General features: G+C 44.8%; 3 protein-coding genes across 5 annotated transcripts in view; 2 read left to right on the top strand and 1 right to left on the bottom strand.

Annotated features, from left to right (window-relative positions):
- The first annotated feature begins 3,979 nt into the window (after nt 1–3,979).
- LOC115169024 (PH and SEC7 domain-containing protein 2) lies at nt 3,980–47,519 on the top strand. 3 transcript variants are annotated; one of them, XM_029724644.1, is made up of 15 exons: nt 4,016–4,385; nt 20,165–20,846; nt 20,960–21,730; nt 33,613–33,810; nt 36,199–36,279; nt 36,723–36,835; nt 41,453–41,511; nt 43,147–43,236; nt 43,421–43,464; nt 43,553–43,746; nt 43,942–44,012; nt 44,187–44,344; nt 46,191–46,335; nt 46,486–46,629; nt 47,022–47,519. In XM_029724644.1, exons 1-15 carry the CDS (start codon nt 4,301–4,303, stop codon nt 47,238–47,240), a joined length of 3,054 nt encoding a protein of 1,017 aa, XP_029580504.1. In that variant the 5' UTR covers nt 4,016–4,300; the 3' UTR covers nt 47,241–47,519. The 3 variants fall into 3 exon arrangements, 2 of the variants coding, with proteins under 2 accessions (XP_029580504.1, XP_029580500.1); XM_029724640.1 differs by having other exon boundaries at nt 4,017–4,385; nt 36,723–36,889; XR_003870813.1 differs by lacking the exon at nt 47,022–47,519 and having other exon boundaries at nt 3,980–4,385; nt 36,723–36,889; nt 41,453–41,513; ... (1 more) ...; nt 46,096–46,335; nt 46,486–46,613.
- Nucleotides 47,520–52,950: 5,431 nt separating this feature from the next.
- On the bottom strand, nt 52,951–58,843 carry LOC115169016 (transcriptional activator protein Pur-alpha). Its single transcript, XM_029724627.1, has one exon. It carries the CDS (start codon nt 58,768–58,770, stop codon nt 57,928–57,930), a length of 843 nt encoding a protein of 280 aa, XP_029580487.1. The 5' UTR covers nt 58,771–58,843; the 3' UTR covers nt 52,951–57,927.
- Nucleotides 58,844–60,401: 1,558 nt separating this feature from the next.
- The window catches only part of nrg2b (neuregulin 2b), a gene marked incomplete in the record, with an annotated part of 65,411 nt that continues 61,179 nt past the window's right edge, over nt 60,402–64,633 (top strand). The window contains 1 exon segment of the mRNA XM_029716273.1: nt 60,402–61,527. Coding sequence (XP_029572133.1) covers nt 61,119–61,527 — 409 coding nt within the window.

Below are 64,633 nucleotides of genomic sequence, written 5' to 3'. Positions count from 1 at the left end.
CTAGCCACCCTCTTCGGATTTCTGTACAATCATTTTAGCTGAAAAGCACAAAGTCTTGAATCTTGCGTCGTTTTATACATCAACTCGTACACCCTGTACCATGGAATCGGTACATCAAAAATCTCTTCCCAAATATTTTGCAATCTGTATGGCACAGCTGTCAACATCCTGGTCCTCAAATGAAACTGGTATACTTTCCTATTTATGCTATTTTTTATTTATTCCAGTTTTGATCCTTTATATTGGGCAGACAGACCAGTTCCCTACCTCCTCCCACTGCCACCTGCCTCCTCCATTTGGGGGGTAATGCTGTAATCAATTGGTTGTAATCTTGGATTGAGCAGACCTTCCCATACAATTCTGTTAACTCCATGAAAGACATAACTGTACCATTCCATTTTACAATATCATTTAAAAACAAAATACCCTTATCCATAGATACAGGTCTTTTATCAACCAGCACATTTGAGTTCAGCCATAATATTTGTTGTAATATTTGTTCTACATTTTCAGGGGGATGAAATTGAAATTGTAACCAGCTCTGCAATGCTTGTTTGAAAAATAGAGATACTCAATTAATCGAAAATGATGCAAGGCAATCTGCACAAAGACAAAAAATGTAAACAACGGATGAGCTTTTCTTAGTAATCTACTTGAGAACCATTTAGGGTTCAAGTAAAACTTTTGTGTAAGCGAAATTTATAGTGAGAAGTTTAGTACTTGTATATGTAATAATCTCAACCCACCCAGTTCATATTCATTATATAGATGGGCATGCTTTGTCTTGTCTGGTTCAGCATCCCAGATAAAGCAAAATATTTTTTCTTCATATGATTTGAAAAGCTCATCAACAGGAGTAAGCAACACCATAAGTAAGTGAGTAAACTGAGATACGACAGGAGTTATTCAGTGTAATTTTTCCATAAGTAGAAAGGTATTTACCTGTCCATGGTTGCAGGATCTAGTCTATTTTTACCAGTTTTCTATTCAAATTCATTGTGGAGAGCTCTTCTATGTATTTTTTTTTATATGAATACCAAGTATTCTTCACCCTATTCAATTCTGTCTCTACCCATCAGTCTTCCTCTCTGATGTATCTCTTATTCAATCCCTCTCTATCATACATTTCATTTTTTCATTGAGCAGATGAGACTTACAGTTATGTGTGCATACATTTTTCATACTGGTCCCCCAAGGGGATCGAACACCCAACCCTGGCATTGCAAGCGCCATGCTCTACCAACGGAACCAAACGGGACACCATCGTGTTTTATTGATTACTCTGTTCCTCCTTGGCCGAGGTGTCTGGTGGCTATGAAATTAAACTGTAGAGGTTGGCAGCATCACCGAGGGGGTGTACGTCCAGGATCAATACACAGGTTGGAACCGTTTACAAAGGGAAACAGACTAAAGCAGAATCTAATGTGTGGTTGCAGAATGCTGCAAAGTACAGCTGCTCTTGAACATGGCCTTGAGAAGTGCCCATAGAACTAAAGTGAGACACTTTAAAGGGTGTTGCAAGGACAATGCTGATTGTTCAGGTGAACGTCACACAACTTTGAACGTCACACAACTTTGCCTTTCTGAACGAAGCCTCGTTCTGCTTTTTGGCTTGGCGTCACTGATGCAGGTGTTTGGAGGGGAGGGAGGGAGATAGAGAGAGAGAGCGAGGGATGGCATAGAGGGAGGGATGGGATGTCCTCTACTCCTATGGCAAGGACATTATTGGTACCGGCTACTTCTATATTAGTCAATACTCAACCTCTTGTCAGCCAGGGAAGTAATCCAAGCCTTCTAAGTCATCCTTTCTAGTGTAATATAGATTGACGAGGCTTTCATCTTCCAGTAATTGTGTTAAATAATAATATAATGTCACTTAGATTATGCTTTTCTCCCAAGTGACTTACAGTACAGTGAGTGCATAAATGTTACATATATAATCCATACAGGAATTGACTCAACGACCTTGGTGTTGCTGGTGCCACAATCTTACTAACTGAACCACACATTACCTGTGTTGTTCTTCTCCTACAATCTTATTCTCTTGCAGGAAAACGAAAACAACATCCTTTTCATGCAGACTAGTATCTTCCCACAACCTTAGCTAATTTGGTTCTGGGTGCCGAGATGATGTAAGAACCAGCTACCTAAAGCATAGATAAAAGCACCTAAACTTTCCTCAGTGAAACTGTGACCAAAGTGTTCCTTCCCATGAACTTTGAACCATCCTGTCTGTCATAGGTATTACGCAACACATCCATCTGAGAACAAACATTTAATGACATCCCATGACACCACAGGAGGGGTCAAAAGTTGTTTTAACTCAATTCTCCTCAGTCCTGTCAATTTATGCTGCGGCCTCGGTCTGAGTCAATGGGAGATACCGGTAATACTTTTGAGATAAAATATACTTCCTGTAACATGGTACTTGATAGTGAAATATCTTGTTGTTATACTAAAAGAGAAACCCTACCACTGATTTCTATAAGGGACATATTTTTTTCCCTTTGGTTACACAACAGCTGCCTGCAACAGATCTATTTTACAGAAACCATATAAAATATCCATGTAGCCTATACTGATTTACATAATCTGCCAGTGCATGTGTCATCTCTGTTGATATGCTGACACTGGGACAAATGTCTTTATTTTACCAGGTAAGTTGACTGTGAACACATTCTTTACAGCAACAACCTGGGGAATAGTTACAGGAGAGAGGAGGGGGATGAATGAGCCAATTGGAAGCTCGGGATGATTAGGTGGCCATGATGGTATGAGGGACAGATTGGGAATTTAGCCAGGACACCAGGGTTAGCACCCCTACGATAAGTGCAATGGAATCTTTAATGACCACAGAGAGTCAGGACACCCGTTTCATGTCCCATCTGGAAAACAGCAACCTACACAGGGCAATGTCCCCAATCACTACCATGGGGCATTGGGATATTGTTTTGTAGACCAGAGGAAAGAGTGCCTCCTACTGGCCCTCCAACACCACTTCAAGCAGCATCTGGTCTCCAATCCATCCAGGGACCAGTCTTGCTAAGCCTCAGAGGCAAGCCAGCAGTGTGATGCAGGGTGGTATGCTGCTGGCACTGGTATAACGCACTGGGATAACGCACTGGTATAACTCACTGGGATAACGCACTGGTATAACTCACTGGTATAACTCACTGGTATAACTCACTGGGATAACGCACTGGTATAACTCACTGGGATAACGCACTGGTATAACTCACTGGTATAACTCACTGGTATAACGCACTGGTATAACTCACTGGTATAACTCACTGGGATAACTCACTGGGATAACTCACTGGTATAACTCACTGGTATAACTCACTGGTATAACTCACTGGGATAACGCACTGGTATAACTCACTGGTATAACTCACTGGGATAACGCACTGGTATAACTCACTGGGATAACGCACTGGTATAACTCACTGGGATAACGCACTGGTATAACTCACTGGGATAACTCACTGGTATAACTCACTGGGATAACGCACTGGGATAACTCACTGGTATAACTCACTGGTATAACTCACTGGTATAACTCACTGGGATAACGCACTGGTATAACTCACTGGGATAACTCACTGGTATAACTCACTGGTATAACTCACTGGTATAACTCACTGGTATAACTCACTGGTATAACTCACTGGGATAACTCACTGGTATAACTCACTGGTATAACTCACTGGTATAACTCACTGGGATAACTCACTGGTATAACGCACTGGTATAAAGGCCCCTTTCCTCAGGTAAGCTATAGCCAAATTACTGAAAAATTGTATTTGTATGTAAGCCAAACCTTCTCCTCATCCTGAGTTAGTGGTAAATCGAATCATTACTGATACCAACAGGACCGAGAGACAGACAGTCCCACTCTGCCCGCGCGCCTCAGAACACTTATTGGAGAGAGATGCTCCTCGCGTGCAGCAGTAGTGGAGGAGAGGGACGTGACAGCTCATCCGCTTAGATCGCTCACACACACACACACACACACACACACACACACACACACACACACACACACACACACACACACACAAACACACACAAACACACAGAGACGCCCCCATCCACGCGCAATCGGTCTACTCGTTTCCCGCCGGCTGGACCTCCCGCATGCCTGAGCCAGTGCTTGGAGGCGAGACTAGCCTACTGTACCGCCAGCACCCGTGCGGCGAGGAGTTGCTTGCAGCGCAGACTAGACAGGGTACCAGTCGGGAAGGACGCCGCACGACGTGGACAAAACAGACCATCGGTCGATATATGTTCCCCCGCGTGGATGGATGGGCAGAGAGAGAAAACAACCCGAACCTGCGGTGTAGAACTGGCTTTTCAGGCTACCTTTGATTCAACGCATTTTGTTGGTGAGTGCAATATTGGATGACTGATATTGTTGTGGATTTAATATCATTATAGCTAGGCTATAGATAGATAGATTTTGTATGCACAAATCATTTAATTCAATAAATAACCAAAGCCTATATAGCCTAGCTATCCGATTAATACATCTGGAATCCGATTGAATGGGATCATTGAAAGGCTTTCTCTCCAAAATCCCTGTCATTGTACCAGGACACAAATGCATAAAGGAGAGTGGAAGGGGATATATGTTTCCTCCTGCCCTTGTAACGGTGGGGGTCTCGGACGCTCTCTGTTTGTCCATAATATCCTATGCAGTGTGTGGGCCATGGGGTTTTGTGGTGGTGGTGGGGGGGGGTCTCCCCTTAACTGGGCAGGGGGAGAAATAAAGCTTTTCCGCTTTTAGGAGGACAAGTGAGTTGATCATCAAAAGCGACCAAGGTCTATTTTGGAGAGGAAAAGAAAAGTACCGGCCTCATTTAACGCGAGCAGTCTCTCAACCATCCTGTTGTCATGGTTACTGCTGAAGGAGGTTGGGAGAATATCACTCCATCTAGGCTGTGCTCTTGTTCTGTGTGTGTGAATGATATAGGCTACACACACTCGCACTATGTGAGTAGTCTGTGCTGTGTTTCTGTATTTTTATGCTATTCGAGGGCACACATTTCGTGAGTGTGGCTTGGAGAAGGTTTGCCCTGTGCTTTCGGTCCCGCAAGAGATGGATGGTTTGGAACAGGTGCCTGATAACAGTCCTCTCACCCCTGAACCATGAGCCATTGTTATCTTAATTATAGTATTTACTCGTCTAGTCTAAATCCATTTAATAACGCTTATTGGGACGTCAATTCTCCTGTCCTGAAAACGTGGGCTCATTTGAATAAACGTTTGTTTTAGAGACATATTGTTAACCGTCTCTCTCAAGGCAAGTGCTTCTCTTCTCGCAAATGAATTCAGCCTGAGAATCGAGGCGTCAGACATCCAGACACCCCTGCACCAGCCAGCCCACAGACATAAGACGCCGCCGAACATGCGTTCTTTCTTTCTTTCTCTCTCCCTCATCCTCCTTTTTCCGTATATAGGAAAAAAGTGAATAAGCAGCAAATATTTTTTTTTTGCATTGGTGTTATAAATAAGATTGATGCCAGGGAATGAATTTGATGAAGTCATTGCAAAGCGCTATAATGACACAGTGCAACAAGACGTCTGACATTGATGCACTAGAAGTGACTTATCGGGGTGATTTGTGAGATGCTGATTTGCACGGTTCACTGGGCTATAGTGGATAGTAAGCCGGTTAGTATTCGTCTGCGTTAAGAACCAGTGACATGTCGGTGCTGGGGAAGAATGACTGTCACCCAGCCAGCATAGCCAGTCTACTGCATTGTGTGTGTGTGTGTGTGTGTGTGTGTGTGTGTGTGTGTGTGTGTGTGTGTGTGTGTGTGTGTGTGTGTTGGCTGCAGTGCAGTGGCATGCATATAAAGGGTTAGTAGGTCATTTGGTAGATCCAGAATGACTGCAGTATGTGATGTGATTTGCTTGCTGTGAGAGGGGGGAGAAAGAGGGTGGAGAAAGAGGGGGACAAGAAAGACAAACACACACACTCATCTTAGTAGTATTTATGTCGAAGACAAATATTAAAGAAGGGGAAAAGAAAAGCAACAACAGACGCTGAGACAGACTGACTGACATAGAGACACACTGACAGTAGTAGTTCTCAGTAGTAGTTCTCAGTAGTAGTTCTCAGTAGCAGTTCTCAGTAGTAGTTCTCAGTAGTAGTTCTCAGTAGCAGTTCTCAGTAGCAGTTCTCAGTAGTAGTTCTCAGTGGTAGTTCTCAGTAGTAGTTCTCAGTAGTAGTTCTCAGTGGTAGTTCTCAGTGGTAGTTCTCAGTAGTAGTTCTCAGTAGTAGTTCTCAGTGGTAGTTCTCAGTAGTAGTTCTCAGTAGTAGTTCTCAGTGGTAGTTCTCAGTAGGAGTTCTCAGTAGGAGTTCTCAGTAGTAGTTCTCAGTGGTAGTTCTCAGTGGTAGTTCTCAGTAGTAGTTCTCAGTGGTAGTTCTCAGTAGTAGTTCTCAGTAGTAGATCTCAGTGGTAGTTCTCAGTAGTAGTTCTCAGTGGTAGTTCTCAGTAGTAGTTCTCAGTGGTAGTTCTCAGTAGTAGTTCTCAGTAGTAGATCTCAGTAATAGTTCTCAGTAGTAGTTCTCAGTAGTAATTCTCAGTGGTAGTTCTCAGTAGTAGTTCTCAGTAGTAGTTCTCAGTAGCAGTTCTCAGGAACAGTTCTCAGTAGGGTGTTCTCAGTAATAGTTCTCAGGAGCAGTTCTCAGTAGTAGTTCTCAGTAGTAGATCTCAGTAATAGTTCTCAGTAGTAGTTCTCAGTAGTAGTTCTCAGTGGTAGTTCTCAGTAGTAGTTCTCAGTAGTAGTTCTCAGTAGCAGTTCTCAGGAACAGTTCTCAGTAGGGTGTTCTCAGTAATAGTTCTCAGTAGCAGTTCTCAGTAGTAGTTCTCAGTAGGGTGTTCTCAGTAATAGTTCTCAGGAGCAGTTCTCAGTAGTAGTTCTCAGTAGTATTTCTCAGTGGTAGTTCTCAGTAGTAGTTCTCAGTAGTAGTTCTCAGGAGCAGTTCTCAGTAGTAGTTCTCAGTAGTATTTCTCAGTGGTAGTTCTCAGTAGTAGTTCTCAGTAGTAGTTCTCAGTAGTAGTTCTCAGTAGTAGTTCTCAGGAGCAGTTCTCAGTAGTAGTTCTCAGTGGTAGTTCTCAGTAGCAGTTCTCAGTAGTAGTTCTCAGTAATAGTTCTCAGTAGTAGTTCTCAGTAGTAGTTCTCAGTAGCAGTTCTCAGTAGTAGTTCTCAGTAGTAGTTCTCAGTAGTAGTTCTCAGTAGGAGTTCTCAGGAGCAGTTCTCAGGAGCAGTTCTCAGTAGCAGTTCTCAGTAGTAGTTCTCAGTAGTAGTTCTCAGTAGGAGTTCTCAGAAGTAGTTCTCAGTAGGAGTTCTCAGTAGCAGTTCTCAGGAGCAGTTCTCAGTAGTAGTTCTCAGTAGTAGTTCTCAGGAGCAGTTCTCAGTAGTAGTTCTCAGTAACAGTTCTCAGTAGGAGTTCTCAGGAGCAGTTCTCAGGAGCAGTTCTCAGTAATAGTTCTCAGTAGTAGTTCTCAGTAGGGGTTCTCAGTAGGAGTTCTCAGTAGTAGTTCTCAGTAGGAGTTCTCAGTAGTAGTTCTCAGTAGGAGTTCTCAGTAGGAGTTCTCAGTAACAGTTCTCAGTAGGAGTTCTCAGGAGCAGTTCTCAGTAATAGTTCTCAATAGTAGTTCTCAGTAGGAGTTCTCAGTAGGAGTTCTCAGTAGGAGTTCTCAGTAGTAGTTCTCAGTAGTAGTTCTCAGTAACAGTTCTCAGTAGGAGTTCTCAGGAGCAGTTCTCAGGAGCAGTTCTCAGTAATAGTTCTCCGTAGTAGTTCTCAGTAGGAGTTCTCAGTAGGAGTTCTCAGTAGGAGTTCTCAGTAGTAGTTCTCAGTAGGGGTTCTCAGTAGGAGTTCTCAGTAATAGTTCTCAGTAGTAGTTCTCAGTAGGAGTTCTCAGGAGCAGTTCTCAGGAGCAGTTCTCAGTAATAGTTCTCAGTAGGAGTTCTCAGTAGGAGTTCTCAGTAGGAGTTCTCAGTAGAAGTTCTCAGTAGTAGTTCTCAGTAGGAGTTCTCAGTAGGAGTTCTCAGTAATAGTTCTCAGTAGTAGTTCTCAGTAGGAGTTCTCAGTAGGAGTTCTCAGTAGGAGTTCTCAGTAATAGTTCTCAGTAGTAGTTCTCAGTAGTAGTTCTCAGTAATAGTTCTCAGGAGCAGTTCTCAGTTGTAGTTCTCAGTAATAGTTCTCAGTAGTAGTTCTCAGTAGTAGTTCTCAGTAATAGTTCTCAGGAGCAGTTCTCAGTAGTAGTTCTCAGTAGGAGTTCTCAGTAATAGTTCTCAGGAGCAGTTCTCAGTTGTAGTTCTCAGTAGCAGTTCTCAGTAGGAGTTCTCAGTAGTAGTTCTCAGGAATAGTTCTCAGGAGCAGTTCTCAGTAGTAGTTCTCAGTAGTAGTTCTCAGTAATAGTTCTCAGGAGCAGTTCTCAGTGGTAGTTCTCAGTAGTAGTTCTCAGTAGTAGTTCTCAGTGGTAGGTCTCAGTAGTAGTTCTCAGTAGTAGTTCTCAGTAGTAGTTCTCAGTAGTAGTTCTCAGTAATAGTTCTCAGTAGTAGTTCTCAGTAGGAGTTCTCAGTAGGAGTTCTCAGTAGTAGTTCTCAGTAGTAGTTCTCAGTAGTAGTTCTCAGTAAAAGTTCTCAGTAGGAGTTCTCAGGAGCAGTTCTCAGGAGCAGTTCTCAGTAATAGTTCTCAGTAGTACTTCTCAGTAGGAGTTCTCAGTAGGAGTTCTCAGTAGGAGTTCTCAGTAGTAGTTCTCAGTAGTAGTTCTCAGTAGTAGTTCTCAGTAGCAGTTCTCAGTTAGAGTTCTCAGTAGTAGTTCTCAGTAGCAGTTCTCAGTAGGAGTTCTCAGTAGCAGTTCTCAGTAGCAGTTCTCAGGAGCAGTTCTCAGTAGTAGTTCTCAGTAGTAGTTCTCAGTAGGAGTTCTCAGTAGTAGTTCTCAGTAGGAGTTCTCAGTAGCAGTTCTCAGTAGCAGTTCTCAGTAGGAGTTCTCAGTAGTAGTTCTCAGTAGGAGTTCTCAGTAACAGTTCTCAGTAGCAGTTCTCAGGAGCAGTTCTCAGTAGTAGTTCTCAGTGGTAGTTCTCAGGAGCAGTTCTCAGTAGGAGTTCTCAGTGGTAGTTCTCAGTAGCAGTTCTCAGTAGCAGTTCTCAGTAGAAGTTCTCAGTAGCAGTTCTCAGTGGTAGTTCTCAGTAGTAGTTCTCAGTAGTAGTTCTCAGTGGTAGGTCTCAGTAGTAGTTCTCAGTAGTAGTTCTCAGTAGTAGTTCTCAGTAGTAGTTCTCAGTAATAGTTCTCAGTAGTAGTTCTCAGTAGGAGTTCTCAGTAGGAGTTCTCAGTAGTAGTTCTCAGTAGTAGTTCTCAGTAGTAGTTCTCAGTAAAAGTTCTCAGTAGGAGTTCTCAGGAGCAGTTCTCAGGAGCAGTTCTCAGTAATAGTTCTCAGTAGTACTTCTCAGTAGGAGTTCTCAGTAGGAGTTCTCAGTAGGAGTTCTCAGTAGTAGTTCTCAGTAGTAGTTCTCAGTAGTAGTTCTCAGTAGCAGTTCTCAGTTAGAGTTCTCAGTAGTAGTTCTCAGTAGCAGTTCTCAGTAGGAGTTCTCAGTAGCAGTTCTCAGTAGCAGTTCTCAGGAGCAGTTCTCAGTAGTAGTTCTCAGTAGTAGTTCTCAGTAGGAGTTCTCAGTAGTAGTTCTCAGTAGGAGTTCTCAGTAGCAGTTCTCAGTAGCAGTTCTCAGTAGGAGTTCTCAGTAGTAGTTCTCAGTAGGAGTTCTCAGTAACAGTTCTCAGTAGCAGTTCTCAGGAGCAGTTCTCAGTAGTAGTTCTCAGTGGTAGTTCTCAGGAGCAGTTCTCAGTAGGAGTTCTCAGTGGTAGTTCTCAGTAGCAGTTCTCAGTAGCAGTTCTCAGTAGAAGTTCTCAGTAGGAGTTCTCAGAGGTACTTCTCAGGAGCAGTTCTCAGGAGCAGTTCTCAGTAATAGTTCTCAGTAGTACTTCTCAGTAGGAGTTCTCAGTAGGAGTTCTCAGTAGGAGTTCTCAGTAGTAGTTCTCAGTAGTAGTTCTCAGTAGTAGTTCTCAGTAGCAGTTCTCAGTTAGAGTTCTCAGTAGTAGTTCTCAGTAGCAGTTCTCAGTAGGAGTTCTCAGTAGCAGTTCTCAGTAGCAGTTCTCAGGAGCAGTTCTCAGTAGTAGTTCTCAGTAGTAGTTCTCAGTAGGAGTTCTCAGTAGTAGTTCTCAGTAGGAGTTCTCAGTAGCAGTTCTCAGTAGCAGTTCTCAGTAGGAGTTCTCAGTAGTAGTTCTCAGTAGGAGTTCTCAGTAACAGTTCTCAGTAGCAGTTCTCAGGAGCAGTTCTCAGTAGTAGTTCTCAGTGGTAGTTCTCAGGAGCAGTTCTCAGTAGGAGTTCTCAGTGGTAGTTCTCAGTAGCAGTTCTCAGTAGCAGTTCTCAGTAGAAGTTCTCAGTAGGAGTTCTCAGAGGTACTTCTCAGGAGCAGTTCTCAGGAGCAGTTCTCAGTGGTAGTTCTCAGTAGTAGTTCTCAGTAGTAGTTCTCAGTAGCAGTTCTCAGTAGCAATTCTTAGTAGTATTTCTCAGTAGCAGTTCTCAGTAGTAGTTCTCAGTGGTAGTTCTCAGTAGTAGTTCTCAGTAGGAGTTCTCAGTAGCAGTTCTCAGTAGTAGTTCTCAGTGGTAGTTCTCAGTAGTAGTTCTCAGTGGTAGTTCTCAGTAGCAGTTCTCAGTAGTAGTTCTCAGTAGCAGTTCTCAGTAGTAGTTCTCAGTGGTAGTTCTCAGTAGTAGTTCTCAGTAGTAGTTCTCAGTGGTAGGTCTCAGTAGTAGTTCTCAGTAGTAGTTCTCAGTAGTAGTTCTCAGTAGTAGTTCTCAGTAATAGTTCTCAGTAATAGTTCTCAGTAGGAGTTCTCAGTAGGAGTTCTCAGTAGTAGTTCTCAGTAGTAGTTCTCAGTAGTAGTTCTCAGTAGTAGTTCTCAGTAACAGTTCTCAGTAGGAGTTCTCAGGAGCAGTTCTCAGGAGCAGTTCTCAGTAATAGTTCTCAGTAGTACTTCTCAGTAGGAGTTCTCAGTAGGAGTTCTCAGTAGGAGTTCTCAGTAGGAGTTCTCAGTAGTAGTTCTCAGTAGGAGTTCTCAGTAGGAGTTCTCAGTAATAGTTCTCAGTAGTAGTTCTCAGTAGGAGTTCTCAGGAGCAGTTCTCAGGAGCAGTTCTCAGTAATAGTTCTCAGTAGGAGTTCTCAGTAGGAGTTCTCAGTAGGAGTTCTCAGTAGTAGTTCTCAGTAGGAGTTCTCAGTAGGAGTTCTCAGTAGTAGTTCTCAGTAGGAGTTCTCAGTAGGAGTTTTCAGTAGGAGTTCTCAGTAGGAGTTCTCAGTAGGAGTTCTCAGTAATAGTTCTCAGTAGTAGTTCTCAGTAGTAGTTCTCAGTAATAGTTCTCAGGAGCAGTTCTCAGTTGTAGTTCTCAGTAATAGTTCTCAGTAGTAGTTCTCAGTAGTAGTTCTCAGTAATAGTTCTCAGGAGCATTTCTCAGTGGTAGTTCTCAGTAGTAGTTCTCAGTAGTAGTTCTCAGTAGTAGTTCTCAGTAGCAGTTCTCAGTAAGAGTTCTCAGTAGTAGTTCTCAGTAGCAGTTCTCAGTAGGAGTTCTCAGTAGGAGTTCTCAGTAGCAGTTCTCAGGAGCAGTTCTCAGTAGTAGTTCTCAGTAGTAGTTCTCAGTAGGAGTTCTCAGTAGTAGTTCTCAGTAGGAGTTCTCAGTAGCAGTTCTCAGTAGCAGTTCTCAGTAGGAGTTCTCAGTAGTAGTTCTCAGTAGGAGTTCTCAGTAACAGTTCTCAGTAGCAGTTCTCAGGAGCAGTTCTCAGTAGTAGTTCTCAGTGGTAGTTCTCAGGAGTAGTTCTCAGTAGGAGTTCTCAGGAGCAGTTCTCAGGAGCAGTTCTCAGTAATAGTTCTCAGTAGGAGTTCTCAGTAGGAGTTCTCAGTAGGAGTTCTCAGTAGGAGTTCTCAGTAGGAGTTCTCAGTAGTAGTTCTCAGTAGGAGTTCTCAGTAGTAGTTCTCAGTAGTAGTTCTCAGTAGGAGTTCTCAGTAGGAGTTCTCAGTAGGAGTTCTCAGTAGGAGTTCTCAGTAGGAGTTCTCAGTAATAGTTCTCAGTAGTAGTTCTCAGTAGTAGTTCTCAGTAATAGTTCTCAGGAGCAGTTCTCAGTTGTAGTTCTCAGTAATAGTTCTCAGTAGTAGTTCTCAGTAGTAGTTCTCAGTAATAGTTCTCAGGAGCAGTTCTCAGTAGTAGTTCTCAGTAGGAGTTCTCAGTAATAGTTCTCAGGAGCAGTTCTCAGTTGTAGTTCTCAGTAGCAGTTCTCAGTAGGAGTTCTCAGTAGTAGTTCTCAGTAATAGTTCTCAGGAGCAGTTCTCAGTAGTAGTTCTCAGTAGTAGTTCTCAGTAATAGTTCTCAGGAGCATTTCTCAGTGATAGTTCTCAGTAGTAGTTCTCAGTAGTAGTTCTCAGTAGTAGTTCTCAGTAGCAGTTCTCAGTAAGAGTTCTCAGTAGTAGTTCTCAGTAGCAGTTCTCAGTAGGAGTTCTCAGTAGGAGTTCTCAGTAGCAGTTCTCAGGAGCAGTTCTCAGTAGTAGTTCTCAGTAGTAGTTCTCAGTAGGAGTTCTCAGTAGTAGTTCTCAGTAGGAGTTCTCAGTAGCAGTTCTCAGTAGCAGTTCTCAGTAGGAGTTCTCAGTAGTAGTTCTCAGTAGGAGTTCTCAGTAACAGTTCTCAGTAGCAGTTCTCAGGAGCAGTTCTCAGTAGTAGTTCTCAGTGGTAGTTCTCAGGAGCAGTTCTCAGTAGGAGTTCTCAGTGGTAGTTCTCAGTAGCAATTCTCAGTAGCAGTTCTCAGTAGGAGTTCTCTGTAGGAGTTCTCAGAGGTACTTCTCAGGAGCAGTACTCAGGAGCAGTTCTCAGTGGTAGTTCTCAGTAGTAGTTCTCAGTAGTAGTTCTCAGTAGCAGTTCTCAGTAGCAATTCTTAGTAGTATTTCTCAGTAGCAGTTCTCAGTAGTAGTTCTCAGTGGTAGTTCTCAGTAGTAGTTCTCAGTAGTAGTTCTCAGTAGTAGTTCTCAGTAGTAGTTCTCAGTAGTAGTTCTTAGTAGTAGTTCTCAGTAGTAGTTCTCAGTAGGAGTTCTCAGTTGAAGTTCTCAGTAGCAGTTCAATAGCAAGGCTATGCTCACTGAGTCTGTACATAGTCAAAGATTTCCTTCATTTTGAGCCAGTTGCGGTGGTCAGGTATTCTGCCACTGTGTACTCTCTGTTTAGGGCCAAATAGCAATCGAGTTTGCTCTGTGTTTTTGTAAATTCTTTCCAATGTGTCAAGTAATTATCATTTTGTTTTCATGATTTGGTTTGGTCTAATTGTGTTTCTGTCCTGGCGCTCTGTTGGGTCTGTTTGTGTTTGTGAACAGAGCCCCAGGACCAGCTTGCTTAGGGGGCTCTTCTGCAAGTTCAGTTCTCTGTAGGTGATGGCTTTGTTATGGAAGGTTGGAAAATCACTTGCTTTTAGGTGGTTGTAGAAATTAACGTCTCTTTTCTGGATTTTGATCATTAGCGGGTATCGGCCAATCAAGCTACAGCTCTACACACACACACATACACACACACACACACACACACACACACACACACACACACACACACACACACACACACACACACACACACACACACACACACACACACACACTGCATAACAATGTGATGTGGGGTATGGGCATTGGGTACAGGTGCACATCTGCCAGCTCCTCAGCAGTGGGACTCTTAGTGCTGCTCTACATAGCTGTCTTCCTGTTTGGACTCTTAGTGCTGCTCTACATAGCTGTCTTCCTGTTTGGACTCTTAGTGCTGCTCTACATAGCTGTCTTCCTGTTTGGATTCTTAGTGCTGCTCTACATAGCTGTCTTCCTGTTTGGCGAGTCACACTCAACAACACTGTCAACAACATGACTGAGAGCGTAGGTGTGTGTGTGTGTGTGTGTGTGTGTGTGTGTGTGTGTGTGTGTGTGTGTGTGTGTGTGTGTGTGTGTGTGTGTGTGTGTGTGTGTGTGTGTGTGTGTGTGTGTGAGAAATAGATTACATAAGTGTTTCATTGTATGTTGATGTCTATCCATCCATGTGTTTGAATATTTTAGTTGTCTGCGTTTGAGTGTGGTGATGTGTGTGATAACATAATACTATCTATATAAATGTGTGTGACTAGGCATGTCACTTGTGTGTATGTCCTTCATGTGGCAATCATGATGTCCTTTAATTTTAGTCTGCTCTTTACTTCAGCCTGGTCCATAGGGTTGGGAGGTTCAGCCTGGTTCATAGGGTTGGGAGGTTCAGCCTGGTCCATAGGGTTGGGCGGTTAAGCCTGGTCCATAGGGTTGGGAGGTTCAGCCTGGTCCATAGGGTTGGGAGGTTCAGCCTGGTCCATAGGGTTGGGAGGTTCAGCCTGGTTCATAGGGTTGGGAGGTTCAGCCTGGTCCATAGGGTAGGGAGGTTCAGCCTGGTCCATAGGGTTGGGAGGTTCAGCCTGGTTCATAGGGTTGGGAGGTTCAGCCTGGTCCATAGGGTTGGGAGGTTTAGCCTGGTTCATAGGTTTGGGAGGTTCAGCCTGGTCCATAGGGTTGGGAGGTTCAGCCTGGTCCATAGGGTTGGGAGGTTCAGCCTGGTCCATAGGGTTGGGAGGTTCAGCCTGGTTCATAGGGTTGGGAGGTTCAGCCTGGTCCATAGGGTTGGGAGGTTCAGCCTGGTTCATAGGGTTGGGAGGTTCAGCCTGGTCCATAGCGTTGGGAGGTTCAGCCTGGTTCATAGGGTTGGGAGGTTCAGCCTGGTCCATAGGGTTGGGAGGTTTAGCCTGGTTCATAGATTTGGGAGGTTCAGCCTGGTCCATAGGGTTGGGAGGTTCAGCCTGGTCCATAGGGTTGGGAGGTTCAGCCTGGTCCATAGGGTTGGGCGGTTAAGCCTGGTCCATAGGGTTGGGAGGTTCAGCCTGGTCCATAGGGTTGGGAGGTTCAGCCTGGTCCATAGGGTTGGGAGGTTCAGCCTGGTTCATAGGGTTGGGAGGTTCAGCCTGGTCCATAGGGTAGGGAGGTTCAGCCTGGTCCATAGGGTTGGGAGGTTCAGCCTGGTCCATAGGGTTGGGAGGTTTAGCCTGGTTCATAGGTTTGGGAGGTTCAGCCTGGTCCATAGGGTTGGGAGGTTCAGCCTGGTCCATAGGGTTGGGAGGTTCAGCCTGGTCCATAGGGTTGGGAGGTTCAGCCTGGTCCATAGGGTTGGGAGGTTCAGCCTGGTCCATAGGGTTGGGAGGTTTAGCCTGGTTCATAGATTTGGGAGGTTCAGTCTGGTCCATAGGGTTGGGAGGTTCAGCCTGGTCCATAGGGTTGGGCGGTTAAGCCTGGTCCATAGGGTTGGGAGGTTCAGCCTGGTCCATAGGGTTGGGAGGTTCAGCCTGGTTCATAGGGTTGGGAGGTTCAGCCTGGTCCATAGGGTAGGGAGGTTCAGCCTGGTCCATAGGGTTGGGAGGTTCAGCCTGGTCCATAGGGTTGGGCGGTTAAGCCTGGTCCATAGGGTTGGGAGGTTCAGCCTGGTCCATAGGGTTGGGAGGTTCAGCCTGGTCCATAGGGTTGGGAGGTTCAGCCTGGTTCATAGATTTGGGAGGTTCAGCCTGGTCCATAGGGTTGGGAGGTTCAGCCTGGTCCATAGGGTTGGGAGGTTCAGCCTGGTCCATAGGGTTGGGAGGTTCAGCCTGGTTCATAGATTTGGGAGGTTCAGCTTGGTCCATAGGGTTGGGAGGTTAAGCCTGGTTCATAGATTTGGGAGGTTCAGCCTGGTCCATAGCGTTGGGAGGTTCAGCCTGGTCCATAGGGTTGGGAGGTTCAGCCTGGTCCATAGGGTTGGGGGGTTCAGCCTGGTTCATAGGGTTGGGAGGTTCAGCCTGGTCCATAGGGTTGGGAGGTTCAGCCTGGTCCATAGGGTTGGGAGGTTCAGCCTGGTCCATACGGTTGGGAGGTTTAGCCTGGTCCATAGGGTTGGGAGGTTCAGCCTGGTCCATAGGGTTGGGAGGTTCAGCCTGGTCCATAGGGTTGGGAGGTTGGAGACATAAATGTAAGAAAATCATCAAATCACAACTGGCTCCAACACGTACCGCAAATCTGCTTACACCTACTAATGTAAAGCTGTAGGTTATCCACCGGTCTATTAATTAAGGCTAGGGGTCCCGCTAGCGGAACAACTTCCGGTGAAACTGGAGGGTGCCCAATTCAAATAAATAATCATAAAAATTATGGATATTAAACATTTAGGTACATAGAAGTGTCTTATATTCCTTCTTTCCGTGGCCTCCAACTGCTCTTAAATACAAGTAAAACTAAATGCGTGCTCTTCAACCGATCGCTGCCTGCACCTGCCTGCCCGTCCAGCATCACTACTCTGGACGGTTCTGACTTAGAATATGTGGACAACTACAAATACCTAGGTGTCTGGTTAGACTGTAAACTCTTCTTCCAGACTCACATCAAACATCTCCAATCCAAAGTTACATCTAGAATTGGCTTCCTATTTCGCAACAAAGCCTCCTTCACTCATGCTGCCAAACATACCCCCGTAAAACTGACCATCCTACCGATCCTCGACTTCGGCGATGTCATTTACAAAATAGCCTCCAATACCCTACTCAAGAAATTGGATGCAGTCTATCACAGTGCCATCCGTTTTGTCACCAAAGCCCCATATACTACCCACCACTGCGACCTGTACGCTCTCGTTGGCTGGCCGCTTCATACTCGTCGCCAAACCCACTGGCTCCAGGTTATCTACAAGACCCTGCTAGGTAAAGTTCCCCCTTATCTCAGCTCACTGGTCACCATAGCAGCACCCACCTGTAGCACACGCTCCAGCCGGTATATCTCTCTGGTCACCCCTAAAGCCAATTCTTCCTTCGGCCACCTCTCCTTCCAGTTCTCTGCTGCCAATGACTGGAACAAACTACAAAAATCTCTAAAACTGGAAACATTTATCTCCCTCACTAACTTTAAGCACCAGCTGTCAGAGCAGCTCACAGATTACTGCACCTGTACATAGCCCATCTATAATTTAGCCCAAACAACTACCTCTTCCCCTACTGTATTTATTTATTTATTTATTTTGCTCCTTTGCACCCCATTATTTCTATTTCTACTTTGCACTTTCTTCCACTGCAAATCTACCATTCCAGTGTTTTACTTGCTATATTGTATGTACTTCACCACCATGGCCTTTTTTGCCTTTACCTCCCTTATCTCACCTCATTTGCTCACTTTGTATATAGGCTTATTTTTCTACTATATTATTGACTGTATGTTTGTTTTACTCCATGTGTAACTCTGTGTTGTTGTATGTGTCAAACTGCTTGCTTTATCTTGGCCAGGTCGCAATTGTAAATGAGAACTTGTTCTCAACTTGCCTACCTGGTTAAATAATGGTGAAATAAAAAATAAAATAAATAAATATCGGTTAAAGGCTTAAATTCTTGTTAATCGAACTGCACTGTCCGATATACAGTAGGCTTTACAGCGAAAGCATGCGCCCTACATCAAAATATTTTTCCACCGGCACAGGTTTCATAAATTCACAAATAGCGATTAAATATTCACTTACTTTTTGAAAATCTTCCTCTAATTTGTCATCCAAAGGGTCCCAGATACAACATGTAGTGTCATTTTGTTAGATAAAATCCTTTATATCCCAAAAAGTCAGTTTAGTTGGCACCATCGATTTGAGTAATCCACTCGTTCAACATGCAGAGAAAGGAATCCAAAAAACTACCGCTAAACTTTCTTCAAACAAGTCAAAATACGTTTCTATTGAATCCTCAGACACCCTAAAATGTAATTAAACTATAATATTTCATACTGAAAGAAGTATGTTCAATAGGAAAGCGATATTAACAGATGCGCGCATACACTGATTTCCAAGTCTGAGTCCCTGTACTAAAACTCATTATTCTTCCTTGTTTTGGAAGAAACAAGCTTGAAACCTTGAACAAAGACTACTGACACCCAGTGGAAGCCATCGGAATTGCATACTGGGAGCTATATTAAATGTTTTCCTATACATTCCATTGGAAGAGTATGGGCTCAAAAAAAAAGAATCCAGTTGGTTTTTCTTTGGATTTTCTCCTACCATATCTATTGTGTTATAGTCTCCTACATTATTTTTTACATTTTTACAAACTTCAGAGTGTTTTCTTTCCAATGGTACTAATTATATGCATATCCTGGCTTCAGGGCCTGAGCAACAGGCAGTTTACTTTGGGCATGTCAGTCAGTCGGAAATAGAGAAAATAGACCCTAGCCTGAAGTAGTTTTAATGCTGATGAATCAGCAGACAATGTGACGTCTGCGCACAGAGACTCCGTCTTTATTAAAAACAATAAATGGGAAGATGGAATGGCAGCTCCTCCAAAATCTACTATAATTTCAGGAAGAGTACTTTGTTCCTAAAGCCTTGTTCTCTGTACAGTAACCAATTGCGTTACCACCAAACAATAACAGGTACACTGACTGCCAAAATAAAAGTAAAAAATCACATTATTACAGTCCAATAATACATTTCCTACATTATCGTATGCTGGTGATACTACCAGCCCAATGAAACACAACCCAGACCAATGAAGAGTGAGACTCGCTGCCCAATCTCCAGCTGATATTCCAATAGGAACCAGTGCCTGATGTCCAGAAGGTTGCAGGTTTAAAGCCCCGGTGGATCTTCAGCATCTGGACCCCAGAGCAGGGCACTTAACCTGGGTGGTTTGTGATAGCCATTCAGCTGTGAAAAGAGGAAAAATAAAGCTGTGAATGAGTGATGTGAGATGAGATGTGATATGTGATGTGATATGTGCTATGTGATGTGATATGTGATGTGATATGTGCTATGTGATGTGATATGTGCTATGTGATGTGATATGTGCTATGTGATGTGATATGTGCTATGTGATGTGATATGTGATGTGATATGTGCTATGTGATGTGATATGTGCTATGTGATGTGATATGTGATGTGATATGATGTGTGAGATTTGATGTGATATGATGTAAGATGAGATGTGATGTGAGATGAGATTTGATATGTAATGTGATGTGATATGTAATGTGATGTGAGATGTAATGTGATGTGAGCTGTGATGTGATATGTAATGTGATGTGAGATGTAATGTGATGTAATGTGATGTAATGTGAGATGTAATGTGATGTGAGATGTAATGTGATGTAATGTGATGTGATGTAATGTGATGTGAGATGTAATGTGATGTAATGTGATGTAATGTGATGTGAGATGTAATGTGATGTGAGATGTAATGTGATGTAATGTGATGTGATGTAATGTGATGTGAGATGTAATGTGATGTGAGATGTAATGTGATGTGAGATGTAATGTGATGTGAGATGTAATGTGATGTGAGATGTAATGTGATGTAATGTGATGTGATGTAATGTGATGTAATGTGATGTGAGATGTAATGTGATGTGAGATGTAATGTGATGTGAGATGTAATGTGATGTAATGTGATGTAATGTGATGTGAGATGTAATGTGATGTGAGATGTAATGTGATGTGAGATGTAATGTGATGTGAGATGTAATGTGATGTAATGTGATGTAATGTGATGTGAGATTTGATGTGAGATGTAATGTGATGTGAGATGTAATGTGATGTGAGATGTGATGAGGAATAGAGCAGCAGCTGTGTGGATTAAAGACCTGCTGCTCTGGAGAAAATATGACTCTGTAAGAGGGACCCTTTTGACATGGATCTGCAGGGGCTTTAAAATGATCTTCCTTCACTCTCTCACTTTCTCTCTCTCTTTCGTGCTCCTTCTTCTGGCCTCTTTTTCTGCTTCTTCTGGACTCATCTGGTTTAGAGGACATAGTGTTCTAGACACACACATAGACACTCAGGCAAGCATGTACACACCCACCCAAACACACACCCACCCACCCACCCACACAAGTACAGGGGGGATTCTGTCCAAGGTGACCTCCATATTACAATTAAGGCTAAGAATAATGAAATGAACTGTATCAGACAGCAACCCACCCCTCCCCCCTCCCTTCTGGCTCTCTTTTTCTTCTATTCTCTTCTCTTTTTCACCTGTGTTTCCTTTCTCCCCCTCTGTCTCTCTCCCCAAGACGGTCTGTCCTCCATGGTCCTGGATCCAGAGCTCACTTCCTCCCCCCTGGCCCCAGACGACTCTCCCCCACAACCAGGCACCATGACCCAGGAGGGGCAGGGACAACGCCAGAATGAACCCCCTACACCTCCGGACATCCAGGGGGTGACCCCAGCCCACCCTTCAGAGGAGTCAGCCACAGACCAAGGGCTGGAGGGGCGAGGTCTGGAGGTGAAGGTGGAGGGGATAGAGGGGACCAATGAGGAGGAAGGGGAGGGAAGTGTTACGGTAGAAGGGGAAGTACACAGAGAAAGAGAAGGTGAGGAAAGTGGAAAGGGAGAGGGTGATGAGGTAGGTGAGGGAGTGGAACAAGTGATGCAGGGAGAAGGAGAGGTGCATGAAGAGAGAGAGAGTATGGCAGAGACAAGTGATGAAGAAGATGGGCTGGGGGATGAGAGGATAGATTCAGAGGATGGTCAGACAGATGGAGAACTAGAGAGAGTGGAGGAGGTGGAGAAGGAGGGGGAAAACATGAACACAGAGGCCACAGAGGAGGCAGAACCAGCCTGCGAGCCCAGCTGTGAGGAGGAGGAGGAGGAAGGAGAGGAGGAGGAGGAGGAGTTAACACCACTACCACCACCTGAGAACCAGGAAGAGGACCAGGACTTACCAGACCCACCACAGTCTCTGGACATAATCAGGTCAGTACAACAGACTGAGATGAGTGTGTTAATGCGGAGGGTGAGTGTGTAGTTTAATATGTAGCTGTTTTATAAAAGTTGTATTCTGATGATACTCCATGTTCTCCATACAGGCTGGAGAACGGGATAGGACCTGAGAACGGAATCAAAGGGCATGAAGAGGAGGATGATGAAGAGGATGAAGATGAGGGAGAAGGATGCGGCTTAGTAGAGGTCATCCAGGAACACCTGGACACGTTCAGCTCCACCTTCGAGTGTTCCGTAGAGCTGGCGGACACAGAGGTGGAGGAAGAGGAGGAGGAGGAGGAAGGGGATGGGAGGGGTAACCAGGACAGTTTCAGATCTGTGTTTGAACGCATCGTGGAGCACGTTGTGGCCATAGAGAGGGAGGAAGAGGAAGATGAGGAAGAGAGGGAGAAGAACACGGTGGACAACAAGGATGGCTTCAGCTCAACGTTTGAGCGTATCGTTGAGTCTGCGCTTCTCCGCGGGGGGACGTGCTACAGTAGTCTGGACTCTCTGGATGTACTGTCACTCACAGACGAGACAGACAGCTGCGTCAGCTTCGAGGCTCCGCTCACCCCCCTTATTCAGCAGAGGTCCTTCCTTCAGAGCCCTGAGCCTCTGGAGCTAGAACTAGCCACCGTCATGGAGCAGGAAGGGAGTGAGGCTGGAACCGAGGCCCAGCAAGGAGAGCCTGAGGCTGGGGAGAGTGCTGCAGGGCCTGGGCCTGGACCTGGAGGAAGCCCACTAAGGACCACCATCACCGGGACGAGGTCAGAGTTTGTACTGAGCCAGCCTGGTCGGTGGGACATCCCTAATGGGTTTCATACAGACACCCAGGGGGGAGTGGAGGGCTCTGGAGCCATACCCAACTCAGTGAGGTAAGAGAGCAAGGTAGGGGCAAAACGGTGGGAAAACATGGTGGGTTGAGTGAGTTACGGTAAGGGTAATGGCTAGGGTTAGGGTAATGGCTAGGGTTAGGGTAATGGCTAGGGTTAGGGTTATGACTAGGGTTAGGGTAATGGCTAGGGTAAGGGTAATGGCTAGGGTTAGGGTTATGACTAGGGTTAGGGTAATGGCTAGGGTTAGGGTAATGGCTAGGGTTAGGGTTAGGACTAGGGTTAGGGTTAGGGTTAAAGTTAGGGTTATGACTAGGGCTAGGGTTAAAGTTAGGGTTATGACTAGGGTTAGGGTTAAAGTTAGGGTTATGACTAGGGTTAGGGTTAAAGTTAGGGTTATGACTAGGGTTAGGGTTAAAGTTAGGGTTATGACTAGGGTTAGGGTTAGGTTGAGTGGGTCAGTGGTAGGTTCTCACAGGTTGTGTCTGGTTGTCTACCATGAAAGCAGGCTTGATTTAGGTGTATCAAAGTGCAATACTCAGACATCATTCAAGAAAAGTCTCTAGCCTATCCAATACTAAAGCATGTCTAGTGAAGCTCACTTTGGAGTTAAAGGGACTTCAAACTACAGTGTAATGTCCTGTAATTAAGCCTCTACTGGTCCAAGTCTCATCCAGCAGGGGGCATGAGTGAGATGACCAGGCAGGCTGAGGTTCATTAGCAGAGGGGTCTGGCTGGGTGTCTCAGGGGATAGTTCTGTTCATACTGTCCTCCTCCCACTGGTTGTGTCTGGCTGGGGTCACAGGTCCAATGCTGCAGGATATGGAGGTCTATTTAGACTCTAGAGTTGAGATTATGCACATCACACTCAACTTACACAAAATACTTATACAAAATACTACATGTAATCAACTCCCAGAGAAAGCATGCTAGATCTAGTTCATATACAATGCAATACTTGAGTCTGAGTTCATGTCAAAAACCTTTCAATTTGTCAACTAGGTCCATTATCACATAGCTATGTTCTCTCATGTCCTCTAGCTCCACTCAGCCACTAGTGTAGCGTGGTAATGTGAAACACATGGGAACATGAGACCTGGACATAGGTCAGGAGCCATTCTACTATCCCCACAGGACCACAGTCTCTGGGTCGTATGTTTCAAATAGTGTCAGATTGTCAGAGATCACTGCAGTCTGCTGGGATACTGTCTAATTGTTCTGCTGATCACTTGGTGTTCCACTTCTGAATCAGTGCAGGATATCATGGAGCTAAGTGCCTCTTTCTAGAAAGTCTGACAGACAGAATTCTAAAGGCTGCTGTTGTGGTGAATTCTAGAACTGATTGCATTAGAGATCATTCTGAATTCCAGAATGGTGGGAGAAAAGAAATCATACATGCTCAGTGTATTTATGAGCCATAGTTCTCATAGAGAGCATCTCTCTGTCTCTCTCTCTCTCTCTCTCGTACTCTTTCTCTATCTTTCTGTCTCTCTCTCTCTGTGTCTCGCACTCTCTCTCTGTTTCTGCAGATGTTGTCGTTTAAGCGAGAGCCCGCTTCCTGCCCGCCCGCCCCTAGCTGAATGAGGCATTGTTTTGGTGGTGACATCATCGTCTTTGGCCTTCCTCTGCCCAGTGGGTGCAGAGCAAGCCCCAGTATGTGTGTTAGTGGGAGGGATTCCCAGTCTGTGTGTTAGAGGGAGAGATTCCCAGTCTGTGAGTTAGAGGGAGAGATTCCCAGTCTGTGTGTTAGTGGGAGGGATTCCCAATCTGTGAGTTAGAGGGAGAGATTCCCAGTCTGTGTGTTAGAGGGAGAGATTCCCAGTCTGTGTGTTAGAGGGAGGGATTCCCAGTCTGTGTGTTAGAGGGAGAGATTCCCAGTCTGTGTGTTAGAGGGAGAGATTCCCAGTCTGTGTGTTAGAGGGAGAGATTCCCAGTCTGTGTGTTAGAGGGAGGGATTCCCAGTCTGTGTTTTAGAGGGAGAGATTCCCAGTCTGTGAGTTAGAGGGAGGGATTCCCAGTCTGTGTGTTAGAGGGAGAGATTCCCAGTCTGTGTGTTAGAGGGAGAGATTCCCAGTCTGTGTGTTAGAGGGAGAGATTCCCAGTCTGTGTGTTAGAGGGAGGGATTCCCAGTCTGTGTGTTAGAGGGAGAGATTCCCAGTCTGTGTGTTAGAGGGAGAGATTCCCAGTCTGTGTGTTAGAGGGAGAGATTCCCAGTCTGTGTGTTAGAGGGAGAGATTCCCAGTCTGTGTGTTAGAGGGAGGGATTCCCAGTCTGTGTGTTAGAGGGAGAGATTCCCAGTCTGTGTGTTAGAGGGAGAGATTCCCAGTCTGTGTGTTAGAGGGAGGGATTCCCAGTCTGTGTGTTAGAGGGAGAGATTCCCAGTCTGTGTGTTAGAGGGAGAGATTCCCAGTCTGTGTTTTAGAGGGAGAGATTCCCAGTCTGTGTGTTAGAGGGAGGGATTCCCAGTCTGTGTGTTAGAGGGAGAGAGAGGGGAGAACACTTTGACTTCTACAGTTTACCAATCTGGAGTGGATACTTGTGTAGGGGAGTCAAATTTGAGTGTAATGTATGAAAAAGTTATCATATTTGGAGTCTCTTTCTGTTCTCATGCACATGAAGATGTGTCGAGTAGCAGGAATGAGCTTTTTGTTTACATAATTCTGTCAAACAGAGTATGATGCACAATGTCTGTTCTCTTTTACAGTCAGACCTTTAGTCTGCAGTGCTACCAATCCCTCCCTCTCGCTCTTTCTCCTTCCCATGTTCCTTCACTCGCTTGTCTCCTCCTTCTCTCCATCTCACTTCTCCCCTCCCTTTCCCTCTCTTCCCTCCCTCTCCCCCTAATTGTCTCTACTCCTCCTTTTATCCTTAACTTCTGCCCTTCCTTCCCTCCCTCTCTGTTCCCCACCTCTCCCAAACCCAGCTGGTAGCCCCAATGCTAACATCATTACTGAGTATATTGTGGGTAACTAGTCTTTATCTCAGCAGGAAACAGCAGCTGCAGAAAAGAAGAGGAGAAAAGCCCTCAGCCAACCAGTCAGTCAGTTAGTAAGCCAGTCAGTTTGTCAGTCAGTCAGTCAGTTAGTTAGTAAGCCAGTCAGTCTGTCCGTCAGTTAGTTAGCCACTCAGTCAGTCAGTCAGTCAGTCAGTCAGTCAGTCAGTCAGTCAGTCAGTCAGTCAGTCAGTCAGTCAGTCAGTCATACACTCAGTGAGTCAGTCAGTCAGTAAACCACTCAGTCAGTCATCCACTCAGTGAGTCAGTCAGTCAGTAAACCACTCAGTCAGTCAGTTAGTCAGCCACTCAGTCAGTCAGTTAGTCAGCCACTCAGTCAGCCAGTCAGTCAGTTCACTGTATCAGTCGCTCTCTATGAGAGCATCAAACTGGTTGTTTCTCTACAGCAGTGGGCCAGTACAGTTGGAACTTAGCTATAATCCATATAGCTCTATGGCTGAAATCCCCAGCCACTCTCAATCTGAACTGGAAGATACACATGTAGTCCTAGTATTACAGTTTAAAAAGCCAGCTGGTGCTACCTATACTGAACAAAAATATAAGCCCAACATGTAAAGTGTTGGTCCCATGTTTCATGAGCTGAAATAAAAGACCGCAGAAATTTTCCATACAAACAAAAATCTTTTTTCTCTCAAATTATGTGAACAAATTTGTTTACATCACTATTAGTGAGCATTTCGCCTTTGCCAAGATAAACCATCCACCTGACAGGTGTGGCATATCAAGAAGCTGATTAAACAGCATGATCATTACACAGGAGCACTTTGTGCTGGGGACAATAAAAGGCCACTCTAAAATGTGCAGTTTTGTCACACAACACAATACCACAGATGTCTTAAGTTGTGAGGGAGCGTGCACTTTGCATGCTGAATGCAGGAATGTCCACCAGAGCTGTTGCCAGATAATTTACTGTTCATTTCTCTACCATAAGCTGCCTCCAAAGTCGTTTTAAAGAATTTGGCAGCACATCCAACCGGCCTCACAACCGTAGACCCATTTTAACCACACCAGCCCAGGACCTCCACATCCGGCTTCTTCACCTACGGGATGGTCTGAGACCAGCCACCCAGACAGCTGATGAAACTGTGGGTTTGCACAACCATTATTCTGCACAAACTGTCAGAAACGGTCTCAGGGAAGATCATCTGCGTGCTCCTTGTCCTCACCAGGGTCGTAACCGACTAAAGTGGGCAAATGCTCACCTTCCATGACTACTGGCACACTGGAGAAGTGTGCTCTTCACGGATGAATCCCGTTTTCAACTGTACCGGGCAGATGGCCGACAGTGTATGGTGTTGTGTGGGTGAGTGGTTTGCTGATGTCAACGTAGTGAACAGAGTGCCCCATTGTGGCGATGGGGTAATATTGTGGGCAGGCATAAGCTACGGACAACATACACAATTGAATTTTATTGATGGCAATTTGAAAGCACAGAGATACCATGACGAGATCCTGAGGCCCATTGTCGTGCCATTCATCCGCCACCATCACCTCATGTTTCAACATGATAAGCCATGGCCCCATGTCACAAGGATCTGTACACAATTCCTGGAAGCTGAAAATGTCCCAGTTCTTCCATGGACTGCCTACTTACCAGACATGTCACCCATTGAGCATGTTTGGGATGCTCTGCATTTATATGTACAACAGCATGTTCCAGGTCCCACCAATATCCAGCAACTTTGCACAGCCATTGAAGAAGAGTGGGACAACATTCCACAGGCCACAATCAACAGCCTGATCAACTCTATGAGAAGGAGATGTGTAACGCTGCATGAGGAAAATGGTGGTCACATCAGATACTGACACGTTTTCTGATCCACGTCCCTACTTTTTCTTTAAGGTATCTGTGACCAACAGATGCATATCTGTATTACCAGTCATGTGAAATCCATAGATTAGGGCCTAATGAATTATATTTCAATTGACTGATTTCCTCATATGAACTGAAACTCAGTAAAATCTTAGAAATTGTTGCATGTTACGTTTATATTTTTGTTCAGTGTAGATAGATCTGTTTCTAAATAGCTTTACAGTAGGTATCCAGATCATTGCTGGCTGGATGACGTTTCTGTCAGACAGAGATGCTAGGCTGGTGATGGAGATGGTATGGTACCCAGTGATCATGCTGCGAGACTGGTGTTACGTCCCAAATGGTACCCTATTCCTTTTATAGTGCACTACTTTTGACCAGAGCCCTATGGTCCCTAGTCAAAAGTAGTGCACTATAAAGGGAATAGTGTACCATTTGGGACAGCCTGGGCCCCTCTCCCCTGTGAGCAGGATAAGGAGGATACAGAGATCTGAGGCTTTAACCAGACAAGATAAAATAACCAGCATCAGTCTCTATATTAGAGGAACTGATTGTTCTGCCTCATGTTATATCTGTTGGCCATGTTATATGTGTTGGCCATGTTATATCTGTTGGCCATGTTATATGTGCTGCACAGACACACAGACAGACGCAAGGAAGCAAACACATACACACTAGACACACACACACACACACACACACACACACACATACATACATACATACATACATACATACATACATACATACATACATACATACATACATACATACATACATACATACATACATACTAGACAGACAGACAGGCCCTGTCGTTGTGGGTGTCACTCTGAAGTAATAAATCCCTTGGGAGAGTTCTTCTCTCTGCTGCTGAAATTCCCTGCAGATAAACCACTCATGTTCCAGCAGTGATATGTCACAGACACACACTCACACAGACACACACACAGTTACAAACACACACACACACTGCTGTGATTCGCCAGATTTATTTCCATCACCGTCTATTTTTAGCTGCCTTTGTATTTTTTGACACATCATACGTACTTTGACTGAAATTGACTGAGAGGACATTTAGAATATATCTCTTTCTCCTGGCCTATGTCATTGGTCCTCAGGTAGGAGAGAACCGATGTAGGATGGAAGACTATTGTTTCTGTTCCTACGGTGTTCTTCTAAAGACGTTGGAGGAGCGTATTTTACATATGGAGAGCTCATAAATATGTCATAAATGTTCAAACCAGACTCGTTTGGGTTCACGGGTGTATGATGCCTGCTAGAAAGTGGATGCTGATGTCAGTTAATGTTAGAATGTGGTGGCCATTTGAGAGGTCAGAAGGCGCTGGGGGATTGAATCTCTGTGTGACCCGTCTGCCATATATAAACTATTTCTTCACTAGAATCCTTGTCAATGAATTGCATCACAGTGGTGATGACAACATCCTATTTCCATCTAGCTTAGTGATCAGGGCCTATTGTGGTCCTGTCACACCAGGTATGTCGGAGACTCTATGTTCTAAGAGCTTTCAATGGCTGTCTATATGGTCTAGTCTAGATAATGGCTGTCTATATGGTCTAGTCTAGATAATGGCTGTCTATATGGTCTAGTCTAGATAATGGCTGTCTATATGGTCTAGTCTAGATAATGGCTGTCTATATGGTCTAGTCTAGATAATGGCTGTCTATATGGTCTAGTCTAGATAATGGCTGTCTATATGGTCTAGTCTAGATAATGGTCTGAGATTCCTACCCTCTATCCCCCTCTCCCCTCCTCGTCTTCTCCCTTTCTTTTTGTCTCCATGATTCCTCAAGATTAGAAGGGTTTAAAAACAGAGGGAGCATGTATTGATGAGTCAGACTGGCTGATTAATATCTGCCACTGTGTGTGTGTGTGTGGGGGGGGGGGGGGGGGCTATACCTATCACAATGCCACCAGTCCACGTCTTCTTCTGCTTTTGGAGGGGGAGTCAGAGATGGGCCAAATAGAAGGAAAACACCATAGCTGTATGATAGAACTGGACCTGCCTTTGAATCTGACTAATATTCTGAAGAGTTACAGTGCCTTCACAAAGTATTCATATTCCTTGACTTATTCCACATTTTGTTATGTTACAGCCTGAATTCTAAATAGATGTTTCTCACACAACAGCACATAACAAGGTGAAAACTTGTTTTTAGAAATGTTTGCAAATGTATTGAAAAAGAAATACAGAAATATATAATTTAGATAAGTACTCACACCTCTGAGTCAATACATGTTAGAATCACCTTTGGCAGTGATTACAGCTATGAGTATTTCTGGGTAAGTCTCCAAGGGCTTCACTAGAATCCTTGTCAGTGAATTGCATCACCATGGTAATGACAACATCCTGTTCCTTTGTACACCTGGATTGTAAAATATTTGCACATTATTATTTTTACAATTCTTCAAGCTCTGTCAAGTTGGTTGTTGATTATTGCTAGACGGACATTGTTTTGCCATAGATTTTCAAGCCAATTTAGTCAAAACTGTAACTAGGCCACTCAGGAACATTCACTGCCGTCTTGGTTAGCAACTCCAGTGTATATTTGGCCTTGTGTTTTAGGTCATTGTCCTGCTGAAAGGTGAATTTGTCTCCCAGTGTCTGTTGGAAAGCAGACTGAACCAGGTTTCCTCTAGGATTTTGCCTGTGCTTAGCTCAATCCCGTTTATTTTTATTCTAAAAAACTCTAGTCTTTGACGATGACAAGCGTAGCCATAACATGATGCAGCCACCACCATGCTTGAAAATATGAAGACTGGTACTCTTTGCCCCAAGCATAATGCTTTGTATTCAGGACATAAAGTTAATTTCTTTGCCACATTTTTAGCAGTTTTACTTTAGTGCCTTATTGCAAACAAGATGCATGTTTTGGAATATTTGTATTCTGTACAGGCTTCTTTATTTTCACTCTGTCATGTAGGTTAGTATTGTGGAGTAACTACAATGTTGTTGATCCATCCTCAGTTTTCTCCTATCAAAGCCATTAAACTCTGTAACTGTTTTAAAGTCACCATTGGCCTCATGGTGAAATCCCTGAGCGGTTTCCTTCCTCTCCGGCAACAGAGTTAGGAAGGATGCCTGTATCTTTGTAGTGACTGGGTGTATTGATACACCATTCAAAGTGTAATTAATAACTTTTTTTACCCATCTACCAATAGGTACCCTTCGTTGAGAGGCACTGGAAAACCTCCCTGGTCTTTGTGGTTGAATCTGTGTTTGAAATTCACTGCTCGACTAAGGGACCTTACAGATAATTGCATGTGTGGGGTACAGAGATGAGGTAGTCCTTCAAAATCACGTTAAACACTATTATTGCACACAGAGTGAGTCTATGCAACTTATTATGTGACTTGTTAAGCACATTTCTACTCCTGAACTTATCTAGGCTTGACTTAACAAAGGGGTTGACTCAAGACATTTCAGCTTTCAATTTTATATTCATTTGTAATCATTTCTAAAAACATAACTACACCATCACATGATGGGGTACTGCGTGTAGGCAGTGACACAAAGTCTCAATGTAATCCATTTTAAATCCAGGCTGTGACACAACAAAATGTAGCCTTAGGTCAAAAGAAAACAGGCTTTTCTTTGCATCACAACATAACCTATGGGAAAAGACCAGTGAGGACGTAGCCTAATGGGATATGTCCAGACCTGCATGATCATCAAAGGGAGTGTATACTAATAAGATTTAGGAACATAATTCAGTAGATTCTGTCGCTCCGCCCCTCACATCCTTTTTGAGGGAGACCTCCAAGAACCTTCTTGGAAAAAAATCTCATATCCATTCACATTATGGGGAAAGGCAGTAGGCTACACACTGTAGTTAGGTCATTCTGTGCTCTTAAAGCCTGGTAATAACCATGCGGGGCTTCGAGTACCGCTTGTGTAGGAAAATACTGACGAAATCTGATTGCTTAAGCCTCTTTGGGTAAATACCGCAAACGACGGAATGCCGGATTTACAGACCACTGCTGGATGATGTCGCGCGTTCCTTCACACTGATTCCAATCCTCGAATGTGGGAGAGAAAATGTGGAAACAGGAGTATGACGTTCATTTCGACTTTCTTCTCGATCTCCTGTGAGTCTTTTCCTCTGGTTCCCCTCACAGTAAAATTATTCTGAAGTTTTTTTCAGACAGATTGAGATTGTGCGAGAGTGTGTGCTGTATTTTTAATTAGCGTATTGAGCCGTTCCGGTTTGACACAGCGGTTATAAATCAACTACACATTGATTTGCGACTATTCAGTATAAATACACCATGGAAAATTATGCTACTTTAACTATAGTTGAGATAATTTTGACAATAGCTCATTTTTCTGTATGGTTTGAACTTTGGTCAGTTTAAACGATTTTGTAATGCTGATCAATACATTTGAACCATCTCTGTTGACCTTACAACATGTTGCTCACTCTCATTGGAGACTGGCAACAAAGTGCTTCAACATGCCCCTAGGAACTAACAAGTTACTTTGTTCACTTTTATTTCAAAAATGTACCGTGACTATAATTCCTATGCCTTTATCCGTTATTGTCACTGCTGTATACTGTAGTGCAGCATCAGTGAATGTTGTTATTTTAGGAGTGTTGGTGTTTTGAATAACAGAATGAGACTGAGGGAGCAGTAGGTTATGCATGACCCAGAGTCCTTGGTGTTAATCCCTCAAGACATCCTTGCACAGAGGATGCCAGTGAAGCCTCAGGAGATGACCTGTCACAGTTATGAAACACACACACACACACACACACACACACACACACACACACACACACACACACACACACACACTTACTCATAAATAACACACACACACCTACTCATAAATAACACACACACACCCATTTACTCACATAATAGGTGTTTTGGACTTTAGTCACATTAACTCATACCGGATGCGTAATTCCAAAATTGCAATATTTTGGCAATAGAGTGTGACCCCCACTCACACACCTATCCACACACACACATCCACACACACCCCTCATGCCCTTTACCCGACACTCCCTTGCTGGCCCAGGGGTGGATGGCACCCAACACAACTGGGAGAGAGAGATTACCATGTGAGTCACAGGCATGCAGCCTCATGCTCTAACTATACCCAGCACCAGGGCTTGGGAACACACACAGGCATGCAGCCTCATGCTCTAACTATACCCAGCACCAGGGCTTGGGAACACACACAGGCATGCAGCCTCATGCTCTAACTATACCCAGCACCAGGGCTTGGGAACACACACAGGCATGCAGCCTCATGCTCTAACTATACCCAGCACCAGGGCTTGGGAACACACACAGGCATGCAGCCTCATGCTCTAACTATACCCAGCACCAGGGCTTGGGAACACACACAGGCATGCAGCCTCATGCTCTAACTATACCCAGCACCAGGGCTTGGGAACACACACACAGTTTCACTATTAAACATTGGCTGACTATTCAGGACTTAAGGGAAAATCTACTCAACATCTACTCAAATGCATTTGCAGGAAGGTCCATGTGCATTTCACTTTGCTCAAGATAAAGTAGCAGAATCCACTTTGAGTGGCTGTGAGTCAGGGGTGCATCCAAAATTGCACCCTATTACCTACATAGAGCACTAGTTTTTGGCCCTGTTCAAAAGTAGTGCATTAAATAGGGAATAGGGTGCCATTTGGGACTTAGCCTGTGTGTGTGTGTGTGTGTGTGTGTGTTGGTGTGTGTGTGTGTGTGTGTGTGTGTGTGTGTGTGTGTGTGTGTGTGTTGGGGGGGGCTTTGCAAACTGGGGACCCCTGGATTGCTGTGACCCACGGCCTGTCATGTTGTTCATTATTCAGGACGTACCATGTTTTTCGTGAAAGTAATGTGGTAAGACTTAGGCATGGTGTAATGTAGGGAGAAGGCTGGGGACTGCATCTGTTAGATATAGGCAGGTTTGGGCATAGTTCTATCCTTGTGGCACTCTGGCTTTTGCTGACGGCACGCTGTCTGAAGTGAGGATTGTGGGTAATTGTGATGTAAAGACATCAAACTGAGAGGGGCTGTAATTGTGCCTGCATATACGGCAGGTAGCCTAGCGGTTAAGCGCGTTGGACAAGTAACCAAAAGGTTGCTGGTTCAAATCGACAAACCGACTAGTTGAAAAATCTGTCAATGTGCCCTTGAGCAAGGCACTTCACCCTATAAGTCGCTCTGCATAAGAGAGTCTGATAAATGACAAAAAAATAATGATGAATAGAATGTAGGGAGGGCAGTTATTTTGTTAATAGTTCCTTGTGTGTCTCAGGATAGATAAAGAAGAGTAGATCTTCCTTGTACAGAGGGAGGTATGAGTACCTATTCTAGTTTGGGCTTCCATCCTTGTGAGAGGCTTGTGTTGTGTTCTCAGCACGCTGTTGGCTGCAGTGAGGATTGTGGGTAATTGTGATGTAGGAGACATCAACTTGAGAGGGGTGGTAATTGCGCCCGTCGTCTCTCCTGTCAGGACACCGGGTTCGGCCGCCCGTCGTGACCATGGCAACCAACACATTACCGTGCCGCAGAGTATTGCATTTAGGAAGTAATGCAATTGCTCTAATCAGATTCTGCAGAAAAATGTTAATCATCTATAGAGAGAAAGTTGACTATGTCAAAGGGACACATAAAATGCGGGATCTGTGGTCTGGTCTGGTATTGAGGCCTGTGACGTTTGTATTTAGTACTATTTCAGTAGTGATCGTTTAGGAGGTTTTATATGTTTTTGTTAGAGTTATAGAGCTATGTAGGGATGGCTATGTTTCAGATAAGCTATCTTTATGTGTCTTCAGGGGAGTTTTTATTATTGAGTCAGGGTTATATGTGAGAAAGCAATCTTATGTTGATAGAATATCACACATTCTTATTTATTATCGTGTCTATCTGTTTATGCTTGTCTAGTGAAAAGGGTCTTGAAATGGGAGTTTATAGCTCCCAAATATCCTCACATTTGATGTTCTCATCATCATGACTGCCAGTCAGTGATCATACTAGGGCTACGTAGAAGACTCATATGAAGGTTGCTCACACTAGGGCACTGTTCTGTTCAATAAGGCTGTCGTGTGTGTCCTCTTCAGTGATGCCAACCTCCTCACGGACGTGCTGTCGGACTCGGAGTCGGAGCTGGGCGGTCTGGAGCAGCTGGAGAGAGGCAGCACGGAAACCCTGGCCAACGGTTGCCGTGCCGACTGCGACGCCGCGAAACGCCTGGCCAAGCGTCTGTTCTACCTGGAGGGCTTCAGACGCTGCGACGTGGCACGCCACCTGGGCAAGAAGTGGGTTTCAGGCACACACACAAGACCAACCACAGACACACAAGACCAACCACACACACACAAGACCAACCACACACACACAAGACCAACCACAGATACACACACAAGACCAACCACAGATACACACACACACAAGACCAACCACAGATACACACACACACACAAGACCAACCACACACACACACAAGACCAACCACACACACACACACAAGACCAACCACACACACACAAGACCAACCACACACACACACACACAAGACCAACCACACACACACACAAGACCAACCACACACACACAAGACCAACCACACACACACACACAAGACCAACCACACACACACACACACAAGACCAACCACACACACACACAATACCAACCACACACACACACAAGACCAACCACACATACACACAAGACCAACCACACACACACAAGACCAACCACACACACACACACAAGACCAACCACACACACACACAAGACCAACCACACACACACAAGACCAACCACACACACACACACAAGACCAACCACACACACACACAAGACCAACCACACACACACACAAGACCAACCACAGATACACACACAAGACCAACCACAGATACACACACAAGACCAACCACAGATACACACACAAGACCAACCACAGATACACACACAAGACCAACCACAGATACACACACAAGACCAACCACAGATACACACACAAGACCAACCAGACACACACACAAGACCAACCACACACACACAAGACCAACCACACACACACAAGACCAACCACACACACACAAGACCAACCACACACACACAAGACCAACCACACACACACAAGACCAACCACAGATACACACACAAGACCAACCACACACACACACACAAAACCAACCACAGATACACACACAAGACCAACCACAGACACACACACACAAGACCAACCACAGATACACACACAAGACCAACCACACACACACAAGACCAACCACACACACACACAAGACCAACCACACACACACACAATACCAACCACACACACACACAAGACCAACCACACACACACAAGACCAACCACACACACACACACAATACCAACCACACACACACACAAGACCAACCACACACACACACACACAAGACCAACCACACAAGACCAACCACAGATACACACACAAGACCAACCACAGATACACACACACACAAGACCAACCACAGATACACACACACACACAAGACCAACCACAGATACACACACACACAAGACCAACCACAGATACACACACACACACACACACACAAGACCAACCACACACACACACAAGACCAACCACACACACACACAAGACCAACCACACACACACAAGACCAACCACACACACACACACACAAGACCAACCACACACACACAAGACCAACCACACACACACAAGACCAACCACACACACACAAGACCAACCACACACACACACACACAAGACCAACCACACACACACACAATACCAACCACACACACACACAAGACCAACCACACACACACAAGACCAACCACACACACACACACAAGACCAACCACACACACACACAAGACCAACCACACACACACAAGACCAACCACACACACACACACACACACACAAGACCAACCACACACACACACACACACAAGACCAACCACACACACACACAAGACCAACCACACACACAAGACCAACCACACACACACACAAGACCAACCACAGATACACACACAAGACCAACCACAGATACACACACAAGACCAACCACAGATACACACACAAGACCAACCACAGATACACACACAAGACCAACCAGACACACACACAAGACCAACCACACACACACAAGACCAACCACACACACACAAGACCAACCACACACACACAAGACCAACCACACACACACAAGACCAACCACACACACACACACACAAGACCAACCACAGATACACACACACACACACAAGACCAACCACACACACACACAAGACCAACCACACACACACACACAAGACCAACCACACACACACAAGACCAACCACAGACACACACACACAAGACCAACCACAGACACACACACACAAGACCAACCACAGATACACACACAAGACCAACCACACACACACAAGACCAACCACACACACACACACACACACACACACACACACACACACACACACACACACACACTGTCATTCAGTTCCACATTGATACACATGCATATGTCTCACAGTGTTTATATTGTATTAATATGTATTTTGTATCATCTTAAATGTCACATCTCTTTCTCTCTCTCTCTCGCTCCCCATCCCCCCTTCTCTTTCCCCCTCTCTCTCCCCTCCCCCATTTAATTTCCCTCTGTCCATCCTGCAGTAACGACTTCAGCCAGCTGGTGGCGTCAGAGTACCTCAGCTTCTTTGACTTCTCTGGCCTGTCATTGGACAAGGCCCTGAGGTAAGACCAGTCAGCACTATTCTGACAGCACTGCTTACAACATATTAGCCTAACACTGATTTCTCTGAGTATAGAGCTGCAGTGGGTCTCTATTTTGCAATACAGTCAGCTGTCACCTCCTGGTATACAGTATGCCATGATTTGGGACTGTCTTGAATGCATGTATTAAACACAGCATGCAGATATTTAAAGTAAATTAACATGTTTGTATTGGGAGTGGTGAACCACACTTACACTGAGTTTGCACTGAATGAATGTGCAATGTACTGTACTAATCTACTGTAGCCTTAGTCTTAAGATGCCATTGACAATTTCCGAACCAAAGTGAAGAAGCTTGTAAAAGAAGGTTGTAGCCTATATCACTGTGTGGACAAATACACTCTGTATTCTAGCCTGAAAACAATACTGCCTGCTCACTCGTTGGTCTTTGACCTAATTCTCAGGAACTTCCTGAAAGCCTTTCCTCTGATGGGTGAGACCCAGGAGAGAGAGAGGATCCTGGTCCACTTCTCTAAGAGGTTCTGTGTATGCAACCCCACAGCCCTCGCCCCCGAAGGCAAGGACAGATCCAAACGGGATGATGATGATGATGATGATGAAGAAGATGATGGTGATGATTATAATTAGGGTGGTGGGTAGGGTGGGGATAGGGCTGTGGCGGTCATGACATTTTGTCAGCCGGTTATTGTCTTGCAAATTACTGCCGATCTCAGGGTAATTGACCGTTAATTAACATAAACATGTTTAGCATCTCCAGCAGGCCTCCACTCACACAAGCCGCTGATGCACCATCACAATAAATCCAGCATTTATTTTAGGCAGGTCTAAAGAAGCATTATGATATGAAGATGTGTTTCAGTAGAACAGAATATGAGTTGGCCTACTGTATGTTATCTGGCTGTGCTCCATGCTATAGGCTGTAGGCTTGTTCATTTAGCTGGCTAGATACTGTATGTTATCTGGCTGTGCTCCATGCTATAGGCTGTAGGCTTGTTCATTTAGCTGGCTAGATACTGTATGTTATCTGGCTGTGCTCCATGCTATAGGCTGTAGGCTTGTTCATTTAGCTGGCTAGATACTGTATGTTATCTGGCTGTGCTCCATGCTATAGGCTGTAGGCTTGTTCATTTAGCTGGCTAGATACTGTATGTTATCTGGCTATGCTCCATGCTATAGGCTGTAGGCTTGTTCATTCAGCTGACTAGATACTGTATGTTATCTGGCTATGATATAGACTGTAGGCTTGTTCATTCAGCTGACTAGATACTGTATGTTATCTGGCTATGATATAGACTGTAGGCTTGTTCATTTAGCTGGCTAGATACTGTATGTTATCTGGCTGTGCTCCATGCTATAGGCTGTAGGCTTGTTCATTTAGCTGGCTAGATACTGTATGTTATCTGGCTGTGCTCCATGTTATAGACTGTAGGCTTGTTCATTTAGCTGACTAGATACTGTATGTTATCTGGCTATGATCCATGTTATAGACTGTAGGCTTGTTCATTTAGCTGGCTAGATACTGTATGTTATCTGGCTATGCTCCATGTTATAGACTGTAGGCTTGTTCATTTAGCAGACAAGATATGCTTATAAGTCCGGTGCCATTATTTTATAGTAAGAAGAATATAATTGAACTTAACTGAATAAAATAGAAAGGATATTTTTCACATTCCGGAGCGAGTGCGAATATGAAGTGGCTATGTGGAGCGTAAAAGTAATCATTTGAAACAGGTCCTATACGCTAGATTGAGTTATTTGGCAACCTTAGTTGTGAATGATGCAAACCTTAGAAATGAAAACATATGGGCTGCATGATGCAACTACAGGCTATTGATGATTTGAGAAAGTCGCAAAAAAAGCCTCCGCTCTGTTCCTTGCCTCAGGCTGCACAGCTGTCCTCTCTTCAAGTGGTCATATTTCACTCATCAAATCAAATGTTATTGGTCACGTAAACATATTTAGCAGATGTTATCCCCGGTGAAGCGAAATGCTTGTGTTTCTAGCTCCAACAGTACAGTTATGCGTAAATAAATACAGGCAAATCCCAAAAATAAAAAGAAAGGAATTAAGAAATATTAAAACAAGCAATGTCCGAGTCAGGAATATAAATGTATACAGTGCATTCGGAAGTATTCAGACCCCTTGGCAATTTAATCAATTTTAGAATAAGGCTGTAATGTAACAACATGTGGACAATGTCAAGGGGTCTGAATACTTTCCGAATGCACTGTATTAGAGCTTATGAACATGCATAGACCTATATATGAGCCCAAGCCTGGAAAAAACCCTGAATTAAAGTAATGATTGTGCCGTTATACAATACATAGCCTACCACATTTTGGAGTATAGGCTAGACCAATTATGTATCAAAGACATCTTAAATCTATGTTTTTTTAAAAATGTTTTTCTATCATGCGTAGTATGTGGTAGGTAGGCTATTAAGCTATGTATTGTATAACGGCACAATCATTATTTTCATTCAGTGGTTTTTCCAGGCTTGGGCTCATATATAGGTCTATGCGTATTCATAAGCTCTAATACAGTGCATTCGGAAAGTATTCAGACCCCTTGACATTGTCCACATTTTGTTACATTACAGCCTTATTCTAAAATTGATTCAATTATATTTTTTCCTCATAAATCTACACACAATACCCCATAATGACGAAGCAAAAACAGGTTTTTAGTCATTTTTGCAAATGTAAAAAAAACTAAACAAACATGAAATATCACATTTACATAAGTATTCAGACCCTTTACTCAGAACTTTGTTGAAGCACCTTTGGCAGTGATCACAGCATATAGTCTTCTTGGGTATGACGCTACAAGCTTGGCACACCTGTATTTGGGGAGTTTCTTCCATTCTTCTCTGCAGATCCTCTCAAGTTGGATGAGGAGCATCGCTGCACAGCTATTTTCAGGTCTGATTGGGTTCATGTCTGGGCTCTGGCTGGGCCATTCAGAGACTTGTCCCGAAGCCCCTACTGCGTTGTCTTGGCTGTGTGCTTAGGGTCGTTGTGAACCTTCGCTAAGTCTGAGGTCCTGAGGGCTCTTGAGCAGGTTTTCATCAAGGATCTCTCTGTACTTTGCTCCGTTCATCTTTCCCTCGATCCTGATAAGTCTCCCAGTCCCTGCCGCTGAAAAACATCCCCACAGCATGATGCTGCCACCACCATGCTTCACTGTAGGGATGGTGCCAGGTTTCCTCCAGGTGTGACGCCTGGCATTCAGGCCAAAGAGCTCAATTTTAGTGTCATCAGACCAGAGAATCTTGTTTCTCATGGTCAAAGTCCTTTAGGTGCCTTTTACTGAGGAGTGGCTTCTGTCTGGCCACTCTACCATAAAGGCCTGATTGGGGGAGTGCTGCAGAGATGGTAGTCCTTCTGGAAGGTTCTCCCATCTCAACATAGGAACTCTGGAGCTATGACAGAGTGACCATCGGGTTCTTGGTCACCTCCCTGACCAAGGCCCTTCTCCCCCGATTGCTCAGTTTGCCCAGGCAGCCAGCTCTAGGAAGAGCCTTGGTGGTTCCAAACTTTTTCCATTTAAGAATGATGGAGGCCACTGTATTCTTGGGGGCCTTCAATGCTGCAGACATTTTTTGGTACCCTTCCCCAGATCTGTGCCTTGACACAATCCTGTCTCGGACAATTCCTTTGACCTCATGGCTTGGTTTTTGCTCTGACACACACTGTCAACTATAGGACCTCATGTAGACAGGTTTGTGCCTTTCCAAATCATCTCCAGTTAATTGAATTTACCACAGGTGGACTCCAATCAAGTTGTAAAAACATCTCAAGGATGATAAATGGAAACAGGATGCAGCTGATCTCAAATTTGAGTGTCATATCAAAGGGTCTGAATACTTATGTAAATAAGGTTTTTTGTTTTTTGTAATAAATGTACAAAAAATTATAACAACCTGTTTTTGCTTTGTCATTGTGGGATATTGTATGTAGATTGATGAGATTATATTTTTTACATCCATTTTAGAATAAGGCTGTAACGTAACAAAATGTGGAAAAGGGGAAGGGGTCTGAATACTTTCTGAATGCACGGTATGTGTATGGGTGTTTTTAACAAATCCTCACCTTACAAAGTGCTGTCCATTTCGTTGTTTGGCTTTGAAACAACATCCACAATGACCATGTTTTCCACTCAGTTTCAACCTGTTGTTGAACTTCCTTCTTCAAATTGATCATCACAGTGAGGTGAGTTTTTTAAAAGCATGATGATAAGTGTTTGATGTGATTTTTATTTGCGTTTGCATTGATGTCAGAGTGGTTAGAAGGACAATAGAGTGCTGAGTACCAGGCCATTAGCGACGTGAAGGTCGTTAGCGAGTTGGGTACTACCAACGCATGTCCAGAGTGCATAAAAGGAGATTACCGTGACAACGGTCACGTGGATTATTATTATTTACATTTTTTACCCCTTTTTCGTGATATCCAAATTGGTAGTTACAGTCTCGTCCCATCGCTGCAACTCCCCTATGGACTCGGGAGAGGCGAAGGTCGAGAGGCATGTATCCTCCGAAACATGACCCTGCCAAGCAGCACTGCTCGCTTAACCCAGAAGCACCAATGTGTCGAAGGAAACACCATACAGCTGGCGACAGAAGTCAGCGTGCACGCACCCGGCCCGCCACAAAGAGTCGCTAGAGCGCGATGGGACAAGGACACCCCGGCCTTGCCAAACCCTCCCCTAACCCGGACAACGCTGAGCTAATTGTGCGCCGTCTCATTGGTCTCCCGGTCGCAGCTGGCTGCGACACAGCCTGGGATCGAACCCGTGTCTGTAGTGATGCCTCTAGCACTGCGATGCAGTGCCTTAGACTGCTGCGCCACTCGGGAGGCAGTCACGTGGAATCTGAGTGCGGTTATGACTCCTGACTGCCGGTGTGGCGCTATTACAGACACCACAACAACCCTAGGTGGGGAAGACTATGATGAGGAGGAGGATGACTGCTTTGTTGGCTTGAATAAAATACATTACATTACTTACATCAACATTTTGCATAGCATATTTTGAAGTATTCTGTCAAGTATTGTTGAGACTTTGCCAAGTATTGTTGAGATTATTTTTTAGCCTACTGTTAATTAAAATATGCCATTTGGGTCATCCATGACATTTAGATAACATTTAAAAACATGTTCTCTTCTTCTTCCAACAGACGGAGCCCATACGTTAACCTGCGCCCTAATGCTGCTCAACACTGATCTACATGGACACGTATGTACAGCTCTGTTATCAAACCTACAATCTGTGAAGATAGATGGAAATCAATGTACAGGCAGGAGCCCCCAGAAATACTCATAAATACTATTTGACATACAGCAGATCCCTGAAGAGTAGAGTCAAAACCCTGTCTAACATGACTCACGCACCAACACAATTGACGTAGAGAAACCTACTGTAGCATTGGCTCATTGTATTTATGTGTTTTGCTCGGCTGTCTTTAAGAATAAAAATAAAGCCCCCATTAAGGCAGGCAACACCTGTTTAGAAGTGATGTGCTACAGCAACAATAGCTTCCCTCTCTCGTCTGTTTGTCTGTTTGTCTGTTTGTCTGTTTGTCTGTTTGTCTGTCTGTCTGTCTGTCTGTCTGTCTGTCTGTCTGTCTGTCTGTCTGTCTGTCTGTCTGTCTGTCTGTCTGTCTGTCTGTCTGTATGTCTGTCTGTCTGTCTGTCTGTCTGTCTGTCTCACTATCTCTCTGTTACCCTCCAACTCTCTCTCAATCTCCATCTCTGTTCTCCTCTGACCCACTTTCTGCCCTCTTTTTGTCTCGTCTTTCTGTCTCCTACTACTAACTACCACAGCACTATATACTAACTCTTAGCCAGTGTTACTTTAACACAAACTCTCACAATTTAACTCTCTGTTCTTATATGTCTACTAACAGATCCTCTCATGCTTCTAACACACTCTCTCAACCTCCTTCGTTTCTTCTCCTCTCCTCTCAATCCCTCTATTCTCCTGCGTTCTGTCTGACCTCTGTGTGACCTCTGTGTAACCTCTGGCTGTCCTGCTCCGTAGGTGGTAAGTGGCTTTTATCACTAACCTCTTCTGTGTCTCTCCACGTACTGTATATCTGTGGTCATAATTTAACCAATCAACCGCATAATGCATGAAGAGAATAGCTGATGCTCTACCTGCACACCACTGACACCTAGTGGTCATTCGGGGGAATTATCCATAGTACTGCATAACATACTCACATCGATTTGCATTTACAGTAGTGTTTCTCCTAACCTTGTTAATATAGAAAATACAGTAAACGTCTGAAAAGTTTGTCAATATTTACATTTACCGGTAGGTAGTAAGGCTGTGAATCCCAAATCACCCCCTCGCCCCGACCGACCCACTTGGAGGGCCCTCGGTTGTCATGTTGCTGACGAAACTCCTAGGGTGACTTCCAGAGAGTGGCGAGGGGATCAATAATCCCATCAACTGTTGTTTTACAAGACATAAACCTCAGTAACAGTTAAACATTTCATTTGAGTTATAGGCTATTTCATCTGTCACATGTCATTTCTTGAAATCAGACATAAACAAATGCATGTGGTTTACAATTAGACCTGCATCTCCATTATTTTGGATTAAATTGTGCTTAGTCCAAACATATCATTATTTTGGATTAAATTGTGCTGAGTCCAAACATATCGTGGTGAGTGTCGGGATAGTATCTCGCATTGAAACCTGCATCCTTGCTGCCTTGGCCGAAGTGGTTATAAGCTTTGGGATACTTATGCATAAGGCGGAGGTGAGCAAGAATGCACAAATGGAGGGCTGAGGGTTGTGGGAAAGGGAAGGGAGTGATTTAGGATTCAGTCTAATTCTGTTTCATTCTGTGTCTCTCTTGTCCAGAACATTGGGAAGAAGATGTCTTGCCAGCAGTTCATCAGTAATCTGGATGGCCTAAACGATGGCAAGGACTTCCCTAAAGACTTATTAAAGGTACAGTAATCAATGCTAGGACAATATTGATGACAACACTTCAACTAGGCTCCTTACTATTGCTTTGTCTTACTAATGTAGTATTTGGTCAGATTCCAAGGTTGGCATTAATCTGAAGTTGATCCAGTTCAATGAGATGTGACTTTTTTCTCTCACCATTTTGATTTCTTTACTTCCTGTTTAGGTGCTGTATAATTCAATAAAGAACGAGAAACTTGAATGGGCAATGTGAGTATCCCTTCTCAGGTGTGTGCATGCGTGTGTGTGTGTCCTATGTTATTTCTGATGTCTCTGACTGGAGATCCTTTATCTACAGTGAGGAAGAGGAGTTCAGGAAGAGTCTATCGGAGCTGGTGGAGGAGCAGTATGAGGGAGGGGGGAAGAGGGGGGTTGCCAGGGTAACGGATGGCAATAACCCTTTCATCGCCATCCCCATCCTACCCAACGCTGTCACCTATAAACATGGTGTCCTGTCCCGCAAGAGTCACGCAGACATGGACGGCAAACGCAGTGAGTACAAACTCTCTCTCTCACACACACACACACAGATTGGCTTAGGCTAGGTTGGAAGGGAATTTCTTAATGCATGAGTCTTCAGTTATTGGGATTTAAACAAGTTTAGAAATAACAGTTGTCTCTCTCTCTCTCTCTCTCTCCCTCGCCCTCTCTCTCTCTCCCTTTCCCTCTCTCTCTCTCTCTCTCTAGCCCCACGAGGACGACGAGGCTGGAAGAAGTTCTATGCGGTTCTAAAGGGGATGATCCTTTATCTACAGAAGGTACCAGATACCTCTCCGTTACCATAGAAACAGACTTCTACCACTGCAGTAGAATGCAGCAGTGGTAGCTCAGCTGCGTGTGTGTCACTCTCTCTCTCTCCCACACACACACACAAACACAGTAGTAGGAGCTCTCTAACGACGTTATATGTGTGTGTCTCCCCCTGTTGACAGGATGAGTATAAGGCTGATGCAGAGCTGTGTGAGGGGGACCTGAAGAACGCTGTGCGAATCCACCATGCGTTAGCCACCCGCGCTACAGACTACAGCAAGAGACCCAACGTCCTCAAACTAAAGACCTCTGACTGGAGAGTGTTCCTGCTGCAGGCACCGTAGGTCCTCTGCTACTCTGGCCTGTAGGGGAGACCTGTTCTCTCTCTCTGACTGGAGAGTGTTCCTGCTGCAGGCACCGTAGGTCCTCTGCTACTCTGGCCTGTAGGGTAGACCTGTTCTCTCTCTCTGACTGGAGAGTGTTCCTGCTGCAGGCACCGTAGGTCCTCTGCTACTCTGGCCTGTAGGGTAGACCTGTTCTCTCTCTCTCTGACTGGAGAGTGTTCCTGCTGCAGGCACCGTAGGTCCTCTGCTACTCTGACCTGTAGGGTAGACCTGTTCTCTCTCTCTCTGACTGGAGAGTGTTCCTGCTGCAGGCACCGTAGGTCCTCTGCTACTCTGGCCTGTAGGGTAGACCTGTTCTCTCTCTCTGACTGGAGAGTGTTCCTGCTGCAGGCACCGTAGGTCCTCTGCTACTCTGGCCTGTAGGGGAGACCTGTTCTCTCTCTCTGACTGGAGAGTGTTCCTGCTGCAGGCACCGTAGGTCCTCTGCTACTCTGGCCTGTAGGGTAGACCTGTTCTCTCTCTCTGACTGGAGAGTGTTCCTGCTGCAGGCACCGTAGGTCCTCTGCTACTCTGGCCTGTAGGGTAGACCTGTTCTCTCTCTCTGACTGGAGAGTGTTCCTGCTGCAGGCACCGTAGGTCCTCTGCTACTCTGGCCTGTAGGGGAGACCTGTTCTCTCTCTCTGACTGGAGAGTGTTCCTGCTGCAGGCACCGTAGGTCCTCTGCTACTCTGGCCTGTAGGGTAGACCTGTTCTCTCTCTGACTGGAGAGTGTTCCTGCTGCAGGCACCGTAGGTCCTCTGCTACTCTGGCCTGTAGGGTAGACCTGTTCTCTCTCTCTGACTGGAGAGTGTTCCTGCTGCAGGCACCATAGGTCCTCTGCTACTCTGGCCTGTAGGGGAGACCTGTTCTCTCTCTCTCTGACTGGAGAGTGTTCCTGCTGCAGGCACCGTAGGTCCTCTGCTACTCTGGCCTGTAGGGGAGGCCTGTTCTCTCTCTCTGACTGGAGAGTGTTCCTGCTGCAGGCACCGTAGGTCCTCTGCTACTCTGGCCTGTAGGGGAGGCCTGTTCTCTCTCTCTGACTGGAGAGTGTTCCTGCTGCAGGCACCGTAGGTCCTCTGCTACTCTGGCCTGTAGGGGAGGCCTGTTCATGGGAACCAGCTATATGTCCCCTAATGCACATTCAGTTATTTTGTCACATTATAACTGACTTTCATGATATACAGAAATGTGGTGTTATTATTAGCCTTTAGATATTTTGTTGCAACTTGTGGCATACTCTCTCTCATAATAATGTATGCTATTTAGCAGACACTTTGTCCATGCATATATTTTAGGTAAGGGTGGTCTCAGGAATCCAACCTGTTATCCTGGCACTGAAAGTGCCATGCGCTACCATCTGAACACACACAGACACATACAAATGTCTCTCTCTCTTTCTTTCTTTCTTTCTGTCTGTCTGTCTGTCTGTCTGTCTGTCTGTCTGTCTGTCTGTCTGTCTGTCTGTCTGTCTGTCTGTCTGTGTCCTTTCTTTCTCTCTGTCTGTCTGTCTGTCTGTCTGTCTGTCTGTCTGTCTGTCTGTCTGTGTCCTTTCTTTCTCTCTGTCTGTCTGTCTGTCTGTCTGTCTGTCTGTGTCCTTTCTTTCTTTCTCTCTGTCTGTCTGTCTGTCTGTCTGTCTGTCTGTCTGTCTGTCTGTGTCCTTTCTTTCTCTCTGTCTCTCTGTCTCTCTGTCTGTCTGCCTGCCTGTCAGCTCCATGTCTGTCTGTCTGCCTGCCTGCCTGTCTGTCTGTCTCTCTGTCTGTCTGTCTGTCTGTCTGTCTGTCTGTCTGTGTCCTTTCTTTGTAGGAGTGAAGAGGAGATGATGTCATGGATATTCCGTATTAACCTGGTAGCAGCTCTGTTCTCCGCCCCGGCCTTCCCTGCTGCCATTGGCTCCATGAAGACGTTCTGTAGACCTCTACTGCCCTCCTCCTCTACCCGGCTAAACCAGGTACACGCACGCAAACACACACACATTCTCTCACACACATTCGCAACACACACAGCCACAAATATAGCATGGTGCACCCTAAATTGATTGTGTTATGTGATTGGTTGTTACTGGTGCCTGCTGTTTGATGGGTTGCTGTGATTGGTGCAGGAGGATCAGCTGCAGTCCCACGAGGGGAAGCTGAAGCAGATGAGTGTGGAGGTGGAGGAGCACAGGAAGAGCCCGCCCTCGCCTTCTCCCAAGAGCAGAGAGTGGGAGGAGTATCGAATCAAAGAGCACTACCTCATATATGAGGTGAGAAGGAGAGAGGCTACAGGTCTTTTGGCCTACATCCCTTTGCATAATATGTGTAGTTTATCTTAAGGGAGAAAGGTTGCATCTCTCTTTCTTTCTTTCTTTCTTTCTATGTATCTCTCTTTCTCTCTCTCTGTGTAACTGTTTCTATGTGCATAGGTCTGGGTAAATCTGAAATAGATGTGCTGTTGTTGTGTTCTAGTTGTGACAGAATCACGAGATCAATGTCCTATATCCCCTTTCTCTGTGTTTTTCCCCATCATTTGTCATGAATCCTCTTTCTCTCTGTAGAGTGAGCATTGCGTAATAGCTGTGTGTTAAATGAGCCATATGTGTGATATATGCATATTTATAGTCACATCATCTTCATTCCCCCTCTCTCTCCATTGCAGAAGAGTCGGTATGAGACGTATATCAACCTGCTCCAGGCCAAGATGAGGGCAGAGACAGACGACCTGGAGAAGATAGAGGCTAGCGTGATGAGTGGGATCGGGGAGGGCCGAGGGGGGCGCGAGGGCTACCTCCGGAAGACCCAGTCCTCTCCTTCCATCAGCCAGCACGATGTCAATGGTAGGGCCTCTGGACGCACTGGCCCGGGCCAGCAGAGTTGAGAGGAGAACCCCCTAAAAAATATCATGCACCCCCCGTAACTCTGTCCTCTGAGCCAGAGGGCTCACCCCCTCCAAACGCCTGAGAACTGGACTCCCAAATCCTCCCTCCTTCCTATTTCATTGCACAGTAAAGCGGTATTAATTGTTCCAGCTATACAGTATTAATGGTGTTATTTAACCAACAGCTAATTGTCGCTGGCAGTGCTTATAAGAACACTTATAACGGAGAACATGAAGATGTGGAAAAAAGGACGAAAGAGGAGAGAGGACTTACCGGCATAAAGGAAGTGACATCGTAAGGAAGTGTGGAGTGTAGTTCTTTGGTTTGAGGAGGTGGATGGTGGATTTCAGTGTGGAGGGGTACAGTAGCATAGTAGTAGGGTGACAAGTAGCCTAGCGGTTAAGAGATTTGGGCCAGTACCATCGCTGTTTTGAATCCCGAGCCGACTAGGTGAAAAATCTGTCAATGTGCCCTAGAGCAAGGCACTTAACCCACAATTGCTCCTGTAAGTCGCTCTGCATAAGACCATCTGCTAAATGACTAAAATGTAAAATGTACACTACCGTTCAAAAGTTTGGGGTCACTTTGAAAAGTCCTTGTTTTTGAAAGAGAAGCAAATTGTTTGTCCATTAAAATAACATCAAATTGATCAGAAATACAGTGTAGACATTTTTAATGTTGTAAATGACTATTGTAGCTGGAAACCGTAGATTTTTTTTAATGGAATATCTACATAGGCGTGTTCCAATGGCACATTGTGTTAGCTAATCACAGTTTAACATTTTAAAAGGCATTAGAAAACCCTTTTGCAATTATGTTAGCACAGCTGAAAACTGTTGTTCTGATTAAAGAAGCAATAAAACTGGCCTTCTTTAGACTAGTTGAGTATCTGGAGCATCAGCATTTGTGGGTTCGATTACAGGCTCAAAATGTCCAGAAACAAAGACCTTTCTTCGGAAATTCGTCAGTCTATTCTTGTTCTGAGAAATGAAGGATATTCCATGCGAGAAATTGCCAAGAAACTGAAGATCTTGTACAACGCTGTGTACTACTCCCTTCACAGAACAGCACAAACTGGCTCTAACCAGAGTAGAAAGAGGAGTGGGAGGCCCTGGTGCACAACTCTCAACGTCGACAGTTAAGAGTTGCAAAGAAAACGCCATATCTCAGACTGGCCAATAAAAATAAAAGATTAAGATGGGCAAAAGAACACAGACACTGGACAGAGGAAGACTGAAAAAAAGTGTTATGGACAGACAAATCTAAGTTTGAGGTGCTCGGATCACAAAGAAGAACATTCGTGAGATGCAGAAAAGATGAAAAGATGCTGGAGGAGTGCTTGACGCCATCTGTCAAGGATGGTGGAGGTAATGTGATGGTCTGGGGGTGCTTTGGTGGTGGTAAAGTGGGAGATTTGTACAGGGGAAAAGCGATCTTGAAGAAGGAAGGCTATCACTCCATTTTGCAACGCCATGCCATACCCTGTGGACGGCTCTTAATTGGAGCCAATTTCCTCCTACAACAGGATAATGACCAAAAGAATAGCTCCAAACTATGCAATAACTATTTAGGGAAGAAGCAGTCAGCTGGTATTCTGTCTATAATGGAGTGGCCAGCACAGTCACCGGATCTCAACCCTATTGAGCTGTTGTGGGAGCAGCTTGACCGTATGGTACGTAAGAAGTACCCATCAAGCCAATCCAACTTGTGGGAGGTGCTTCAGGAAGCATGGGGTGAAATCTCTTCAGATTACCTCAACAAATTGACAACTAGAATGCCAAAGGTCCGCAAGGATGTAATTGCTGCAAATAGAGGATTCTTTGATGAAATCGATGTTTGAAGGACACAATTATTTCATTTAAAAATCATTATTTATAACCTTGTCAACATCTTGACTATACTTCCTATTCATTTTGCAACTCATTTCATGTATGTTTTCATGGAAAACAATGACATTTCTAAGTGACCCCAAACTTTTGAAGTAACTCACACCTTATAGTGAGCCTTCAACAGGTTACTATGGACCATAGAGCATGGAGACTCTCCTCAGTGTATCTGAACAGGCCTATGTAACACACCTACTCTATGGAAGCCTTATGATGATGAACACTTACTCAGACTCTCAGAACTGTTATGATGATCAACTCCTTGCTGTGTAGACGATTATTGATAAGTATGTATTTCTTCTTCCACTTGAACCTGAGCTTCATATATGATATCAGACTGAATGAAAGCACTGTGGCATGTATTATAACCCTTGTTCTATGTTACTGTCTGGATACCTGTACTGCTGTTACTCTGAGACGTCTCCCTGAGTTGGAGATGGCTCATCTTCCTGTCATATCATCATCAGAGTGCAGATACTACAATCAGAGGAAGGCCCTAAAAAAGTCCAGCCACGCAAGTCATAGACTATTCTCTCTGCTACCGCTCGGCAAGCGGTACCGATGCACCAAGTCTGGAAACAACAGGACCCTGAACAGCTTCTACCCCCTGTACTGCTGTTACTCTGAGTGGAAGCTGGGATGGAGGACATTGACTGAGGATGAGCAGTAACGTTGGTTTGTTGAAGATTTTGATGAAGTGCTTGAGCGTGTGCGTGTGTGAGAGCCTGCGTACATGCGTGTGTATGTGGTTGAGGGATGGCCAGTGGACATTGGGTTAAGGTTGAAAGGAAGCACGTCTAATGTAAAAGGCTCTGTGTTCTGTGTTGGAATGCTTTGATGCAGAAGAAGACATCTCCCTGAGTTGGAGCTGGCTCATCTTCCTGTCATATCATCATCAGAGTGCAGATACTACAATCAAAGACTGAAAGACAAAGCAGCAGAACAGGAAGTAGAGGAAGTGGCTGAGCAGAACATAGCGGTACACGTGGTGTAGAATCATATTCATGTGGGAGACCAGAGAGAGGACACTAACCCAGCTCTGTCTCTCCAGGGAGGAACCATGGAAAGATGGAGGGAAGAAAGAGGGCTGTGGTTCTGCTGGACTACATTGTTCTAAATTGAACATTGAAACTCATCCCCCTCTCTTTCTCCCTCCCCCTTTCCTGACTGGACTTCGGATGGGATAGTGTCCCTAATTCATATCTCTTTCTCGACACTAAAGCGGTACGGAATCTTTGCACGGTCAGAACAGACACAGAGGCTTTATAGATGCTGTGTTTTTGATGAGACTGGATCAGAGATCCTTAGTTCTGTTGACTGAAGTGGAATTTGGAATCAGAACTGTCATTTTATACATTATGTCTTTCTTACTCTGAGGACCGACCTTGTCACTTTGGCTGTTGTGCTAACTAACCATTGTTTCCCCAATGTTTTAGGGTAGAGCAGTGCTGTTGTAATATAGAATTGTGAGAAGGTTTTTTACTTTGCTGGTCCTGTCTTAAATAAATATTTTTTTTTGTTTTTTATTTAAACAAAGGAAAATTGGAGACTGGAAATGTTACTGTATATTGTTATTTTGTTTGACAGTGTAAAGTGGAGGGAGTTTTTACTGGTTATTTTAGTCAGTGCTTCCTAAAGTCATCTTTCATATACAATAGAAATTGGTGTCAATGTTTTTATTATCAATTCTACATCTCTTTATCTAGAGATATTGCCTTATGTAACGCAGATGAGAAAATAACGATGTGGAAAATGTTTAGCATAGCTAGTTTGCAATTTAGCAGGAATAAACATCACGTCCACATCTTGGACACAATGAGCACTTGTCAAGGTACCACTTGCACCTGTAGCCATTAAATACTATGAAAGGCTGGTTATGGCTCACATCAACACCATCATCCCAGACACCCTGGACCCACTTCAATTCACATTCTGCCCCAACAGAGCCACAGATTACGCAATCTCTATTGCACTCTCCCACCTGGACAAGAGGAACACTTATGTGAGAATGCTGTTCATTGACTACAGCTCAGCATACAACACCATGGTGCCCTCCAAGCTCATCATTAAGCTCAGGTACCTGGGACTGAACACCTCACCCTGCAAGTGGATCCTGGATTTCCTGACAGGCTGCCCCAGGTGGTGAGGGTAGGCAACAACACATCCGCCACACTGATCCTCAACACAGGGGCCCCTCAGGATGTGCATGCTTAGTCCCTTTCTGTACTCCCTGTTCACCTGCACATGACTCCAACACCATCATTAAGTTTGCGGACGACATTACGGTGGTAGGCCTGATCACCAACGAGGATGAGACAGCCTATAGGGAGGAGGTCAGTGACCTGGCAGTGTGGTGCCAGGACAACGTCAACAAGACAAAGGAGCTGCTCGTGGAGTACAGGAAACAGAGGGCCGAGCACGCCCCCATCCACATTGATGGGGATGTAGTGGAGCGGGTCGAGAGCTTCGAGTTCCTCAGTGTCCACAAGGAACATGATCCACACGCACCAACACAGTCGTGAAGAAGGCACGACAACGCCTCTTCCCCCTCAGGAGGCTGAAAAGATTTGGCATGGGTCCTCAGATCCTCAAGAAGTTCTACAGCTGCACCATCGAGAGCATCTTGACTGGCTGCATCACCGCTTGGTATGGCAACTGCTTGGCATCCGACTGCAAGGCGCTACAGAGGGTAGTGGGTACGGTCCAGTACGTCACCGGGGACGAGTTCCCTTCCATCAAGGACTTCTATACCAGGCAGTGTCAGAGGAAGGCCCTAAAAAAGTCCAGACTATTCTCTCTGCTACCGCTCGGCAAGCGGTACCGATGCACCAAGTCTGGAAACAACAGGACCCTGAACAGCTTCTACCCCCAAGCCATAACGCTGCTAAATAGTTAACCAAATAGCTACCTAGACAATCTGCATTGACTCCCTTTTGCACTAACTCTTTCAATTCATCAAATACACTGCTGCTACTGCTTATTATCTATCTTGTTACCTAGTCATTTTACCCCTACCAATATGTAAATATCTACCTCAATTACCTCGGACCACTGCACATTGACTCGGTACTGGTACTCTGTGTATATAGTCAAGTTGTCATTACTCATTGTGGATTTATTCCTTGTGTTATTATTTTTCTATTTTTGTTGGGAATGGCTGGTAAGTAAGCATGTGACTGTTAGTCTACACCTGTTGTTTAGGAAGCATGTGACAAATACATTTTGATTTGATTGTCTCTCAAATACATCGTAACAGTTGTTGGTTAGCTAGCTAGTGATTTTTTGTTGTTGTTGCCATATTAGCATTGACCTGAAATCAGTCAAAACACCTCAAAACAAGACATGGTATTAAGAACAAGATAAAAGTAGCAGAAAAGAGCCACCTAGGATTCCCTACATGGCAGCCTCTTGTCATTGTTGCTAGCTATCTGTCCGTTCAGTCATAACGAGGCACGGATTCCGGCCCCATCGATACGTGCACATTATTTTCGTGATGTCAGCCAACCCGTCTGTTCTTGTCAATGCGACGTGAACAGTATCCATGCTTCAGCTCCTTTGACTGCGCCAACTTTCCGCATCAACACGTCCTCAAAACGGCACAAATTAGCCTACTTCAGCGCAATGGACCGCGCCAATGTCGCATATCGCCATCACCATCACCCTGAAAAGTGCCTGACGACTCTTCTAGCGAACTTCAGCTTTCAGCAGCAGGTAGGCCTATTGGTGCCACTACCAGTACTTCTAAATGTAAGTTATTTGGACCGTTATGAATTTTAAAAAATCTGTGGAACTTTTAGTCAGACACTCTGTAAAGACACAAGAGCATGAGGAATGCCTGTTTATTGCAATTAGTCATTTTCAGACGACAAAGGCTTTTCCAACATTAAAACAACAACGTACAAAACAGCACACGTTTTGCCATCAACTAAAATTTAATAAGGTAGTGAAAGTACATAAACAAAGTAATGAAGTACAGTAAGATACAAGTTATGATGATGTCAAATGTTGGATGAGCAGATTTTTCAAAGCCAAATGAAGCACCATCGTCATGTAGTCAGGAAAGGCCATAAATCAGTAAGAACTACTCTAGAATGTATGGGGGAAAAGTTAAACATGGTACATCACAGTTTTCAGACCTTATTACCAACTAAAAAATATCAATATTGGTGTAACACTACTTTATCATGCAATTTACTTTAGTAAACCTTCTGAAACACAGACAAAATATACTTCAATAAGTAGAAGAACTCGATACATCTCTGTCCAGCAATGTCACAAAGCCTGGAAAGTAATTTATACTCTCTGAATGTGAGATCCCTATCAAAAATAATATGCAGATTTTTTATTTTCTTAATATATCTAAAGTGCAAGTATTTATCCATTTTATTCAATGCTTTCTGTAAGTATAAAATACAAAAGAAAAAAAACAGCAATATGCTTTTCCTGTTTATATGTTATATTTTTCTGAAACAAGGATCATCATATACACACACACACACACACACCACAGATAAAATATTTTGAAAGGTGCAACATATCATATAGGGTTGATAAAGGGTAGTTAGACCATACGGTGACATGGGATATGTTCATTGTGCATTGACCCTCTTCCTCCCCATTGACTTTCATAGATCCTTTTCCCAATGTCTCGTCCCTGTACATAACGGTAGCCTATACAGTCTGCATACATGAAGGACTCTGCATTGGTATGTGCAAAACAGAATGCGTGCTGAGCTAGTAATGGTCAAGATGACTGTTGGCTTCACAAACAAGATTGTGATTGGCCTTGCCCATTATAGACGTTGTCTGTGAGTGATTGGTCTGAACTTGAAGGACCAGAGAAACGTCACAGCGACAATAGAACACTGAAACTCAATTGAATGGATCTTTAAACAGCTTGGTAGAATGAATGGAAGTTGGAATTGTAGTGGGAGAGATTCCAGAAGACCACACCTCTAAAAGGACTGGTAGAGGTTGTTACCATGGTCATGCAGCTGTTGTTTAGATCAAAATACACATTCCCACCATTAAGAACTAGTACAAATAAGAAGAACAAAGCACCTATAATAGTTAATCAATTCTAAGACATCTCTCTCTGATGCAAACAGCACAAGCACCATCACCACCACCAATGTTACACTGAACTGAACTAGCCATGCTGCTGCACAGTTACAATCAACCCACTGCAGGTTTTGATTATGGGACAAAAACACCTGGTGTCCATTTTGTGCCCCATTGATTAACTGCAATGTGAGCAACATGGCGAAATCATCAGCTCCAAACCGTGGCAGTTGGTTCTGACCCAACACCGTGTTGATCCTTTAAAATAGGCAGTGTTCTAGAATCTATTACACAGAACCATGCCACTCCGGAACCAGAACGGACCCAGTAGCACCTTGTGAACTGACAAAAAAATAATCACTTTTGTTAAATTATCATTTATTTTTGATGTGCGTTTTACAGAGCGAGGCATACAAATGTAAAACGTGAGCTGAATGATTTAGAATTACGGCCCCATTAAATCAGATCCTCTTTAGCAGACATCCACATAGCTGATATTTTGACTTGTCGGAGGCGGAACCGCGTTAGAGCTGTCAAATCCACAAGCGGCTCCCGGCATCATACCTAAAGCGCACATTGCTATTGGCTGCACGAAGTCGCATTAAGAGAAATCCCATGGAGTCATATTTACAAGTTCAAACACTGGAATGTGAGATGTAATCTACAGCTCAATTAAGCTGATAGAAATCCTCATTAAATGTTAAATGATTTTCAATTTGAACGTCATTATTTCTATATAGCCTACACTTTCTCGTTCTAAACTTCTAACGGGTGTGGCTTCGTGACAATGATCTCAAGAGCAGCTGCTCACTGATTTGACAGCTACAACGCAGTTCCACTTCGGACACCGCCAAAACATCAGCTATGCGGGTGTTGGCTATCGCCAGTTAACACTTGATCTGATTGACTATAGCCTTCGTCTCTCTAGGGCTGGCCAGTAAGAGAGTTGTGAAAATGGTGTATTGAATTTCCAGGCTTAATGTTTCGCATTTAAAGCCTGAATTCAATCAAGTATTTACTGTGTAGAAATAGCATTTGGTCTTTCACAGCGGTAGTGGAGGTTTGACTGAATTCTGGCTTCAAAATGTTCTCCATATGTGTAGAGCACAACAGAGTCAAATCCACAGTTTACCTGCTATGTAAAAGATCTCTGAAACTCTGGGGCAGTGTTAGGCAGTGTCATGGGTTTCTCTCCAAAAGAGGAGAGAAACCCATGAAGCTTTAATGCTAGCCTAGTAAAGGGCCATTTAATAGGGGTCCTATATGGGGCCCCATATAGGGACCCATGCATTTCGAGGCCTCTTACAGTTATAACTCTGACCGAATCCAAATGGCTGGTGGAATTATAGCAGACCTACCTACTGCTGCTCAGTCTGTCCTCAACATCACGCCAGCCGGCCTGATGGCAGTACAGTACAGTGCAGTAGGTTTAGATCTACTAAACTAATCCAAGCCACCCTGTGATGCTCTAAATCCAGCTACTGATGGTTAACCTAGCTGACTGATTGTTAATCAACGCTTAAAGAAATCCTCTATGGCATTGTTTACTGGTGGACTGAGAGCAAGGAATGCTGGGTAACTGTCAAAATGATTCTGTCTTCACCCCAGGAAGAATGGTTGGTCACTTCTTCGTCAGGGCAACCCCCTCTGTCACCACATCAATTTGTTGATGTCATTTTCATTGAACTTTTCTCCTTCTGACTTGGGATAATTTATCCCAGTAAAACTAAAAAGTTTCATGATACTACTCAATTAAATGATAAGACACTCAGAAGGGGCAGGACTGTGCTTCTAACACTGACCTGGAGATGAGGAGATAAGCTTTCTGATTTGTGTGGGGGGGGGATAAGCTATGTCACTGTAGCGATTCTGTGGAAAGAGAAACACCAGAAACGTGCCTACACTCACTGAAACACAGTGGGGGTTACTGTATATGAAAGTGATGGGAAATCTCACACTAGTTTGAAACCTTTTCACTTAAATGCAGAGAAAGACTTCACATTTCTGTAACAATGCAGAATTCAGCCTCATGCTTTTCAAATATCAATCACATATATATTTGCCTTTTTTTTGTCTATACAACATACAATGCCACGATTGGCACGTACAATATTGCACACTATAAAGTAATGTCCTCACTGTCTGTCATCACCCTGTGTCGGGGGAGACTGCTGCTCTGACAACATGTGGAGAGTAACATTGAGAAATCAAATAATGCAGTGACAAATTAGACCAGCAAGCCCGGTCTAGTTTGGATTATATTGGAGCTGTAGCACCATAGAAAGATACTGCCTTGGCCTTTTGGCCTACATCCAGAAAAACCTCACAAGGGGCTCTTAGGGCATCCATCCATCATCCGTCTCCATCTCATCCCCACTGACTGACTACTGTATACGTCCAGTTACATTTTACATGGTGCAAGAGGTGGACAGACACAACCCCACATCTCTGATGACTATCCATGCTCACATTTGAAGTGCTGCTGCTGTCGCTGTTCTAGGGGCCATTCTCTGCTCTCCTGCCTGTGGAGGGAGACAGGCTACAGAAAAGGGCCTCTCTGGCTTGGCTTGTTAGTGTTGACCAATAGCCATACAGCAAACAGTACAGAACTCACAAATGAAAACATACAGTGGTCGAGAGAGATATCATTAACATCGACCACAATGTGAAGCACGTAAACGAGTGGAGTGTATAAGGCACCAGGTTGTTCTGACGTCAGAGAGGATGCGCCCTCACGGCTCAGCATGCATGTAGCCGCGCGCTGATGCGTCTTTTTACGCGTCTCGCGCTGCCATCACCGGTTGAGCATCTGGTTTTTGTGCCCCATCCCACCCTCCCCCCGAAAAAGAAAACTCGCCCACAGAAAACGTGGGCATCTTAGGATTTAAATACAGCTGATTCACAAAATCATAATTAGTATATCTAAGTTAGCACATTTTTTATCTAACCATTGTTCCAAATTTGAATGGACATGGTGCAAAAGGGTTGATATTCAATAGTAAAGATGCTTTTATCCCGTTTAGGCCTATATCGACTCTGCTCTCCTCATAAAATACTCCATAATGTAGGCCTATGACATGATAGAAACGCTTTTCATAACTACATTTTGGATCAAATTAAACACTACAACTTTCCCAAATGCCTTTTTAAAAGAGATTTAGGCCTACGCATATTGGCAGAAGTGTCGATTTTTTCAGTCTGTGCGTTGCGTTCTGCAGTACACGTTAATAGATAGCGCTTTACTTTTTATTTCCTGCGTACCTTATATTAATAAACTACAACTGATTTCAGATATTGGTTTGGTAAAGTAATTTATCATATATATATATTTGTGCTGATGTCAAATGTTGGTTTACATGGAGATCTTCGTAATTTCCAATTTACGTTTATTTTTTCGTTTTGCACTTTGGAAACCTTTTCGAAATAGCTTGGACGTGTGCAAAATCGGGTTGTTTGTTAGAGCAATAAACACTGTTCATTGTCATTTAAATCAAGTAGGAAACAGTTCATATTTTACAGTTCAAACAAGTTATTGATAGCAGCGGCTTACTGTTAAAATGGTTGGTAAGTGGGTGACATCCAGCAATGAACGACGAGACAGTAGGCTACTGCCAGTCTGACTGTGAAGGTTGTGTGTGGGGTGCTTCCCTTGGAATTCTCTCTTTATATTTTACAGTAAAAGTCTGATTATAAAGTCTGTTGTTTGTTGTTATTTATTTCTGCTCAAGCCGGTAATCCGTCAATCATCGTCCCCGTCGTCACCATGTTGGCCCTCCGGTAGGAGTTCGGAGGCCCGTTTCTCTCTACTCCGCTCCTGGATCTTTCTCATCTCCTCGGCATATTTACAGAACGTGTTGCCGAATTTGGACCACACTTTGCACGGAACAGTGATGGAGTTCCGGTAGGTAGGCTTCACCTCGCTGACCCGCATGAACACTCCGTACTTGTTAGAACCCACGTCGAAGAAAAAGCGTTTGTTGTCAACAGTCAAGGAAGTGCCCTCGGGTAGATCTGCTGGTTCCTCGTCCACACCGTAATCATCGATGAGTTTGGCCAAAGCGTCACGGAACTCGATAAGTCCCTGCGCTGGAAGCGCGATGGTCTGGCCTTGTGCACTTCCCAATCCGGGCCCCCGATTAACGGTCTGACGGATCCTTAGGAACCGCCCCCTCTGGTTCTCTTTCAGATCCATGTAATATTTGCGATTCTCTCGCACTAGAAATTCGCTCTTGAGGGCACGCCGGGGCTCATCCTGCACTATATCCGGGTTGCTCGGGCCCAGCTGGGCGTAATGTTCGATGAAGTCCCCGAGATAGTCACGGAACTCCACTGCCACTGACATAGAGAGAGTGAGGCGGCTCTTATTTCCCCCAGCTCCGACCTCGGCAATCTTTAGGAAGCGGCCTTTTGCATTCTGCTTCACGTCTAGGTAGAAGCGCTTATTCTGGATGTCGACTCGCTTTGACGCGAGCTCCTCGGTGTCGTGTTGCAGTCTTGCCGCGGCGCCCATCGCGCCCGGAGGCAGGGAGCCGGGGCCTGTGGCCAGCCCTCCGTGGTCACTGCCACTGTCTCTGTCCGCCATGATGCTGCCTCCTGCTTACCTTCCACCGTCTCCCTCAGCCTGCTGCAACCTCGACTGCCTGTCACCCACACCGACGATATCGCGAGAGCGCTAAGCTTTAGAAAGGAAATGAAAGCAGCCTACTGTAGTTCATATTACATGCTGTTCTGAGAGGGGTGTATTCAAGAGATACACGTTTGCGCCTAAACTGTGTAGCAGCTGCACATAATTCAGTAACGTTGTAACTAAATTGAAGCTCTTCACAATGTGTTATGATGCAATGCATCATTATAATGCCCCTCATTTTTATTTCCTATTAGTAATATGAAATCATAATCTTTCACAGAATTGCCTATACTACTTCCACTGGTCATCATCTGCCATGAGAGAAACGGGTGTCTTGTCTGCATCTGTAGCATCTAGCACATTCCTCGAATGAAACACTGGCCCACCCATGTGTCAAACCGAGCAGAGACAGATAATACAAACGTGTATTTTATTGATATACATCATCTCTTCTTAATCACCCTTGCATTTAAACATAATACAGCTAGGTGGATAAAATGACATATAAAAGTCGAATTAACTGATAAAGGTTTATTTGTCTTTTCATGAGAGAATAGACTCATATGTTTGGAGTGTTGAAGGAGTGATTTGATTGAGAATAAATATTGAGCTTCAAAAAGGAAAATATTTGTATGAATAACTAAAATAATATTTAGTCTATTGTGTGAACTGTAAGATGATGAGGTAGAATGAGTCACATATCCTTAGTATGATCAGAAATCATTAATCAGTTCTCTTCCAGTGACTGATATCGACATCTTTCTGACGCTATTTCAGCGCAAATTCTCTGACCTCTAGCAAGGACGGCTAGCTCGCGCTCTGAACGGGCGAGCGGGGGAAGCTTGAAGGAATTAAGTGATTGATTGATTGATTGGGGGGGAGAAGGAGGGATGGATGGAATGGTAGAGGGAGGAGAATAACTTGTGAGCCACCACTGTAAGCTGTGTATGGGCAAGCTTTCGTCACACTGTTAAGGGTTTGAGAAGAGATCAACATATTTTAAAGGCATCCACCTATCCTGTACAAAGATAACGAGTATCATTTTGGCATATGTGGCTTCCGTATTACTTCGATGCTGGTTGGCCTAATCGATATTCTCACATGTGGCCACACGCTGAGCCACTCGGCCACCACCACACACATTATTCATTTTCTCTCGGTGCAGAAATCTCCAGCCCTGCATGAACATGCCCGCAGGACCCAGTGCCTTTTGTAATAGGTGAAGCCGTTGTTGGGCATCGTTCCGTGAGGGTTGCCTGTTTGGCGCTAGCTGCATCGGTTTGGTCAGATTAGACTGAAAGAAAGAGAGGTCTCCAATTTACAGGTTGTCGTGCTATAGGCTACTACTGGAACCATTGAGACATTTTCGCAGCGTTAGTCATCGCACTAGCCGCAGTGTAGCCTTGTCTCTCTGAATAGCCAGCCGTGTAGTTCAGTACGCACTCTTCTAAGTGTTGAGTTTGGTTGATCTCATCTTTTTAAAACGAACCGCAACCGAACCATATGCTGCTGCTATAATGGTCGTCCATGGTTCTGACTTCGGGCGGTTTCTCTGACCTGTTGTCAGTGGTCTGAGTGGTGTTGGGTCAGTGTGTTGGGCGCGCGGCTCCGGTCATTAGTGTTTGCGCAGGAAGTGGCAGCCGACGCCAGTGGCCGAGCAGGTGATGTTTGCTCACGTAAGCCGTTCGCGTTTGAGGGGTGCAAGGGACGCGGCTGGAGGGATTGCGCTGTTGCATCGCCTAACTGGATAACCAGATAACCGCTGTCTTCTGTAGTCTCCGTTTTACCGAAAAGGAATCCGATTTTTCTACACTTCTGAAGGTGGTTCAAGAAGGCCGACCTTGTGTGTGTCTGTCTGTGTATTTATGCTTTTTTTTCCTGTGTGCGGAATCTAACAAATAATTTTCCGTTATAGAAAGGCAATGCGCCCACCCATGCGATGACATTTGTTGGTGAGAGAGGATAGACTGTAGAGGCTTCATGCAGAACCTCTGGTTTCGAGTAGAGGGTCATTTACGAGTCTTGGTTTGCGTTTCAGGAGAAAAAAATTGTGTTGAAGGAGAATGCAGCAACCACATTTTTAACCATGCAGAACCGGGCCGTTTCCGCTTCTTAGGCTGGTGTGTCCCCATCTGAAAGTTTATGGGGAAAGCGGCAGACACAGATGGCATGGACACTTATACAAGGTCTGCCGCTCTGCCCTGCTATCGGAGCCTATTCGCAGTCTCCCACTTCAACCCCGCTCCGTCATCCGCGCCCCTCAGCCGCCCCAGCACTGCAGCAACCGAGCCACGGCCGACGGCATGAGGCTTGATCCGGTGCATTTCTCCATGCTGGTCATCGGGGTCTCCTTCGCCTGTTACGCCCCGAGTCTCAATTCCCTCCAGGACCAGGCGTATCGATCTGCCGTGGTCATCGAGGGCGAGGTGCGCTCCTCACCGGAAAACGTCTCTCGGGAGCCTTACAGTGTAAATGTCAAAGTGCTGGACGTGTGGCCCGTGAACAGCGGCGGGCTCGAGCGGGAGCAGCTCGTGACTGTCGGAGACTTCGGTTCCGAGGCCCCGTGCACCACCGTGGAGGAGAACCACAGATATATATTTTTCATGGACCCAACAGGCGAGCCTTTAGTATTCAAGGCATCGTTTGCTCCGCTGGACGCCAGCGGAACGGACCTGAAGAAGGATGTGGAGAGCGTGTTGTGTGAGGACTGCGGTAAGTTTAGCTTTTATTGGACGCTTTAGGGCCGCACGCGAATGCCCCGGTGATATAAGGAGTCTCCGGTCTCCTTGTGAGTGTTTATAGGGGATGATTGACATGGTTCAATTCTCCATGCCCTGGTGACACAACCAAGACGGTGCATTTTTTCCGAGGACATCAGACCATGAATGGATGAGTGAGACAGATGTCCTAGAGACTGTAGTACATTAGGATATAGGTGAGAGTGATGTAGAATAGGTTATACTTGGTGACGAGTGAGACGATTATCATGTCTAAAGCGCTTTGATTTGATATGGACAATCCATCAATATGAAAATGATATACCATCTATAGTGTGCATGTTGGTAAGATATTGGCCTGCTTCGCTATGTGGAGTCAAAAGATGGAGCATAGATGCTGTACAAAAGCCTCTGTGTGTGTGTGTGTGTGTGTGTGTGTGTGTGTGTGTGTGTGTGTGTGTGTGTGAAATATTCCATGTCTAAGAATGGGGTGGCGAGGTATTAGAGAGAGAGTGAGATAAAGAGAGAGTGAGAGAAAGGAGAGAGAATATGGAGTGAATCTGACAGAATATGACACAGTTTCATTTCAAATACCCATCAGTATTAATTCAGATGTCAGTTAGCTCTCAAACAGCATGGAGACTGACACCATGTGACAGGAAATAGGGAGACCAACCAGCTAGTCCTAACCGGTCGGTGCTGTTAGATCAGGTGGTGGATATTTGGTCCCTTAGGGCCCTTCACTAAAGATCAGAGCCATGACAATGTTTCAGCACCGTGGACAGCTCATATTCTCTGACCTCTGAATAGCATCCATCCATTCTCAGTCTGTTTTATTTGTTGTCATGCATGATAAGAGTAAGACAGTGGCCTATTGCCTCTTTAAACCATCAGTTACATTATCTGCTAATCTCTGTGACAAATTCTCTGGATGTGTCCAAATATTCTGGAGAACTGAAGCTTTCTTTGCTCAGCTCGTCACCTTTGGCATGATGAAACAACACCGGTATGATCAGGGCCCATATGTATCAAGCATCTTAGAGTAGGAGTGCTGATTTAAGATCAGTTTAACCTTTTATATCACAATTAATAAGATTCCATGTACAGGAAATACCTGATCCTAGATCAGCACTCCTATTCTGAGATGCTTGACACATGCCACCCCTGGTCTCTAGCCAAGGCTAACATTAAGATCTTCCTGACAGCATTTCAGCACCATGGACAGTGTATAGTGTGCCTGACCTCTGAGTAGAATCCATGATGAGAAAATAAACAATCTTTCCTCAACTCGTTCTCATTGCCCCCATGGCCACTAATCTGAAAGGCCTTGATGGGTGAAAGTGATGCAGGTGAAACCTATCCACCACTTTCACCTATCAGTGCTCATAATAGAGAGAAGACAACATGATGCTTGGAGTGTTTGTCTCTGTCAGCTGTGTGTTTCTGTATGGTTGCACCATTCCCTGTCTGCAGCTGAAGTGCTATACTTGTTATTTGGTTTAGTGTCAACTCTGCTTGCTGAGAGAGGGATGACAGTATTGTAGGTAATCTGCTACTCAGATGCTGCCATCAAAGACCACAATTCCTTGACTCAACAGTGACACAGACAGACTCGACTCACCACTGGAACCTCATCTATGCAAAGTCCCAGATGTACAGAGAGATAGGCTCCAGTGCTCTGACTATCTACACAAGTCTCTCTCTCTCTCTGTCCCTATAGAGCAGCATTATATCTCAGCTACGGCCTCACACACAGCACAGAACTGCTGCTCTGCTGCAAATGCCTCAGCATGCTGTCTTTAGCAGAGAGTTCTGGGGCTTGTATAAATGATGTACACTGACTGAGGTTTGAGGGTAAGTGTGTCCTTCTGTAAGCAGGATGTATATGTAACACGGGATATGAACCTGGTTCTCCCACAGGAGCAACCAACGTCTTAGACCGTTAGACCAAGAGGATATTCCCTCTCGGGTCCGAGGGCAGACACTGGTTTTTGAAGATCCCAGGAGGGGCTACCTAGTCACGTGACCATGACCAACTCACGTCTGCTACATACAGACCAGTGTTACTGTCATTTGTGGTCTAGAAACATCAAACTGTTCTGCTGTGCCTTGATTACAGTTACTGTGCGTGTGCACGTGCTTGGGCACACGTATGTGTGTGTGTGTGTGTAGATGCCTAGAGGTCATCTGAGGTCTGCGTTGAGGATGTGCATGTATGTGGTATAATCACTTCTATGACCTGGCTATTAGAATCCTATCAGGATTGGTGTGAACATGGTTCTCCCATCAGCCACCTGCTACCGCTACAGATGTGTGTTGTATCAGACACATTCAGGTAAGCTGTACAAGCACTGGTCCTGCTTTGAATGTGTGTGGACATCATTCCAGACTTCCCAGTGCATTTGTGAATAATGTAACAGCACTCATCCTTTCCTGTCCCTCAGTGCAAACTGAACCAAGTCACGAGGCTTTTTAGAAGGACCATGAGAAGAGCAGATGATTGTATTTGTAAAGGCAAGGTACCTTCGTGTCCCCCTCCTCAGCCATGCATCCATCCATCCCATGCTCAAGGATGGTTGCCACACCCCTTTCTGTCTCTGTTTCTCTGTCTCTCGCTCTCTCTCTCTCTCTCCGAGGAAGTATGAGAGATTATCTTTCTCTGATTCTCTCTCTATCTCTTTCTCCCTCTCTCTTTTAGAATCTCTACCTCTTCACAGAAGATGTATGGAATCAATGCCTCAATCCTCTAATCAGTAGAATACTGTCTGTTCTGCAGGTTTAGAAGATGTAGAACCCCGCAGTGAGACGTGTGTCTGAAATGAGGGGATAGATAAATATGAAAGAGAGGGGGAGAGGTGATAGAGGGGATGGAGGGAGCAATGAGGGAGAGGTGACAGAGAGAAAGTGAGGTGTGGAGGTTAGAGAGCAAGAGAGAGTGTAAGAGAGAGAGAGAGAGAGAGATGGAAGGAGGAGAGGTAGTCGGGGAGGGAGAGGTGGTAGCATGGCTTGCACACGACTCAGAACCCTGTCAGGAGGGGGGAAAGAGGGAGCGAGAGGGGGAGAGAAGGGAGAGTAGGGAGTGAATAGCTTTTCCCCACCGC

The sequence above is a fragment of the Salmo trutta genome, chromosome 3 (genome assembly GCF_901001165.1).
Source record: "Salmo trutta chromosome 3, fSalTru1.1, whole genome shotgun sequence".
In the NCBI taxonomy this organism is placed as follows: Eukaryota; Metazoa; Chordata; class Actinopteri; order Salmoniformes; family Salmonidae; genus Salmo; species Salmo trutta.
This window is presented reverse-complemented; position numbering and strand designations above follow the sequence as displayed.

Bases quoted from the DNA above. Each gene is read 5' to 3' on its own strand.
- LOC115169024 (XM_029724640.1), top strand. From the start codon at position 4,301: ATGGATGGGCAGAGAGAGAAAACAACCCGAACCTGCGGTGTAGAACTG. The intron at 33,811-36,198 runs GTGGGTTTCAGG...TCCATCCTGCAG, and splicing joins GCACGCCACCTGGGCAAGAA to TAACGACTTCAGCCAGCTGG. The intron at 43,747-43,941 runs GTGAGTACAAAC...CTCTCTCTCTAG, and splicing joins AGACATGGACGGCAAACGCA to CCCCACGAGGACGACGAGGC.
- LOC115169016 (XM_029724627.1), bottom strand. From the start codon at position 58,770: ATGGCGGACAGAGACAGTGGCAGTGACCACGGAGGGCTGGCCACAGGC.